Source organism: Dasypus novemcinctus, chromosome 7, assembly GCF_030445035.2.
Source record: "Dasypus novemcinctus isolate mDasNov1 chromosome 7, mDasNov1.1.hap2, whole genome shotgun sequence".
In the NCBI taxonomy this organism is placed as follows: domain Eukaryota; kingdom Metazoa; phylum Chordata; class Mammalia; order Cingulata; family Dasypodidae; genus Dasypus; species Dasypus novemcinctus.
In genome coordinates, this window is record NC_080679.1 from 99,991,690 (window position 1) to 100,063,778 (window position 72,089).

The 72,089-nt window shown below is 37.2% G+C and overlaps 1 protein-coding gene and 1 pseudogene across 1 annotated transcript; one reads left to right on the forward strand and one right to left on the reverse strand.

The window, feature by feature from the left end:
- The first annotated feature begins 24,995 nt into the window (after positions 1–24,995).
- On the forward strand, positions 24,996–51,189 carry MMADHC (metabolism of cobalamin associated D). The gene is made up of 8 exons (XM_004462227.4): positions 24,996–25,136; positions 25,579–25,638; positions 27,760–27,904; positions 40,440–40,657; positions 43,573–43,678; positions 44,217–44,347; positions 49,997–50,083; positions 50,577–51,189. Exons 2-8 carry the CDS (start codon positions 25,630–25,632, stop codon positions 50,769–50,771), a joined length of 891 nt encoding a protein of 296 aa, XP_004462284.1. The 5' UTR covers positions 24,996–25,136; positions 25,579–25,629; the 3' UTR covers positions 50,772–51,189.
- A 3,016-nt stretch (positions 51,190–54,205) lies between these two features.
- On the reverse strand, positions 54,206–54,685 carry LOC101424338 (protein CutA pseudogene; annotated as a pseudogene).
- Between the last annotated feature and the right edge of the window lie 17,404 nt (positions 54,686–72,089).

Consider the following 72,089-nt stretch of genomic DNA (forward strand, 5'->3'; position numbering starts at 1 on the left):
ACGGATGATATGTTTTGATTGTTCTGTAGTGAGTGCAGGAAAGTGTGCCTTTAAGCCTTTATCATTTGTGTGCATCATATGATGAAAATGAAGCGCATCTTGTAAAACATTTCCAATTAAAGAATCTATAATATTATTTCCATGAACCAATGGTCCAGGGAAAGTAGAATGCGGTCGAACATGTATAATATAAATGGGTTATGACCAAGTATAAATAAGATTTTGTAATTTAGCCAAAATAAATCAATCTCCATACTTCCAGAAAGATAAGCAGTCTCAATATGGTGAACAGTATATAGTAAACATAGGCAGAATCATCTACAATATTAATGGGTTCATGTACATCAGAAAGTAATTGAATAACGACTGACACCTCTGCTTTTTAGGGTGAGGTTTGTTTAGTATCTTAACAATTTACAAACTCTATTAACACGAGAAAACATTGTACTTTATTAATTACAACAGAGTGTATAGTTTTATTCTACCCAACCAAACAACATTTAAGAATTTGATAGAGCAGTAGGGGCTTTGCAGCCTGTCCTAGTTGTTTGCCTATTTTAGGCTTTTAAGATAGGATACTATTATTTCTGATGTTTCTTTTAATTTTGGAAAAAGGATTACTGGTTAAAGTAATGTTATCAGTAGAGTTTCAGCCACAGATTTTTTTCTACGCAACCAGATTTTTATCACCACACCAGGATAGATGGTTGGGCTATGCACATAGTCTCAGGGAAGTACTGCAAAAGTCCATTGTTGGGTTTTCCACAGATAGGGGAATGCAGGCTGGTTTGAATTGTCTAAGAAGATACTAAAGAAAGTTTTAGTAAGTTTTAAAACACAGTGATAGTGACACAGTTGGATATTAATTTCTTGCAACAAAATAACAAGATTTGGAATTGCTGCATACTACAGTGTTGTTACTTTAATTGATGATAAGAGGTTGTTTCTGTGACACACTTTTTTATAATAATTAAAACAATAGTTAACCATATTGTACTTTTGTTTAATATTATGCTGAAATATTGGTAAACTTATACACTCTCAAGTATTCATATGAACTTTTACTCATACAACTTTAATTAACAGAGGGTTAAAAAATCCTTTCAATTTTATAACACTTTTAAACACCTTCCATATAACTTATAACATATTAAATGAACTCAACTATTTTATTACTTTCATTTTTCTTTCAAGGTAAAGGAACAAATCTCTTGTAACCAGTTTGAAATAAAAAGCTACTTTTCAGATTTGATTTTGAGAAAGCAGGTTTGAACATTGATAAGGTTAAAGCACAAGAAGCTATTTTGATAAAACAGACTTTCTTTGTATACTGATTATTCAGGATAAAAACTTTTCATAAATTTTTACTAAGACAGACTAATGACTTGAGAAACTTTGAGAAAGAACAAAATTTTAACTTTGCATCAGTATACTACTTAATACTACATTTTTTAAAACTTTAGAGATAGACCCATCAAATCTTATTTAACTTTAACCATAAAAAATTCCTTTTCCATGAACCTTTTGAACTTTCTGTATTTATTCAGGTTTTGTCCCACATTTTACTCTTTTTAATAACCAATCATTTTATTTTAAGACAAAATTATTTTGTTTCCTTAATAATAAAAGCATATTTTATACATTCTACATACATAAGTTACCAAAACAATTTGGAAACTGTTTCCAAGCAAACTTCTTACAACATAAAATTACCATTAATACTACACAAATTTGTAAGAATAGTGATTCAGTTTGTTTATATGCAAATATAACTTTTCTTTATATCAAATACCTAGTAACCTGCAATACTAGAAACAAGTTGGCAGGGGAGGCTGGCTCCCAACATGCTTTCCTGTTATAAAATTACTTTTTGTTGTTCTTACCAATTCAGTTTTTGTTTAATAATGACTTCTTGGAATTAGCCATTTAAACACTTTAATTTACACAATGCTTCCATAAACTTATTATTATTTATAACCATATAGACTATAATTATATTATCCTAAGACAAATTTTACCTTTACAGAACATATTCCCTTACCCAAAGTTACCACATCATATGTTCTTTCTGATTTTATGAAAACCAGCTGTCTTAGTTTAGGACAAAACACACTTTTTTGAATAAACTTAACAAATTTTAGTCAGCACTTCTACAAACTTTTACCTTTTAAAGTATTTATTTAAGTTTTATGTCCTTTATTTTGTGAAGAAAAATAAACTATTTCAATTTAGACAAGAACCATTTTTTTTATGAAGAGAAATAGTCATTTCATTAAGACTTACAATTTTTATCATTGTAGAGATCTCCTTAATATTTAAACTTAAGTATTAATGCAAGTGCTTATTTAATTTTTGGCCATTTGAATAGAACTCTTTTAGAAATTTTTATTTATCAATTTATATTACCATCTGGAGGTATTAAAATATACACCAACAATGAACAAACAAACACAAAACACGTACAACACACCAATAGAAACAAAAAATTTACCGTTTGTCTTACAATTCTTACCCTTTTCGTTTAGTTGTTTTTAAGCTCTCCATCATTTTACATCTTAGATTTTACTGCTTTTAAAATTTCTTTTGGAATCCATGTTGCCTCTAACATGCAAGCTTATTCTTGGGAACACTTTTATTAGTTATCAGCAACCAGTTAAGATAACTTTTCCAGCATAAATGCAGTTACACTTTTAGTTAGCAGTTTGGACAGACAGTTAACACACATTTTTTGGATTACTACTCTTTAAGACTACACTGAGACTTGAAGTTCAGGAGTAAGCTAGTGATTCAAAACCAAAAATTCCTTTTAACACGTTAATAAAAATTTTGTACTAATTTTATTAATTTAGCTAAATAGGCCCAATCGGAATCAGCATGGAAATGAAACAGAACACTAATGTTGTCATGTTTTCCTCCTCTTCCAGTGGCTTCATTTTATCAGCCCCTTCTAGCCCACAGCCACATTATCATGTAGGCAGCAGAGGACTTGCACAGTTGCTGCCAGAATAGTTTCCTTATCTTAGTCAACACTTTAACAGAGAGTTTTCTTACAAGCGTGATTTCACTAACAAGGGCTTCATTTAGCACTTTTACCTGTAATCTATACAACAGTTGCTGCTGTAAAGGTTCATAAGCTCCAGTTCCAGTAAGCCTATCTAAGGGGATAGGTTCATGGTTAAATTGCGCCCAACCCTGAGGGTGTTGTGCATCAGGTGGTTGCTGGGTAACTATAATAGGAAAAGCATTCATTAATTTAGCTGCATCAAGATCACCCTCTTGGGCTGCTTGAGAAATTCCCTTCATAAGCCCTGTTATTCCTTGAGCAAGATCTACTCTATGTAATAACCTGGAGGAGTATTCATATCCTGTTGAAAGAATGCAGTAAAATATTCTTTTGGAGGAGGGGTAGGTCATTTTTCCTCCTCCTCATCATTATCTAATGCAAAAGTCCCATAATTATTAGTAGGTTTTGGTTCATCCACTATCTCTATTTGTCTTTCCTCACATTTGCAAGATTTACGTTGTGCCCGAAGGCATATCTGCAATGAAAAAATAAAACAAGGAGAGTCAGTGATGTTGGCTATGGGTGGGGGGCGCTGTTCATCTCTTCATAGATAACCTGAGCTGTGCGTTTGGGACAGTGAGAACTGCAGCCCTGCCTTTGGTAACCATGACAACAACTCCAGTCCCCAGAGAGACAGTTTAGCAATGCGAACTCTATAAACTTTAAATATTCAGGGAAAACGCAAACCAAATGTGATAAAAGCCTATCTAGAATGTATGAAGTCCATGCTAAAAGCTTACCTAGGATGTGAAAGATATATGTTAATTCAAACATACTGAGCACTGAAACAAAGAACCCATTTGGCCCTTCCTCTGTATAAAAAGAACTCAAAAAGCTTGTTTGGGGCTCGGATTTTGAATGAGAAGCTCCAAGCCCAGCTGGTTGTGAATAAATCCTTTTTCCTTCCCAAAATTATTCCTGAGTCCTGGTCTTTCTATTCACAAAAAATTGAACTTCTCTCAACTTCTACAACATCAGCAGTATTGAGCAATTTATTTTCCTCATCAGATGACGTATCTGAAGAACTAGACTCAGAATCAGAAGTAATATCAGAATCGGTATTCTCAGTCTCATTTTATAATGGTTGTAAAGCCAATGCAATAGAATTTGTTAATGACCAGACTTTTAAAGGAATAACTTGTCCATCTTGATACACTCTTCATAGAGTTTTAAAAACTAGTTTCCATTGTTTTACATCCAACAAATGTAGTCCCTGCATTTGAAACCAGAGGCAATATTATTGTACCAAGACAAACAATTCTCTAAATGTTTTTTAGTTTTTAGCCCAGTACTTCCTGAGAGTGTACGCAACAACTGCACATATTAATTCCATTTTGATTGAAAATTCCTCATTACCCTGATGCTATGGGGGACAGCCCGTCTGTCTTACCAGTTCACCTGGAAATCCCCAGACTCCACCATCATTCAGGTCCCTGTTCAGGCACCACTTATTGTAGGTGAACATGTATTAATGCGGAGGTGAAAAGAAAGACAAAACAGGGAAGCGGACTTGGCCCAGTGGATAGGGCATCTGTCTACCACATGGGAGGTCCGCAGTTCAAACCTCGGGCCTCCTTGACCCATGTGGACCTGGCCCATGTGCAGGGCTGATGCGCGCAAGGAGTGCCGTGCCACGCAGGGGTGTCCCCCACATAGGGGAGCCCCATGCGCAAGGAGTGCACCCCATAAGGAGAGATGCCCAGCACAAAAAAAGTGCAGCCTGCCCAGGAATGGCGCCGCACATACGGAGAGCTGACACAACAAAATGATGCAACAAAAAGAAACACAGATTCTCGTGCTGCTGACAACAACAGAAGTGGACAAAGAACACGCAGCAAATGGACACAGAGAACAGACAACTGGGGGAGGAGGAGAGAGGGGAAAGAAGTAAATAAAATAAATCTTTAAAATAAAAGACACAACACAATGGGGTTCAGGGGGCCATCATCTCTAAAGAAATAAGGCAATTTTCCTTTATTTAACGGTCCTTTTATATATTTTTGCTGACCTACTTAATAAATTCTGCTTATCCAGCTCTGGCAATGATTGTTACTCCTGCCTCCTTTCCCTCCTGCTCTTAGACACAGAACAGAAGTTAGAAGAATGTGGAGTTTCTCTTAATCTCAAGTACACCTGCTTTTATTCTCTGCATCATCACTCTTTGTGCCTTTTTCCCAGATAATGACTGCACCTTAACCAAGGTCACAGCATCTCACAGATAAGCTCTTCAGAAAGAGACCCTTTCCCTGGGGCAGGATTGACTCTTTGCAATTGGATAAACTGCTCTTTAGGAATCTGTCCACCCCACACCCTATTTTTTCTAACTGCTTTCTCTGCCAGGGCAGCAGGAAGCAATAGCCTGTGTGAGAGTTTCCTTTTTAAATTCAGATGGGACCCTGGTAACTTAACACACCATAGAAAAAAATGACTCTCAGTCTCTTTGAGAGAGAGCACCTACACCTTGCCAGGCCCTAAAAAAAAAACAACACACTCTTAAATAATCAGCAGTCAAAGAAGAAATTGCAAGAGAATTCATTAAATATCTTGAGATAAATGAAAATTAGAACACAACATATCAAAACCAATGGGGCAGTGGACTTGGCCCAGTGGTTAGGGCATCCGTCTACCACATGGGAGGCCCGCGGTACAAACCCCGGGCCTCCTTGACCCGTGTGGAGCTGGCCCATGTGCAGTGCTGATGCACGTAAGGAGTGCCGCGCCACACAGGGGTGTCCCCCATGTAGGGGAGCCCCACGCGCAAGGGGTGTACCCCATAAGGAGAGCCACACAGCGTGAAAGAAGTGCAGCCTGCCCAGGAATGGTGCCACACACATGGAGAGCTGACACAAGATGATGCAACAAAAAGAAACACAGATTCCTGTGCCGTTGCCAACAACAGAAGCAGATAAACAAGATGCAGCAAATATACAGAGAGAACAGACAACCAGGGCGGGGGGGAACAGGGAGAGAAATAAATAAATAAATAAATAAATAAATAAATAAAACCAATGGGACACTGTAAAGGCAGTGCTCAGAGGGAAATTTATAGCCTTCAATGCTTACATTAAAAAAGAAGTAATAGGACTACCAGCAAGATGGCAGTGGAGTAAGGAGCTCCTACAGTCAGCTTCTGCTACAGGGCAGTTAGTAAACACCCAGAGCTATCTGGAGCTAGATGAAACACCTTTTTGGGGACACCAGGAGACCAGAAGAGCGTCCCGCTACATCTTTGAAGTAATGGAAGGAGGAGATTGTCCATCTACAGAGAACATTAATAAGTAGAGCATTCCATGCTGTGGAAGCCAGTGCCCATCCTCCACTGGAGGCACAAGCTACCTTGGGAGCTGTTCTGTGGCTGGAATTGAAAGCTCTACTTCCAAAAAATGGAGGAAGAAGAGATAGTTGGGCACCAACATCAGCTACTGATGAGTAAATTCAGTGGACTAAAGTATAATCATGAGAACAGCTAAAGTTTGAGCCTGTCCAAGTTGGAAAGAGGCCGGTAGCCACCAATTTGATTCTGCCCCAAGCCTGAAGGGAAGCCAGGACCAAAAATCACAGTGATGATAGGAACCAGTTTGTTCACCCAGATTGGCCTGCAGCCCTAGCCTAGGCTTCAGCCTCTCCTCTGGCAGGGAGGAGGCTGGCAGGCCCTGCACCACCCTATCCAGGTAAATGCAGGTACCTTTGGCTGACACAGACTGATAATCAGAAGTCTGCAAGGACAACTGCAGTATCTTGGACCTGCACTGCATAGATTGCTGCTCATATTTGCACCTCCATCCCTGACCAAGGCAGGAGAGAAAGGGGTGTGAAGCCTCATTAGTGTCTCTAGACAACTACAGTCTAGGCCTGCATGACTTGGATTATTCCATACAGCTGTGACTCTGTCCTACCCCTGGCAAAGGAGAAAGTTGAGAGAAACATCATTGGTCCCTGAGTCAATGAGGGCAACTTGAGCCTCCACAGCATATAGCACCAACTATATCCTTGGCTCCTACTGCACAACCAGCAAGGAAGAAAGGACAAGAAGCCATAAACTAAAGAGAAAAACTGCACCCAGAATAAATACTCTACTAAGTCAGATGCCAAGGCACCAACAAAAAATTACAATCCACACCAAGAAACAGGAAGATATGGCCCAGTTAAAGGAATAAGATAAGCCTCCAGATGACATAAAGGAGTTGAGACAACTAATCATAGATGTTCAAACAAATCTTAATAAATTCAATGAGATGGCTAAAGAGATTAAGTTTAAGAAAACATTGGATGAGCACAAAGAAGAATTTGAAAGCATATATAGAAAAATAGCAGATCTTATGGAAATGAAAGGTGCAATCAATGAAATTTAAAAAAAACATTGGAATCATATAACAGTAGATTTGAGGAGGCAGAAGAAAGGAATGGTGAACTTGAAGAAATGGCCTCTGAAAGTGAATATACAAAGAACAGATGAAGAAAAGGATGGAAAAAATTGAACAAGGTCTCAGGGAACTTAAATACAGCAAAAGATGTGCAAACATACATGTCATGGGTGTCCCAGAAGAAGAGAAGTGAAAAGGGGCACAAGGAATATTTGAAGAAAAATGGTAGAAAATTTCCCAAACCTATTTAAGGATATAGAAGCACAATGTACTACCATCCAAAAAAATCCAAATAGACCAACTCTAAGACACATATTAATCAGAATGTCAAATGCCAAAGACAAAGAGGGAACGGCAAGAGAAAAGCAATGCATAACATATAAGGAATACCCAATAAGATTAAGTGCTGATTTCTCACCAGAAACCATGGAGTCAAGAAGACAGTGTATGATATAGTTAAGATACTACAAGAGAAAAACTTCCAGCCAAGAATCTTACATCTGGCAAGACTGTCTTTAAAAGATGAGGATGAGTTTAGAATATTCACAGATAAACAGAAACTGAGAGAATTTCTAACCAAGAGACTGGACTTGCAGGAAGTACTAAAGGAAGGGTGTGTTACAGCCTGAAAAGAAAAGACAGGAGAGAGAGGCCTGGAAGAGAGTCTAGAAATGAAGATTTTATCAATACAAGTAAAGTGTCAAAAAGAGTTGTGAAAAAATATGACAGATAAAGCTCAATTAGTCAGGAATAAACTTAATCAAAAATGTAAAGCACTTGTATTCAGAAAACTGCAACTCACTGTTAAAAGAAATCAAAAAAGATCTAAATAACTGGAAGAACATTCCATGCTTATGGATTAGAAGACTAAATATCATAAAGATGTCATTTCTACTCAAATTGATATGCAGATTCATTAAAATCCTGATAAATTCCATCAGCATTTTTTTTAGTTGAAAACATGATTATCATATTTATTTGAAAGGGTAAGGGGTCCTTAATAGCCAGAAACATTTTAAAAGTAAAAGCACGCTCTCATCTCCAGACTTTAAATCATATGACCTAGCTATAGTGGTAAAAACAGGATAGTACTGGCATACAGACAGACACATAGACCAATGGAACCACATTGATGGTCAAGTGATTTTTGACAAGCCTGTCAAACTCAAACAGCTCGGGCAGAAGAGTCCATTCAACAAATGGTGCTGAAAGAACTGGATATCCATAGCCAAAGGAAGGAAAGAGGACCCCTATCTCATACCTTATCCAAAAATTAACTGAAAATGGATCAAAAAGCTAAATATAAAAGCTTCTAGAAGAAATTGTAGGAAAATATCTTCAAGACCTGGTGGTAGGTGGTGGATTCTTACAGGAGATAAGAGGAGGACTGAGATGGACTACTGATGTTTAATGTATGTAGAAGTTTTAATTAGCTTTAATGTAAAAGTGTGGAAATGTATAGAGTGGATGATGACAAATGGTAAGTAATAGCTAGTTTATAAATGAGGATGTGGCTGAAAATGGTAGTCTTGGTATGTAAATGCCAATTGACAGAATGCTAGAGAATAATCTAGGAAATGAATAGCACAGTAAACCAAGAGGTGATGACAATTGTGGTTGATGGTACCGATGTACCGATGCAAGAGTGTCCTTTGTGAGCTAGAGCAAATGTACATCACTACTGCAGGGTGGTGGGAATGTGGAAAAGCATTTGAAAAATACAACTGGAGTAACCACGGACTGTGGTTAGCAGTAATAATGTAATATGCTTACATCTATGCCAAAGATGTACTATGTTGATAAAGGGCAGTATGGAGGATGTGTGCCAAATGTACACTATGGTTGTGGTAACAATCAGATGATATTATTTTATCTATAACAAACGTTCCACCACACTGTGGTGTGTTGATAGATTGGTGTTGTTTAGGAATTCTGAACATGTGCATGATTGTTTTATAAGTTTACAACTTTGTCATAAAATTTTTTTCTTTAAATAATACGGTGTGTTGGAGGGAAAATACACCAAAATGTAAGATAAAGACTTTAATTAGTAGTAAGATTTTGACATTATTCTTTCATAATCTGTTACAAATGTCACACGAAAATGCAAGGTATTGGTGGAAGGTTGACGTATGGGACCCCTGTATAATGTTATGCATGTTTGCTTTGTAAGTCCACAACTTTTACTATACACTTATTGTTCATGTATGTTCATATATAAATGATATAAAGATAATAATAATAGGGTGGGTTGGGGGAATACTTTGATTTGTAGTAATATTTTGACAATGCTCTTTAATCATTCATTTAAAATGTTTTAACAAAAATGCAAGGTATTGACTGTAGGGTGTTATTAGATTCCTGTATGATGCTATGCATGTTTGTTTTGTAAGTTCACAACTATTACTACACACTTATTGTTTATGAATGTTTATGTGTGAGTGATATACTTCAAGAAATTTTTTTAAAAAGAAGAAAAGCTAAAATTGAAGATCTATTAAATAACTGCACACCTGGAGGAATTAGAAAATGAACAGCTAACTAATCCCAAACCAAATTGAAGGAAAGAAATAGTAAAGATTAGAGCAGAAATAAATGTAATCAAGACCAAAAAGACAATAGAGAGAATCAACAAAACCCAAAGTTGATTCTTTGAGAAGATCAACAAAATTGACAAACCCTTAGCTAGACTGACAAAGAAAAAAAGAGAGCTGATGCAAATAAATAAAATCAGAAATCAGAGGGGGGACATTACCACTGACCCTGCAGAAATAAGGGAGATCATAAGAGAATACTATGAACAACTACATGCCAAAAAAACTAAACAATGGAGATGAGATGGACAAATTTCCTAGAAACACACAAACCACCTACACTGATGTAGAAGAAATAGAAGACCTCAACAAACCAATCACAGAGATTGAAACATTCATCAAAAACCTCCCAAAGATCAATAAAATGTGGTATATACACACAATGGAATACTACTCGGCTGTAAGAACAAACACACTACAAACATATGTGATAACATGGATGAATCTTGAGAACCTTATGTTGAGTGAAGCAATCCAGACATTGAAGGACAAATACTACATGACCTCAATGATATGAAATAACCAAGCTGCCCTAGATAACAAGAGTCTGAACGATACGCTTACAAGAAATTGGAGGGGGGAGGAAGGATATGAGCCGATGTCTGCAGGGGTAGAATTTAAGATGAGATGGTGGTAAGTATGAACACAAAGAAGAGATAGAAGGGGGGCAAGGGGTTGCCTCTGGTTGGGGCTTTGTGGGTTTGAGGGTGGCTGGGGAGGGGCGGATGGGTAACATTGCCCATAAGTTGGGGGAGGGAGGGGTGGCATACGAACACAGGAGAGGGTCAGGTGTTGGTGGAGAGTAAAATGCCGAGAAAATCATATCAAAATATAATATAGAGGGTTACCTGTTTAGAACGCACGGAGGGGAGGGTCTGATGCAGGACGGGCTCCTGGGCAATGTCTAAATGCTCATTCTGCCAGAGTGGGTGACACCATGGGGTAGAAACCCAAGTAGTGAGAGTGGGGGTGGACCCACATCCTGGGGAGGACTAATGCCATCAAATAGAGGGAACTGTATCCCTCGAGAGAAAGGGTGGCTCCCAGGGCATTGGGGCAGCTGAGCAAGTTAGGCCCTGAACACTATTCCATCTATCTCTGGAAGTGGCTCCTTGGGAAACGGAGGTTGGCTGTCACTGTGGGCACCAAGGTGGAAGGGAAAATGGACGTTAAATGTGTGGAACCAAGGTAAATGGGGGGTAAGAGAGGAGTTTCGTGAGAGTACACAAGGATGGATATAAAACATGTAATATTACACCATAACATATAGGAGATGACAGACTGATAATGTAAACCATAATGTAAAACATAGGATAACTAAGAATGTAAAAAAATGTGTATCCTAAAGTATGCACCACAATGTAAGCACAGATGTCACCTTGTTAGAAAGCTATTGTCTCAGACTCTGTACATCACGTTAAGTAAATATGATGTGAATAGGGTGTAAGGGTATTGCTGTGGAAGGGAAAAGGTTTTGTGGTGGATGTGTGGGAGTGCTGTATATTGCATACATGAATTGCTGTGGTCTAGGGCTCCTGTGAGGAGAAGCTCAATAATTAGGGGGGAAAAAAAAAAAAAAGAAAAAGATAGGATGTAGAATTTTTTCCAAGTCAACACATATTCTTTATCTAACCTTTAAACCCATCGCTATATGCCATTCCCTAGTAAGGGACCCTGACATTATACTGGGCTTCAAATTTCGGGGAGTTCTGGATCACAGAGTGTTTCAACAATGGCAATGGAGGGATACTGGTATAGGATACCATTGACAGGTGATATATGGCTGACAGGGAGCTGTACAGAACATATGTCCAGGGTGCATGGTAATGTTTGGATATACTCATAGTGGCAACAATTAAAAACCACAGCAGGGGGGGTACTGGGTTCCTGGCCAGTGGTGCTCTGTCGTGGTCCCTAGGGGAGCAGCGACAGTCTCCCAGGTGCAGCGGCGGGGACCGGGAGGGAGTGAGGGTTCAACAGTGAGCCCCTGACGCTAATGACTGTGCTTGTGAGCTGATAAGCCTAAAATAAGAACAAGGCCTAGAGCAGCATTGTGCCTGGGAATTTCCTCTTGTCAGCCTTCATGTTACTCAAATGTGGCCAGTCTCGAAGCCAAACTCAGCATGTAAATGCAATGCCTTCCCCCCAGCGTGGGACATGACACCCGGGGATGAGCCTCCCTGGCACCGAGGGACCACTATCAACTACCAACTGATGATGTAACTGGAAAATGACCTTATACGGAAGGTTCAATGCGGATCAGCAGAATATCCCTGTCTACATAAAATAACATGACTTTAAAATGCTGTTTGACCTAATGTAAGGAGGAAATGGAAAGGAGAAATGAGTTTATATGGCTACGAGTTTCTAAAAAAGAGTCTGGAGGCTGGCAGAAGGATTGCCCTTATGCACAACTGAGCAGAGTCTGAGAGACAGATAAAGCAGATACAACCCCCAGATATCGGTTCCTTTGAGGGCTAAAAAGACCCATGGGAGTTATGGTCATGGCCGATGGGGTTAACTACCAGGTCAGATGGCCCCTCTTTGGAAATGGTGTTTATATGTGATGAATGTGGACTCAGATGGGATCTCTCTTCATAAGACTTTCATGCTAATGTGCTGGAGGGGCAGTTAGTGTTGGGGTTTAAGATATATTTAGGGGATTTGAATCTCTGGACTGACAATGTGATAGCCAGGTCCTGAGCCTCAACAGACTCCAGCACCTACAATCTGATTTATTGGACTTACCACACTCAGCTAAGATGGAGTTGAAGAAGGACAACCACCACACCATGGAGCCTAGAGTGATTACAGCTGAAAATGGGAGGATTGCATCCAGCATCCATGTGGAATCTGAGCCTCCTCTTGACATAGAGGTGCAATGGACACAACCAATCCAATATCCACATAGAAGAGGTGGCATTGGATTGGGAAAAGTGGACATGGTGGCTGATGGGTATGGGGAGAGGCAGGAAGAGATGAGAGGTGGGGGCGTCTTTGGGACATGGAGATGCCCTGGATGGTGCTTCAGGGGCAATCACCGGACATTGTAAATCCTCACAGGGCCCACTGGATGGAATGGAGGAGAGTGTGGGCCATGATGTGGACCACTGACCATGAGGTGCAGAGGTGCCCAGAGATGTACTTACCAAACGCAATGGATGTGTCATGATGATGGGAACGAGTGTTGCTGGCGGGGGGGGGGAGAGGTGGGGTGGGGGGGGTTGAATGGGACCTCATATATATATTTTTAATGTAATATTATTACAAAGTCAATTAAAAAAAAAAAAGACTTTAAAAAAAACAAACAAACAAAAAAAAAAAAAACCTCCCAAAGATGAAAAGCCTGCAACCTGATGGCTTCACAAGTGAATTTTACCCATCATTCAAAGATGATCTAATACCAATCTTGCTCAAGTTTTTCCAAAAAATTGAACAGGAAAGAACCATACCTAACTCATTCTATGAAGCTAACATCACCCTAATGCCAAAACCAGATAAAGATACTACAAAAAAAAATGAAATTACAGATCAATATCTCTAAGGAATTTAGATGCAAAAATCCTGAACAAAATACTTGCAAATAGAATACAAAAGCACATTAAAACAATTATACACCATGATCAAGTGGGTTTTATCCCAGGTATGTAAGGGTGGGTCAACACAAGAAAATCAATTAGTGTAATAAACCAAATTGATAAATTGAAAAAGAAAAATTACATAATGCTTCTCAATTGATGCAGAAAAGGCATTTGACAAAATATAGCACCCTTTCTTTTCTTTTTTTCTATAAGGTTTATTTATTTATTTCTACCCCCTTCCTCCATTGTCTGTTCTCTGCGTCCATTCACTGTGTATTCTTCTGTATCTGCTTGTACTCTCATTAGGTGGCTCTGGGAACTGATCCTGGGACCTTCTGGAGTGGGAAAGAGGCAATTATTCTTTTGTGCCACCTCAGCTCCCTGGTCTTCTGTGTCTCTTATTGTCTCTCCTCTGTGTCTCTCTTTTTTTTAATGTTTATTTATTTCTCTCCCCTCCCCCCATTTTCTGCTTTCTGTGTCCATTCATTGTGTGTTCTTCTGCATTCATTTGTATTAACAGGCAGCACTAGGAAACTGTCTCTTTTTTGTTGTATCATCTTGCTCTGTGTCTTTTTTTTTTGCATCATCCTGCTGCCTCAGCTCTCCGCGTGGGCCAGCACTCCTGCACGGGGCAGCACTCTGCATGGGTGAGCTCACCACATGGGCTAGCTTGCCTTAACCAGGCAGCCCTGGGCATCGAACCCTGGACCTTTTATATGGTAAATGGGAGCCCAATTGCTTGAGCTACATCCGCTTCCCAGCACCCTTTCTTGATAAAAACACTCTAAAACATAAGAAGAGAAGGAAGTTTTCTCAATATGGTAAAGTGCATATATGAAAAACCTAAAGCTAGCATTGTACTCAATGGAGAAAGAGTGATAGCTTTCTGCTGAGATCAGGAACAAAACAAGGATGCCCACTGCTGTCACCATTGTTATTCAATAATGTGCTACCATTGACCAATGGAACCAAATCAAGAACTCAGAAATAGACTCTCACATCTACAGTCAAGTGATTTTTGACAAGGCTGTCAAGCCCTCCCAGCTGGGTGGATCAGAACAGTTTAATCAACAAATGATACTGGGAGAACAAGATAGCTAAATCGAAAAGAAAGAAAGAAGGCACCTATCTCACACCTTATATAAAAATTAACTCAAAATTGCTCAAGGACCTAAATATAAATGTGACAAAAATAAAACTAGAAGAAAATGTAGAAAAACATTTTCAAGAACTGGTGGTAGGCAATAGTTTTCTTAAACCTTACAACCAAAGCATGAGCAAAAAAAATCGATAAATGGGACCTCCTCAAAATTCAACACTTTTACACCTCAAAGGGCTTTGACTCAAGGAAGAAAATATTTGGCAATCACATATCCGATATGAGTTTAATATCCATGATATACAAGAAAGCATACAACTCAACAATAAAAAGACAAACTATCTGATTAAAAAATGGGCAAAAGACTTGAAAAGACATGTCCAAAGAAGAAATACAAATGGCAAAGAAACACATGAAAAAATGTTCAATATCACCAGCGATTAGGGAAATGCAAGTCAAAACTATAATGAGATATAATTTCACACCTATGAGACTGGGCACTATTAAAAAGTTGGAAAACTGTTTATGTTGGGGAGGATGTGGAGAGATAGGAATGCTTATTCACTCTTGGTGGGAATTTAGAATGGTACAGACACTGTTGTAATGAAAGGGTAAGGTTAATTTTCACATAAAGGTGAAGCCAGAGCTGGCTCTGCAGTTGGAGGAGGGAGGAAAAGGGGTTCTAGCAGCTTCAGCACCAAGAATTTGAAAAATGGCACCAAAGCGAGGGTGGGGCCAAAGAGAGGGGAACCAAGAGTGAGACGTGGGGCGGGGCAGGCCAAAGTGAGGGCAGGGCCAATAGCAAAAGGGCACCGAATTTAAAAAGCAGCGCCAGGAGTGAAAGTAGTGCCAAGCCCACCCAGCGCGCCTGGAATGTAGGGAACATTCAGCTCAGAGCAGAACCAGGAAAGTTCGTTATCTCTTGGATAGGCTGTAACCCCTTAAGTACCCAATCAATAGGGAACAAGGGAGGGGCCTGCATGTTAGGTTTAGGGTATAAATGTCAGTGTTTCTTACTCTTTGGCGCACTGGCCATTTTATCCAGGTCGTGCGTCTGTTCTTTCTAGATCGTTAATAAAATTCTTTTCTCCTCCACAATCGGGTGAGCTTTTGTTCTCTTACAGGTGCAACTTTCTTTCTAACACTGTGGAGAGCTATTTGGCAGTTCCTAAGGAAGTTGAATATAGACTTGCCATGTAACCTGGTAATACCACTGCTAGTTATACACCCAGAAGTACTGAGGGTAGTGACACAAATAGACATCTGCACACCAATGTTCATAGTCAAAAGTTGGAAATAACCCAGGCATTCATTAACTGATGAATGAATAAACAAATTGTGGAGTATATACATGGTAGAATATTATGTAGCAGTAAGAAGAAATGAAGTCATGATGCATGTGACAATGTGGATGAACCTCGAGGACAGTATGTAGATTGAAGCCAGCCCAACACAAAAGGACAAATACTGTATAATTGTGCTGTTTTGAACTAAACATATTGTATAAACTCATGTAGTAATAATTAGAATACAGGTCACCAGAAAATAGAAGGAGGGTAGAGAATGGAAAGCTGAGGTTTAACCTGTACAGAATTGGCAAAAAGACTGTAAATCTTTGGCAATGAATAGAAATGGTGAAAATATATTATGGTATTTATCACTAGCAGAACTATTCTATGGGTATGACAGTGGTCAAAAAGGAAACTCTAAGGTTATGTACATTACTAGAAGGAAAGCTAAAAACTGTAACATGGGACATGATAGTAAAACCTCATGTAAAACACAAATATGGGTGATATTGCATATATATGATGGTTTTTACAAAATACAAATACAAATATACTCGAGAGAAAAAAGAACAGCAGCTATGTACAACAGGGTAAGCATAGAGAGATTGAGAGTGATTAGTTTTGTTTGTTTGTTTTGTTGTTTATTATTATTGGAATAATGAAAGTGCTCTAAGAATGACTAAAGTGATGAATGCACAAATACATGATTAAATGAATACCATTGATTGTACGCTTGAGATGGATTTATGCTTTATTAATATGTATCAATAAAATTTATTTGTCTAAAAAAAACACCCTTGCCTCATTTATCAAATATTATGGAACCTTTCCGGTAATTAATAAGACCTTTTTGTAGAATCTAGTAACATTGAGCAATTATCTTCTTGGTGTGTAGAACACTCCTGTCTGTCCTCATTTCCTTTTACTCCGTGACAGAAATTTCTTGATCTTCTTTATTAGTTTTTATCCTTCTCTGCCCCTTTAATTAATATTTCCTAGAGTTGTGACTTTTGCCCTCTTCCTTTTTACTCTACATTAGTGGTTCTTGACCTTTTCAGAGTCTGGACTCTCTCTAGGATCTGAAGAAATTATGTACCCTCTCCCTAGAAAAAGGAATCTACTAACAAATACACAAAAATCTGCATATATTTTCAGGAGGTTCCCAGACCTTCTTCCCTTCCCACTAAGCCCACTGACATACTCAGGTTAAGAGGTGTCCATGGTTTTAACTATTACACATATGTCAATCACTCTCAAATCTCTGTCTCCCTCTAAACTACTTTCCTGAGCTATTAGTTTACTTTCAAATGATTTATTGGGACAATTCCACACAAATGCCTCTCAGGCATCTTAAACTCAAAATATTCCAAACTAAACTCATTATCTTTCTACTTAAGCCCATTCTTATCTTGGAAGGCCATAACCTATAGGAAAGAAAACACTGCTTTTGAATCAAATAGATTTAGATTTAAAGCCAGCCCTGGGAGCGTCAATAGCATACTTAATGTCTCTGTGCTGTAGTCTCCTCATTTATAACATGAGGATAATAATGCTTCCCTTTACTGTAGTGTTCTAAGAATCGAAGAGACAATGGGCAAAATGCTGATCGAAGTGCCTGCCACAGAGTATATCACATATTCCACAAATATTAACATTGCTTGATTCCCAATCTCAGTAAAAGTAACTCCTTTTACCCAGTATCCTACGTCAGAAAGTCAGAAGTCATCTTCAACTTCTCTTTTCTTTATCAGCAACTAATAGATGGCTATTACCTGTTGATTTCTCAACTCCCCCCACTTGCCTCTTCCAACTATCTCAGGCTCTTGGATTCTCTCTCATGGATACAACAAAAGCCTCCTACATGTCTGAACTAACTCCAGCCCCATAGTCTTCCAACATCTCAGGCACACTGAAACCAGAGGAACTTCCTAAGTTACAAATCTAATAATAACATTTCTTTGCTTAAATCTGCCCATATGCTCTCATTGCTTCTAGGGTTAAATCTACCTTAGTCCTGCATTGAAAACTGACTAAAATCAGGCCACTGTCTATCTCTAGCTCAATCCCTTGAACTACTTGCAGGTCCCCTAAACTGCCCGTAGTGTTTCAGAGTCTACACTTCTGTTGACACTGCTTCCTTTGCCTGAAATGTCTTTGCCCATCTACATCTCTGCTTGGCATGCAGGAAAACATCTCCTCATCCTTCAAAATATAGTTAAAGCTTCACATTCATTATGAAGTTATTCTTGGCAGCCTCCTGCCATACCATTGATCATTGCCTCCTTGTATCTCCCATCTGTATTTAACGTATGATTTTCTATCATAGTAAAGATGAATAACATATGGTTCCTGGTCTCATAAAGCTTATCATAATCATTCAACCAGAAATCATCTTCTATAACATGGACATGCAGCCCAACTAGAAAGAGGAATTATGAGGCATGGAAAAAATGAGTTGGCAATCACCTCAACAAATAGTTCAGTGGTCAGTCCCCTCACAAGCCTTCTGTGACCCCTATACTCTGCTAAGAGTCCCCATCTGGGCTTTCAGAGGGCCCCAAAGAAACCTCTACCCCTGTTCTCATCACAACTTGCCACTCATTCTTTCCTTCCTTCCTTCATTCATTAATTAAACAATTATTTGTAAAGAGTTTACTATGTGGGAAACACAGAGCCCACACCATGATAGTAAAGAGACTAATTAAATAAATAATTACACAACTGATTAAATCACGATTTTAATAGGAGTTCAAAGATAAGTACACATTTGACGGAGATTATTAGCAGAGGGAATTGTCCATATCTTAAAGAAGTAGCCTTGAAGCTGCAGCCTGAAGAAAGAGTAGAAATTTCCTAGGCTACAGAGAGTGAGGAGAAGCAATGTTCCAGGTAATGTAAGTTACCTGTGATTGTACAGGTGAGAAAGATGAGAAAAACCATGACGTGTTCAAGAACCTGACAGGAGGTCGGTGGGATCAGAATGTTGAGAGCCAGGGAGTGAGTGGTATAAGATGAGGTGGCAGATAGGCAGGGGTCAAATCCTGTGCAGTATGTTAAAGTATGTGATGGATTTTTCATTTGTTTCTGCAATTCATGGGAAGACATTGAAGAGTTTTAAGACAGAAAATGGCAAGTTTCAATTTACACTGGGAAAGATCATTCTGACTACAAACTAATATGTGCATTCTGGATAGGAAACTAATGCAGAGGTCAAGGAGGCTTGCACTTGGCTGACTGCAACTGGGGACAGGTTGGAACAAAGTAACCAATGTAAGACACATTTAGGAAGTAGAAGAATAAGGAACACTGAGCAGAATTGGATGTAAGAGTCAGAGAAAGGAGCGATCAATGTAACTACCAGACTTCTGGTTTCAGCCAGGTAACAATTATTAAGGCATGCAATGCTGGACAAGAACATGTTCTGGGTGAAAGATGATGGATAGCTTTTTTGTCATGGTGATCTGGAGTGGCAATAAACTATTCAAGAGATAATGCATTTATGGGTCTGGAGCTCAGAAGAGAAATCATACTAATTTAGATGGAGATTGAAGTTATTGGAGCACGAAGTCACTATGGAGGGGGTATAGCATGAGAAAAGAAGGGGGCTTATATCAGAAACCTGAGGAATCCCAAGATATGTAAGTTTGAAAAGGGACAATCATTATAAAATACTAAGAAACATTCAGAAACACTGAAGGACAATCAAGGAAACATCATGTCATGAATATCAAAAGAAGAGAGCGTTTTAAGATACATTGAATAGCTACTATGTGCCAGGTAGTGTTCTACGGGTGGAACATCTGAGAACAATACAGATACCTTTGTCCTCTTAGTGCTTACATTTATTGACTGAGTCAAAGGCAAAGGAGAACAGTACAGATACCTTTGTCCTCTTAGTGCTTACATTTATTGACTGAGTCAAAGGCAAAGTACCAAAACCATGAATAAATATTTCCAGTGGTTACAAGCGCTATCAAGAAAAACAAAGCAAGATAAAGCATTAGAAACTGGCAAAGGAGAGAGTTAATTCAGACATGTTGGCTGGAAAAAATTGCTATGAAAAGGTAAGGTTTCAGCAGAGAGCAAGGCTTGGAAAAATCTGGGAAGGAACATTCAAGAGAAAAGGAACAGCATTGGCAAAGACCTTGAGGCAAAAAACAAAAACAAAAACAAAAAAACTTTTCAAGGCATTGCACAAAGAGCAATTGCCTGAAGTAGAGGGGGAGAGGGAGAGAATGGAATGGATTAGGGTAAAGAATTTGGCAAGAGCCAGAGCAAGTAGGGCTTTTAGGCAATGCAGGCAATTTTAGATTTTATTCTGTATGTCTCAGGAAACTATTGGAAAGTTTTGAGAAAAGACTGGCTTGATTTGATTTCTATTTTTAAAAGAATACTTTACTACCTGGAGAATAAATTGTTGCAAAAAATTATAGTGGGAGAGGGGTTAGAGAGATGGGCAAAAATACAAAAGAGGAAAACAGGAGACTAAAGGCAAAAAATAATGGCTTAGACCAACACTGACCAACAGAACTTTTCGCAGTGATGTACATGTTCAATACAGCAGTCAGCCACAAATGATGATTGAGCACTTGAAATATGGCTAATAGACTGAGGAACTGAATTTTTATTTTATTTCATTTTAATTGATTTAAGCTTAAATATCCAATGTGGCTAGTGGCTACCATATTGGACTGAACAAGTTTAGATTGTGTATGTGTCATGTATGTGTTAGCTATATATTAACTCATTTAATCTTAACAAAAACTCTATGAGGTGGGCTCTATTATTATTCGTATTTCAAAAATGAGAAAACCAAAGCATAGAGAGATTCAGTAACTATCCAACATGATCCAACTACCATTTAACCCCAACTGTGGGATGCTGGGCCTATGCCCATACCAGCAAGGGTCTCCTGCCTTTCTAAGAAAGCAGCAGTAGAGGTGGCAGAGGTCTTAAGACCAGTGACTCCTGGACACGATTAGCTTGAAAAGATAATCCAGAATTTTCCCTCAAATCAAGAATTTTATTTTGGGTCACTAATGTCTGCAATGAAAAGGCCTCAAATCACCACCGTCTTCAGAGCTTTTCTGTACTCTCCATCCCTGCAGGACTTGTATGACACCCATAGGCTGACTAGGGACCAAAAATCTACAACAGCAAAGGAGCACTCCTATCCCTTTCTTGGCTCTCCTGCCTTAAGTCTTATGTTTTCTCTGAGAAAACATGTGGTATTGTTTCCACTTCAAATCTCAGCTTAAGTCTGATCATTTTAGTCATTGGCCCATTTATGGAACATTTAATATACAGCATTAAAAAAAGACAGATAATTTGAGCTGGACAGTATTTGTATTCCATCCTGCCACAGACTAGCTATCTCCCATTACGGACAGAAAAAGAGAAAATAAATGTGCAGCAGGAGGGGTCTGGGACAGGGACAATTCCCTGAGAGTGAGGTTTCTTGAAACAGCAGATGATGCAACCAAGAAGAGTTATAGAATCTCTTTCTCCGGAAATCCTCAACTAAGACACATTTTGCTTTTTCTTAGGTGGCATATTTGTTGATTTGAACAGCCGCATAGGTGTCAGATGTCCTCTGATTTGTAAAGTCTGTAAAATTAGACATTACTTATTGTAGAATTGGAAAAGGATGAAACAAAGGTTTCTCTATGCTGTCAACACTAAAGAGCATTTGTTAAATTGTAAAGTGATTGATGGAAAAATACTCAAACTTTTTGGAAGTGTTTTCAAATATCCTATAAAAATAAAATTGCCAGGAAGGAATTGTACTTGTAGGTGTTTACCCAACTGATTTGAAAAGTTATGTTCACACTGAAACCTATACACAAATGTTTATAGCAGTTTTATTCACAATCTCCAAAATCTAGAAGCAGCTAAGTTGTCTTTTTTTTTTTTAAAGATTTATTTATTTATTTAATTCCCGCCCCCCCCCCCCCCCCCCCCCCAATTTGTCTGTTCTTGGTGTCTATTTGCTGCGTCTTGTTTCTTTGGCCGCTTCTGTTGTCGTCAGCGGCACGGGAAGTGTGGGCGGCGCCATTCCTGGGCAGGCTGCACTTTCTTTTCACTCCTCACGGGCGCACTCCTTGCATGGGGCTCCCCTACACTCCTTGCGCATGGGGCTCCCCTACGCACGTGGCAGGGCACTCCTTGCGGACATCAGCACTGCATATGGGCCAGCTGCACACGGGTCAAGGAGGCCGGGGGTTTGAACCACGGACCTCCCATATGGTAGACGGACGCCCTAACCACTGGGCCAAAGTCCGTTTCCCACTAAGTTGTCTTTTAAAAGGTGAATGGATAAACAATGATACATCAGCGCCAAAAAAAAAAAAAAAAAAAAAAAATCACTATTAAGTCATGCAAAAACATGGATGAACCTTAAATGCACATATGCATCTCACTCAGTGAAAGAAGCCAGTCTGAAAAGACTACAAAACTATATGGTTGTATTTACCTAACATTCTGGAAAAGGCAAAACTATAAAGAAGGTAAACAGATCAGTGGTTGCTGGGGGTGGGGGGAGACCAACTGTGGAGGTGGAAGGAATTATTGAATACGTGAAGTCAGGGTATTTTTTAAAGCAGTGAAACTATTCTGTACTGGTGAATACGTAACACTGCATATCTGTCAAAACCCATAGAACTGAAAGCACAAAGAGTGAAACTTAACAGATATAAATTAAAAACAAAAACGAATTGGAGGTCTATAGGTCACAGGATGGAACACAGATTGCAACAAAAGAATCTTAACTGCATTACAAATGTATGAAATAACCTTGCTGAAGGGGTGGGGATGGGGTGAGGTGCTAAGTAACTTTGGAAATAGAATCTGTAATTCTTAAGGCAAAAGGAACTGTACGTAAGTCTTGCATTCTAGTTAAGTTGTTTCCCACAGGGATACAGGTCAACAGTTCCAGTAGTGCTTTACATGTATACTAGAATTGAAAAATGAAGTGAATGGATTGGTAATCAGGTTTTAATATGGCCTGTGCATGAATTCAAACATATCTTATTCTATATCCAAGTATGCCTAGTTCCCAGAGAGTCAATTAAGTGATACAGGCTCTACAGGCTTTGGATATTCAGGGAGGATGCAGACTGAATGTGTATTCGAACTTATATCCAGACAGAATGGAGGGGACATGTTAATTCAGGCTTACCTAGAATGTGGGTGATGTTAATTCAAAGCCTATCAAGTACTCAGACAAACACTTAAAAGTCTAAGAAACTAACAAAGAAAGTCCTTTTTGCATATAAGCACGTTTGACTCCCCACTCCTACATGCTCTGTATGAAAGGGACCCAGAAATCCTATTCCAGGCTCAGTTTTTTGGACAGAAGTCCACCGGGCCTGGTCAGCTATTAATAAATCTTCCTTCTCAGAGATTTCTTGAATCCTGGCCTTCAATAGCACCATCACCCAACTTCCCTCTGCTGCAACAGTTTCTCACTGTTGAAGTAGGAAGTTTCAAGACAGGCAAGGAGAAAAGGCTAGAATGATCTATGTCTTAATGGATTAGAGTTGGAGACTTCAGCATGAATTCACATTTATCTTAAAATAGATACAAATGGATACATATAGAAATATTTATAAACATATGTATATATTCAAGTTGGTAAACACACATACATTTCCTTCCTCTGTCAGCTGAGAGAGCCTAGAAACACCACCACCACAAGGGCCAAAACGTGGTCTCTAACACCATTTTCCAATTCAACATACCAGGGCTCCAAGGAAATAACTGATTCTAGACTACAGCAGGAAATATGCAAGATGAGTCTGGAACATCTTGTAGTGCCAGAACGTAAGGAACTGCTCAAAAACAAACAAAAAAATAAAAGCCCCATAATGATGAGGATATGCCAAAGGCACACGGGAGCCACCTGAAGGAACTCCCAATGCCTAAAGCTGGAACAATTTGAGCAAGAAAATAGAGAAGTAATGGATTATAACTGAAAGTATAAAATAAATATCCATGAGTCTGGACAGATATAAATAAATAAATAAATAAATAAATGGAGAACAGACAAATCTCCATGAAGAATTCCAAATAGTTTGTGAAGACACTCCATCCTCTAGTGGGCAGAGCACAATTTCCACTCCTTAAATATCAACTGCGCATAGTAACTTCCTTCTAGGAAACTCAGTATGGAAAAGGTGGATGGGAAAGTAACTTCACAATGGCGAAAACTGTCTTGACAAACACTACCTCAGCTAGGTGATCAAGGTCAACAGAAATACTGATGTCATGTTGATAGTATGTACCCTTGACATAATGTGATTAAAAAATGATGCTTTACATATGTGTTCCTCCTCACCAAAATATAAACCCAGTCTAATCATGAAAAAAACATCAGGAACACCCCAATTGAGGGACACTCTACAAAATACCTGACCAGACCAGTACTCCTCAAAACTTTGAGGGTATTAAAAACAAAGGAAACCTGTGAAACCGTCACCATCTAGGAGAGCCTAAGGAAACGTGAGGATTCAATGTAATATTGTATTTTGGATGGGATCCTGGAACAGAAAAAAAAAAAGATATTAGGTAAAAATGAAGAGATCTGAAGAAAGTCTGGAATTCAACAAAAAGTAAATAAAGTTGATAAATAGAAAATGACTATTATAAATAATTCGTTTAATATTACTTATAGAGCCCTTATGGTTTCAGCGCTGTGGCAGAGCTGGAGAGAGAAAAAAAAGGTAAGTGCCTTTTACTCAAAAGCCAGTGATTCGTGCAAAATAATCAGTTATGATATAACAGTAGACCATCTCGGGAGCAGGAAGAAATGCTTGGGCGCAGGAGGTACCCATCACCGACAAGTAATTTCGATCAATGGGCAAAACCAGAACACTAGCGACGTAGACCCCCCTGCCCCGCCTTTTCTCCTCCCTACTATGCGCGTGCGCATCATCCGTTCCGCGCTCCCATCGATGCGCTCTGCAGCAACTTCTTTAGCCTGGCCCCTGCCAGCGTAGGCGCTACCACTGCTGCCGTCGCCGCCGCCATTTTGACGGCGGGGAGAGCCTGGGTCTGGGGTAGCTGGAGGTCCCGTGGTGACTGGAGCGGATGGTGTTCGCCCGCCTTAACTACGCCAAAATCGCCGGTCTTCGGGCCACAACCCTCGGTATTGCCCCTGTTCCCATAGGGCCCCTGTCGCTGTGTCCAGTCCTGTCACTCTGCCTGTAGGCTCTTTTTCGCATACTCAGCCCGAAACTTTACCTCGGGCTGTAATCAGACAGCACGGACCTAAGTTAAAATACCTACTTCGGCGCTCAAATGTTCTAGCCGCCGCTCTCCATTCCCCTCCGCAAGGCAGCCGGAGTTGGTTTTCAGCAGACATAAATCAGGAGGATTCAGCAAGGCCTCGCCTCTGAGCAGGGATCTCTCAACTTGGCTTTCGTGTCTTGTAGGAGCTGGGACCGAATTCTGGGCTCCCTGCGCATTCCTGGGAGAGGTTGGACTTTGGTCTTGCGGTGGAGGGACACAGAATAGGTTACGGGCGTTTGTCGGTTTGGAGATCCTAATTTTAAGCTTGTTATCTCTAGCTTGTTTTGTTTTGTTCCCAGGAATAACTTCTCAAAAGAGAAGATATTTTGCGTCTGTTCTGTCTGCTAGAAATGGCCAATGTGAGTAAAATCTATTAAAAATCAGTAGAGTAAAATAGTTTGCGGGCTTGTTAGGAGATGGAACGGTGGTTTTTATGATGGCATAGATGCCATGTTTCTCGTGATTAGATATAGTGTGACAAAAATGTCAACCGAAGCATACGTCATGTTTTTGAAGGTAGTTGAACACAAACGTTCTATTCACTACAAGTGTACTTTATTCCTCCAATTCCATTTTTAGAAATAGAAATTTCATGCAAACATCCTTTCGATATTTTTAAAGACTCTTTCGGTAAACATCTAATATTTGTTTTTAAGCCCTTTTATTTTTTTCGGTTAAACTGAAGGTTTTGTAGCACAGTTTCAACGCAGGAAGTAGCCTTCCATGTCCTACAAAATGAGAGTAAGGAATATTCACACAGACGAAAGATACTGACTGCATCGTGCTGAGCTGTTAATTGGTAGGTGGCTAACCAGACCCACTTTACCATAAGGATTTCGTGTATCGTATGAAAACAATAATGAAAGTAGAAAATTATATTTAAATAGTTACACAAAAGGTACAGTGCAAGTTCGGTGCTTTGTGGTGAGGGAAAATTAGAAGTCTGAGATCACTTAATGAGAGAAGCATTGAACTTGACTTTGCAAACATAGGTGGGATTTAGATAATCTGAGGTTTGGGTGGGAAGAATAGTCAAAGTGATCCACCTTTCAAAAATCTAGAAGTCACTTCTGCCTGTTAGAAATTTAAGATGTGTGAAGAGATTACAAATTCTGACTGGATGGCTGTAAGAAAATATACACATGTATGTATTCTCAACAATCTAGTTAACGTATATAGTCATGGTCATAAATGCCTCTTCTACAGGGACTAGTTAGGTAAATTAAGAGATCTTGGTGGAGTCTTCGACAAACTGAAGTACACATTTCTGATGTGCTCTTACTTATGGTGAGAAATAAAGATAGAACAAATAGATTTGGATTTCAGAATACTCATACTATGTGATAAGAGGAAGGGGATGATTTTGAAGAATCAAATCTGGGTGAACTATTCCAGTATCCTGGTAACTAGTTTTCATGCCAACTGTACTCCCACTCCAGCCATTCTCTGTACTGCCAGTAGTGTTAAAGTCCCTAAAAACAGTGCTTTTATCAGTTTTCTCTGACTCCTCCCTGTCTATAGTTTAAAATTCTGACCCATTATCTTGATGTAATAAACCTTTCGCTATCTGTGTCAAATATAAACTCTTACAGTTTGCCCAAAAGTTAACTTTCGAGCCTATTTTCTACTGCACTCCCTTAAGTCCATCCTCACCAGATTTGTCAATCTTCTGAATATACAAACCTACTGAATTTGTCATTCTTCTGAAGATACAAACCTTTTATGACTATACCATTGTTCCTGATAGTCACTCATTAAAATGCTCTACAGCCATAGACAATCTGTAAATGAAAGGGTATGACTATGTTCCAATAAAACTTTCTTTACAAAGCAGTGGGCTGGATTCAACCAGTTTGCTGACCCCTGCATTAAATTATTCTGACCCAATTATTTTGCTAATTGAATGAAAGATGTTTGCAAATTCATCCTTTGCAACTGACCTCCGCATTCAAGAAATGAACATGAGCAGAAATACACTACAAAGGTTATGTGTTAAAATGGAGAAAAGAGGACATTCCTCTATAGCCAAGAGGGAAGAATGGCATGGGAAATAGTTAACCGGATTTATAGCAGTCATAGAAAAGAGTTAGAAAGTAAACAGATCTTGGCCCAAGGGTAGGTTTTGAAAATTATCTGTCTTAAGGATAGAAGAATCTTAATAGCTATACTACCTTTTTAGTTTTGTTGCTAAATAGGGCAACTTTTAGAGATTCTCATTCCTCATGTGTAGCTCTCTTGAATTCTGGCCTTCACTGAAAAGGATGTATTTTTTTTTTACCTAATATAATATATTATTTTTTAAGTATGCATATTTACTCTTAAAATTATAAATATACGTAATACTTGTTACATAATAGGTGTTCAAAGAAGTTTGAATAAATGTCAGTTTTAAAAGATTCTAATGTGAAGATTTATCAGAGATAGTATATGTTTGATAGTATACACAGAACAAATAATTTTAATTGTTGTGTCATTTTTAGGTGTTTTGTAACAGAGCCAGACTGGTTTCCTATCTTCCAGGATTTTGTTCTTTAGTTAAAAGGGTTGTCAAACCCAGAGCCTTTTCAACTGCAGGATCTTCAGGTTCTGATGAGTCTCATGTTGCCACTGTACCTCCAGATATATGTAAGTATATGTTGATGCTTCACTTACAATTGTTTGTAAACATTTTGAGTTGTGTTTCCTATAATAGTTCTTCCTGAGGTTTTATAGGTTTTCTGTAAAGTTGTGTTTTGTTCCATTGAAAATAAAATCAAAATTATTTACATAAGAAAGCTATAATATCTATCAACAGATGGATAAATAAAATTTGGTATATATATACAATGAAATATTATTCAGTCATAAAAAAGGATGAAGTTCTGATACATGGCTACAGCATGAATGAACCTTGAAGACATTATGCTGAGTGAAATAAGCCAGGCACAAAAGGACATTGCATGATTTATAAGTAATGGCTAGAATATGCACATTCATAGAGATAGAAAGTAGGTTGCACATTAGGGTGGGAGGGAGGGAAATTAATAATGAACACAGTTTCTATTTTTGGATGATGGAAGAGTTTTGGTATGCATGGTGGTGATGGTTAAAATGGCAAATTTTATGTTGTATATATGTTACCACAATAAAAACTTTTTTTAAAAAAGCAAAAAAAAACCGTACTATAAAAAATAAAGACTCAGTATTGGTCTCTAAAACTGTTTTCCTGAACTGAAGTTTCTTTCTGTCTTCCGTCATACAGACTCCTCCCTGAAACAGATCTGATCCTATTAAGACATGTTACTGCTTCTTGTCATTCTTTGCTGAGTATCTTAACTATAGCTGGTACTTATTAGCTATTTTATGAATGTTTATAGAATCAACAATTTACTCACTATCTTCAAGTCTGCCTTTTCTAATCCATTTTGCACACCACTATCATGTTAATCTTTCTAAATATTTAATCATGTCACTTCTTTGGTAAGCCTTAATTATCTATTTTCAGCAGCATCTACTGTCATCAAGCTATAACTCTTTATTCAATGTTTGTTTTTTTTTAAGTTCTGTGGTTAGCTAAGTTTGAGGAATACTACACACCATATTCCTATCTTGGTGGCTTATAATGTACACAAATATTAAAGGCTCTTAAAATCTTAACCTATTGTGTTCTAAGGGCACTGCACATGGAGGCTGTTTTTCATGGAACATCACTTACAGTGGAAGATTAGTTTGTTTGAGCACTCAAAGCCTTCCGTCTTACCCCAGTTTTCTTTCTTTTATCTTTTTTTAAAATTTAGAGCCGTGATAGGTTTACAGAAAAATCTTGCAGCAAGTAACAGAGTTCCCATGTAATATTCTCTTATACACATAGTTACCCATATTAACGTTTTGTAGTAATGTAGTACCTTTGTTAAAGTTGATAAAACAGTAATATTATACTATTAACTATGGCCCATAGTTCCATGTTAGGATCATTGTTTGTATTGTACAGTTCTATGGGGTTGTTTTTTGCTTTTATTCTGATAATTTATGTCCAACATACAATTTCCAATTTTGTTCACTTCAGTTATACAAATCCGAGGTGTTAATTACATTCACAATATTATGCCACCATCACTGTCATCCATTAACAAAACTTTTCCATCACCCCAAACAGAAACTCCATGCTAATTAAGCATTAATTTCCTATTCCCTACCCTTAACCAGGCCTTGGTAACCTGTATTCTAGTTTCTGACTTTATGTATTTGCATGTTCTAATTATTTCATATCAGTGACATCATACAATACTTGTCTTATTGTTCCTGGCTTATTTCACTCAACATAATGTCTGCAAGGTTCATCCATATTGTAGCATGCATAGAACTTCATTCCTTTTTTCAGCCGAATTATATTCCAAGGACATATATACCATATTTTTATCCATTCTTCTGTTGGTGGATACTTGAGTTGCTTCCACCTTTTGGCAATTGTGAATAATGCCACTATGAACGTTATTTTCACGAAAATGTGTTCAAGTCCCTACTTTCATTTCTTTTGGGTTTATACCTAGAAGTGGGATTGTAGGATCATACGGTGATTCTGGGCTTAGCTTTCAGAGGAACCACCTGTTTTAGTTTCCTAGCTACTAAAACAAATACCATACAATGGTGTATCATAAACAGTGTGAATTTATTGGCTCTCAGTTTTGAGGCTAGAAGAAGTCCAGGGTCTTGGCATCAGCAAGGTGATACTTTCTCTCTGAAGACTGGTGTCCTGGGGTTGGCTGCCATTGATCCTTGGGGTTTCTTGGCTTTTTTATTACATGGCTGATGCACATGGCATTATGTTATCCTTTCTCTTCTGGTTCCGCTTATCTCTAGCTTCTTGATGCTCCCCATAGCTTCTCTTTCTATGTCTAATGGGCACACCTTACCTAATAACATCGTCAAAGATCCTATTTACAAGTGGGTTCACAACCACAGGACCAGGGGTTGGAACCTGAAAAAGCCTTTTGTGGGGGATGTGAGTCAATCCCCAACATCACCACACTCTTTTCCACAGAGACACACCATATTATATTCCAGCCAAAGGTTTAAGTGTTCCTATTTCTTCACATCCTATCAAACATTTTCTAGTTTTTGAATAGTGGGGTTGAAATGGTATCTGTATTAGTCAGCCAATGGGGTGCGGATGTAAAGTACCAGAAATCTGTTGACTTTTATAAAGGGTATTTATTTGGAGTAGAATCTTACAGTTACCAGACCATAAAGTGTAAGTTACTTCTGTCACCAAAGTCTTGCTACATGTTGTAGCAAGATGGCTGCCAGTGGCTGCCAACATCTGCAAGGGTCCAGGCTTCCTTTTCCTCTGAAGGCTCTGTTATCCCAGCTTCTTCCAATATCACCTGTAGGCTGGGATAAGTCTTTTCTCTCTCCCAGGGCTTGTTTCTCTCCATGCTCAGCTGCTCTGCTATCTCCACAGGCCAGCTTAAACTCTCAGGTGAACGGCTCAACTCTCTTCCAGGGGCCTCTGTTGTGTCTAGTGGAACCTTCTCTCTTTCCTCACTTACCTGCTTTTCTTTTTATTTACTTCCCAGGGCTCCAGCACTAAACTCCACACCTGTTTCCTCTGTCATGTTGTTTTCTCTGTGAGTCCCTGCCCACCAGTGGGGCAGGGATTCAATGTCCAACTGACATGGACCAAACAAAAGTAAGAGTGAAACATAATATACATAATATACCCAGAGGAACAGACCAGTTCACAAACATAATCCAATATCTATTTTTGGAATTCATAAATAATACCAAACTGCTACAGTACCTGATTGTGTTTTCAGTTTTGCTTTTTCCTAATGTCCAGTGATATTGAACATCTTTTCATATGCTTATTGGCTATTTGTATATCTTTGAGGCATATCTATCCAAGTTTTCTACACATTTTTAAACAGGTGGTTTGTCTTTTTGTTGGTGAGTTGTAGGAGTTCTTTATACAAGTCTGGATATTAAACACTTATCAGATACATGATTTCCAAATAATTTTCCTGTTCTGTGGGTTATCTTTTTACTTTCATATTAAAGTTCTTTGATGCACAAAAGTAAACAAATGAAGTCCTATTTGTTTTGTTGTTGTCGTTCATGCCTTTGGTATAAAGTCTAAGAAACCATTACCTAACATAGGGTCCTGAAGATGTTTCCCAATCTTCGAGGAGTTTAAGTTTTGGTTCTTATATTTAGGTCTTTGTTATATGATGTCAGGTCACCTTCATTCTTTTGAATATGGCTATCCAATTTTCTTAGCTCCATTTGTTGAAAAGACTTCTTTCTCCATTGAGTAGACTTGGCACCCTTGACAAAAATCATTTGGTTATAAATGTGAGGGTTTACTTCTGGACTCTCAGTTTGAATCTGTGCGTCTGTATGTCTGTCCTTGTGCCAGTACTACACTGTTTCTGGGTTTTTTAAAAAATAACTTTATTTTAAATTCAAAACAATAAAATATCAGAAAAAGGCAGTTCAACAAGTTTTGGAAGCATTACTCCTAAAAAGTTCCATTTAGGCACATTTAGCTCATCTAATTCCAACTACTACCTCAGTTGTTATACTGTTTTGATTACTGTAGTTTTGTAATAAGCCTTAAAATTGGGTATTATTAGTCATCCAACTTTGTTTTTCTTTTTCACAATGGTTTTGGCTATTCAAGGCCCCTTACCCTTCTATATGAATAAGATGATTGATTCACTTTTCCATTTCTACAAAGAAGGCTTTGGAATTTTAATTGGGATTACATTTGATTCTGTAAATCACTTTTAGTAGAATTGACATTTCAACAATATTTAGTCCTCCAATCCATGAACACAGAATGTCCTTCCATTTATTAGGTTGTCATTAATTTCATTCAGCAATGTTTTGTAGTTTTCAGTGTGTAAATCCTTCTTGGTTCACTTTTATTCCTAGATATTTGATTCTTTTAGTTGCTTTGTAAATGGAGTTTTTTTCTTGACTTCCTTTTCAGATTGTCCATACTAATGTATAGAAACATCACTGATTTTTGCATTTTGATCTTGTACCCCACCACTCTGCTGAATTCAATTTTTAGCTTTGATAGCTTTGTTGTGGATTTTTTCAGGATTTGTTTCTTTATAGGTTCATGTCACTTGCAAATAGGAAATGTTTTACTTCTTCCTTTCCAATTTGAATGCCTTTTATTTCTTTTTCTTGCCTAATTGCATTAGCTAGGAATTCCCTTATAGAATAACAGTAGTGACAGTGGGCATCCTTATCATGTTCCTGATCTTAGAGGCAAAACTTTCAGTCTTTCACTATTGAGTACAATGTTGGCTGTGGATTTTTTCATATGTGCCTTTTGTCATGTTAAGGAAGTTTCCTTCTATTCCTAGTTTTCTGAGTGTTTATCAGGAAGGGATGCTGGATTTTGTCGAATGCCTTTTCTGCATCAATGAAATGACTTTGGTTTTTTCCTTTGTTTTATAAATGTGGTATAGTACATAAGTTGATTTTATTATGTTGAGCCACCCTTGCACATCTGAGATAACTCTCACTTGATCATGGTGTATAATGCCTTTACTGTATTGTTGGATTCAGTTTCCAGTATCTTGTTGATGTTTTTGACATCTTTATTCATAAGGGATATTGGTCTGTAATTTTCTTTTCTTGTGATATCTTTAGCTGGATTTGTTATTAGAAGTCATGCGGACCTCATAGAATGAGTTAGGATGGCGACGGACTTGGCCTACTGGTTAGGGCATCTGTCTACCGTATGGGAAGTCCGCGGTTCAAACCCCGGGCCTCCTTGACCCGTGTGGAGCTGGCCCGTGCGCAGTGCTGATGTGCGCAAGAAGTGCCCTGCCACGCAGGGATGTCCCCTGCGTAGGGGAGCCCCATGCGCAAGGAGTGCGCCCCATAAGGAGAGCCGCCCAATGTGAAAGTGCAGCCTGCCCAGGAATGGTGCCGCACACACGGAGAGCTGATACAACAAGGTGACGCAGCAAAAAGAAACAGATTCCCGTGCTGCTGACAACAACAGAGGCAGACAAAGACGCAGCAAAATAGACACAGAGAATAGACAACCTGGGTGGATGGGGAGGGGAGAGAAATAAATAAATAAATAAATCTTTAAAAAAGAAAGTAGAATGAGTTAGGAAATGTTAAATGTTCCCTTCTTTTTAGTTTTTTAAAAGAATATGAGCAGGATTGTGTTAATGTTTTTTTGGAATATTTGGTAAAATTCACCAATGAAGCCATCTGGTCCTGGACTTTTCTTTGTTAGGAAGTTTTTGATTATCACTTCAATCTCCTTACTTCTTGATCTGTTGAGATCTTCTATTCTTTCTTGAGTCAGTATGGGTAGTTTGTGTGTTTCTAGGAATTTGTCCATTTCATCTATTCAAGTATACAGTTGTTCATAATATCCTTTTAAATCCTGTTTATTTCTGTGGGTTTGGTGTAATGTTACCCCTTTCATTCCTACTTTTAGTTATTTGTATCCTCTCTTTTTTTCTTTGCCAGTCTAGCAAAAAGTTTGCCAATTTTCTCCATCTTTCAAAGAACCAACTTTTTTGGTTTTATTTTTTCTCTATTTTTTTTATTCTTTATTTCATTTATCTCTGTTCTAATCTGTATTATTTCTTTCCTTCTGCTCACTTTGAGTTGAGGTTGCTTTTCTTTTTCTAGTCCTTACGTATGTGAATTTAGATCTGATTTGAGTTCTTTTTTAATGATTTTAGAGCTATACGTTTCACTCTCAGCTCTGCCTTTGCTCCATCCTTTAAGATTTTTGAGTGTTTTCATTTACTTCAAAATGTTTCCTAATTTCGCATATGATTTCTTCGTTGAGCCATTCATTGTTTAGGAATATTTAATTTTCAACATACTTGGAAATTTTCTAGTTCTTCCTCTGTTACTGATTTCTACATTCCTTTGTGGTCAGAAAAGAGTCATTGTATGATTTGAGTATTTTAAATTTGTTGGGACTTGTTTTGTGACCTAACATATGGTCTACCCTGGAGGATGACCCATGAGCACTAGAGAAGAATGTATACTCTGCTATTGCTGGGTGAGATGTTCTATATATGTCTGTTAAGTCTACTTTGTACATAGTACCTACCATTCATGTTTTCTTATTTTTCTTTTGTCTAGATGATCTATCCATTATTCAAAGTCATGTATTGAAGTCTTCTATGATTAACATAGAACCATCTATTTCTCCCTTCAAATGTGTCAATATTGGCTTCATATATTTGGGGGGCTCTGCTCTTAGGTACATACATATATATTTATAATTGTTATGTCTTGTTGATTTAACTCCATTATCAGTATATAGTGTGTTTCTTTGTCCCTTGTAATAATTTTCTACTTGAAGTCTGTTTTATCTATTAGTTTAGCTATCCCAGCTCTGAGGAAAGTGGCCCTACCAGTTTTTCCTAGTTGTTCAAAGATTCCATCAGGGATTGGAATCCTGGAGCCTCTTATAATTCCATCTGTGACTACTCCCCAATTTGCATATCTGAAGACTAACTATTTATACTCCATAAATGACGGTTTCTTTGTTTTTTTCATTTAAAATATATAAGGGATTGGTATCCTGAGTATATAAAGAGCTTTTATAGAATAGGAAATAGTAGAAAAACAAACCAAAAAATGGATATGAACTGGTCATTCACTTATAAAAATAAACTGAAATCCTCTATAATTACAGGATATTTACTTTCTCTAATAAACAAGAGAATTAGATAATGCTAGACCCTAATAGTCTTTAAAAACCATCGTCAGAAATAGCCAACAGGTTTTATTTTGTGAACTGACTCCTTTCGGATATTAGTGGCTGACTAGAGTCTTGTTACTCAACATGATCTTCAGGCCAGCTGCTTTAGCATCATATGGGAGCATGCTAGAAATGGAGAAACTTAAACCCCAGTCCAGACCTACTTTAAAATCTGCATTTTAACAAGTTCCCAGATTATGCTTAAGTACTTTAAAAGTTTGTGGAGCACTTGACTAGAGTATTGATTGGTGTTGAGAATTTTGAGACATTATCTGGGTTCAACAGGAAAGAGTGCCATGATTGATGGATCATGTCTGTCATGGGTGTGGGAGAGAGCTATGGTGGCACTTATGGAAGCAGCTGTACTGACTTGACCATTTCCAGTCGTTCTGTCCTGGCAAAGTATTAGTTTTTGTTTTAAGTAATTTTGTGCAGCAGTTGCCCTTCCCTTCTCTAATCACACCCCCACCCTAAGTATATATTAATTTTATTTTCTACTTTATTCTTCACTAGAGGATCTTTTGACTATTCTACAAGTTACACTTTTTCATTAAAGTTTAAGTGAAAAAACTGATGTGATCTCTTCTGCCTGTTATGTTGATGTAATTCGTATTAACTCACAGGGAATTATGTCACATTGGGTCATAAGCAATTTTTCCCATCCCATTAATGTTTTTTGCCACCATGTAACAGCAGCTAAACTTGAAGTGTACATTAACACAGTTGAACTCAACCATTGACAGATGAATATACTAGTGTTCACAATATCCATTTACCTCTGTTTCTTCACCTTCTTCCGATTGGTTTTAGCCATATGCTTTATCTTTAACTTATAATTCTTCCTGTCTTTTTTTCCATAATTCACAAACCTCAACTCTTCTTTCTATACCCTTCTGTTAATTTACCTTTTCTCTCATCTCACTCTAAAGATAAAATCCTTGGGTCTGCCTAAACCTGCTTTGCTCATAAGCCTTATTTTTATTGCATGATTTTGCACATCAGGATGCTTTCCAGAAACACAGTATGATACCTTATCACAAAATAACCTGTAGAAATTAACAGTACAGAAGTGTGTTGAATAAAAAGTAAAATTCTTCAAAAACTACTACCCCCAATCCCATGGCCTTCCCCAAAGATAACTACTAGTTTTCTCTTTATAAACAGAAAATAAATTTTTTACATGCTATTTTTGACTAAGCTTTTTCTTTTAATGCAGTATGTCCTAGACTTTATTCAGTGTCACTTCACATAGGTTTACTATATTCTTTTTCATGACTATGAAGCATTCCATAATATTTATTACAATCCTTTATTGACTCCTTCCCCTAATAATGGACCAATAAAACCATTTCCATTTTTCAATATTAAAAATAGTACTTTAGTGAATATCCTTGTTATCTGTGCATGTGTGTATTTCACATTAGGTTAAAGTAAGAGTATTTAGTAAATACTGCCAAGTCTCACTACTTTAGACATCTCCTAACAGTACAGAAGTGTAGCTATTTCTCTACACCCTTAAAAACACTGACTACAATTAATGTTTTTCTTTTATGCCAGTTCTATAAGTGGAAATGATATCTTGTTTTTGTTTGCATTTCTGTGATTACTACTGAGGTTTAATATCTTTTCTTGTTTAATAACCTTAGGCCTAAACTCATCTTGCTTTTAATAAATGCATGTTGATTGAATGAAATTGGTATATTTTTTCAGCAGATTGCCTGTTTCTTTCCTCTGTCCGTTTTTCTATTGGGTTGTCTTCTTGCAGTTATTGGAAAAACAACTTAATATTACCAATATTAATCTTTTGTCCTAAATTTCACAGAAATAGTTTGTATCTCCCACCTATCTGTAAACTTTTTTACTCGGTACGCTGAGAAAAATTTTAAAAAGGCTGTAATTTTTTTATTTAAAATCAAAATTTGAATTAGTTAATGGTTTCTTTTACCCTCCACAAATTAGTTTTATTAACCCATATCTCATCAATGTGGTTTTTTTGCCATTTCTATTTTTCATGTCATGATAGAGTCATTCCTGCCCCAATAGATAAAAGTATCCTCCTATATATATCTCTTTATAAAACATTCTTAACTTTTTTTTTACATATTAACTCTCTAATTCATCTGCATTTTACTTTTGCGTATGGAGTGAAGCATAAACATTTATTTTTTAAATGCCATCTTTCTTTTATATTAAATTCCTGTATATACTTGAATCTCTTTCTGGATTCTTTATTTTTTTCCCAAGGATTGATTTTGACCTATGTCAACAACATTGTGACACTTTTGCTTATCTAGTCTTATTGTAGTTTTGTAAGAAATGTTTTAATTTATTTGGTAACAAAAGTCCTTTAATCTTTTTCAAATTATTCTTGCTATCAGATGAATTTTAAAATCAATTTATCAAGTTCCATAACATAAATTATATGAATTGAAGTTTGGATCGTTAGGGGAGAATTGATATCTTTATATAACAGAGTAATCCCATACAGAAACTTGTATGCCTTTCCATTTATTCATCTAGCTTTCTGTATTCATATCTTATACAGAATTTGTTAAGTTTATTGCTTGATATTTTAAGGATTTGGTTGTGCTAGCATAAATGTGATATTTCATATTTTCTATTTCATTATTACTGGTTTATTGGGAAATAATATTTTCCCTAGTTTCTTGACACAATTTTGAAGTCATGATTGTTAATTCTCAATTTAATTGTTCTTTTTGGTGATCTTTGCACTTTGTTTAGTATGTTGATAGCTTTTCTTAAATGTTTAGTGAACCTCTGTTGCCCATTCGTACTGATAAATGGAGTGGTAAGTTGATAAGTGAGTATGAGTAACATGAATTTCTTCAGGAAATATATAAAAATGTATTCCCAGCAGCAAGTCATCTTTGAATAGAAAGACTGATTTGTAGTCTACGTAAGTATGGCAAGCTTACCTTTCAAATGAATAGGTGAGAAGCATAGGCATATTAGGGTACCCCCCAGCATGGTCAAAATTAGAAAGTTTTTAAAATGCTACCCAAAGTCTCTTGTTTTGCACAAGGAGTGCACCCTGCGAGGAGAGCGGCCCCGCGTGAGAAAAGCGCAGCCTGCTCAGGAGTGGTGCCATATATACGAAGAGCTGACGCAGCAAGATGACACAACAAAAAAGAAATGCAGTTTCCTAGTGCTGCCGGATAATGCAAGCAGACGCAGAACACATAGTGAATGGACACAGAGAACAGATAGGGGAGCAGGGAAAGGGGAGAAATAAATAAAATAAAATCGTAAAAAAAAAAAAAATTGCTATTACCAGTCTGTGATAAGAAATTTGTGCCAGGATATAAATCAGTGCATTGCCTCATTATCAAAAAATGTCTTACTAAGAAAAAAATGTAAACAAATAATCAGTGTTAGTGAGGTAGTTGATATACACTCTGGTGAAAACTCTTCATCTCTTCTTAAACATAGATTTCAAGGGCCATTTTCCAGTCTGTTGAACCACACTTTGACTAATAGTACTCTAGGACCCTCATCCTGTCAGAGCAATTCTCCATTTTATATTTTGTAATACTCCTTTTAACACTGCTGAAATGGCCCTGTAGCTGATAGCACTAGCTAAAATAAAAAAAATAAATCAACATGATGTCCTAAGTATAATATAAAATTAGTATAAAAGGAAAATAATTTATAATGAAATATGTATTTCAGAATGTAAATATTAGGACATTACTATGCTTGAAGACATAAAATAGACACATCTATACATAAAATTACAGTGAATGCATAGCTATAAATGCAGTCTGATGAAGGTATATTTTCTTAGACTCACCTACTATGAGCAGTTCACTGTCATGATGTGATTTTTCTAAAACAGCAGTTTTTGGTAAGTTCTAAACAAATTAAGACCAATTAACTCAATATACTTGTTCATGGCATCCCTATAAAATTCAGTGTATATTTAAATCATGTAAAATGAATTATTCTCTCTTTATTTGTAAAGTAGAGCTAAGTTCTAAGCTCAGATAATTAGGAGTTTTACAGCTACATGAATGTAGTCATATAGGGTAGTTTTCCTTGTGCAGGACTGTCTTCTCACACTCTCCCCAAATCCCTTTGGCCTAGTGTCTGGGAAACCCCTTAGACAGATCCCACTTTGTTCATAATATTGCTCTAGGATTTAACCTAGAATCACACTCCTTACATGACTGATCTATATATTTAGGAAGCTGGGTGGTAATTTCAACAGACTGTTCATAGGCATTCCAAATTACCTAATGATTGCCTCTAGGCTGCACACACTCCTGTGCTTGTTCTCTTTGTTCAGCATTTCTCCCCCATACTCTTTTTGGGAAGGATTGCACTTACCTTTGCAGCAGCCTTCCATGCCTGCTTTGGTAGTGTTTTTTCTGAAGTTTCTCAGTTCAATCTCATTTGCTTTCTGTCTTCCAAATATTATTCAAAATTTCTGATTCATTGTTGACAATAGTTTCTAGTACTATCATGGGTTTTTGTGCTTTTATTATGTGTTTTCTGAAATTTTTGGGATGGAGAAGAGGTGAATGTTTGTACTTAGTCTGCTTGCTACTTTTGGCCAGAAGTATGTATTACCTGCATAATAAATATATAATATTCAAAGTCCAAAAACATTTTCAAATTTAATTGAGGATCTCATATTCAATCTGGTGCTCAGAAGAAGGGATCATGTTGTGGCACAAATATTTTCCTCTTAAAATCTAATAGATGCAATAAATTTTCTAATATGTATTAAAACAAGTTCAGCATATAATTTGGAGACAATTCAAGATACATTGAGATTTCAGAAAATGAGCAGATCCTTTGGAGTGATTTATGGTCTTTCATGAGATGAACAAATTTTTTTTAAAAAGTATCGTGCTTGGTTATAGGAATTTTTTGGCCTAGTTATGCCTAACTTGCCTGCCATCCTTGATATCTACCCTATTCCCAATCTCCAGCACATATATGGGGGCTGGCAATACAGTTAAACTCAAGGATAGATAATGTGAGAATGTCTATTTCTGCAGATAATTTAGAAACTGTAAAAAAAAAATTTTAAAGAATGCTTATTTTGCTTTCTGACTGATTTAATGATAGCAGCATCACATGACCACATTAAAATATCATGTGTCTGTCTAGTCTGAAACCTTTGTTTTCCAAATGAACAAATTGACTCTCAGAGATTATTTCATTTGCCTGTGAACTTACAATTGATTACCTTAATTAGTGTTTTAAACATGGCATGAAACTAATTTATATTTACAGATTTCAAAAATTGTGGGGGTTTTTGTTTTTGTGTTTTGTTTAAAGAAAGCAGTACTACCTTTTTAAGTCAAAAATTATGTAATTGTAAGAAGAACATTCTGTCTGTGAATGCACTTGACTGTTAAGAAGAAAATGGTTCATTTTGTTGTTCCTCTTCAGGCTCTCAAACAGTATGGCCTGATGAAACTATGGGACCATTTGGACCTCAGGATCAGAGATTCCAGCTTCCTGGGAACATAGGATTTGATTGCCACCTCAATGGGACAACATCACAGAAGAAAAGCCAGGTTCATAAAACTTTGCCTGATGTTCTAGCAGAGCCTTTATCAAGTGAAAGGCATGAGTATGTGATGGCACAATATGTAAATGAATTTCAGGTAAATTCTTGATATCATTTATTATGTTTTTCTCATTATTAAGGCTGTATTACTTCTGATTACAATGAGCATGTTGCTTTCTTTTAAAAAGTAAAAAGAAACCCAAATCAGCATAATTCCATTTCAGTTGAATTCCAATACAAAAACAGTATGAATAGCTATTTAAAAAATTGGCATTGTCTTATACTTAGTGATTATTATATATACATTTTTTTTTACTTTAGATTACATTGTCTTTTACCTATGTTATTTAATAATTGCAAATATAGATTATTTACTCCTGTATGTGAAATTTAGGGTCCATTTTTCACATTTATAAATAGTAATTATAATTCCTATATGAACCAGATTTTGGGTTTTATTCCTCCTTTAGCTACTTACAAACTGAAGAAAATTTTGAGACCTCTGAAATTGTTCAGCTATAGTAAACTAAAAAGAATTATAGGAGGGCTGGGTTTTTTTTTAAGTTTTTGAAGAATTTTTTTTAAGGTCCTTGAGTTTCGTCTGAATTTTTTTAATGGCATTGCATCATGTTCATTCTCTCTGTCAAGCCCCTGATGCTTATCATTTTTTCACATTTCTGCATGATTTTGGGCTGAGTTGTGTTTTTTTTTAATTAATTAATTAATTTATCCCCCCCCCCAGTTATCTGTTCTCTGTGTCTATTTTGCTGGATGTTCTTTGTCCGCTTCTGTTGTTGTCAGTGGAATGGGAATCTGTGTTTCTTTTTGTTGTGTCATCTTGTGTACAGCGCCATTCCTGGGCAGGCTGCACTTTCTTTCGTGCTGGACGGCTCTCCTTACGGGGCACACTCCTTGCATATGAGGTTCCCTTATGTGGGGGACACCCCTGCGTGGCAGAGCACACCTTGCGTGCATCAGCACTGTGTGTGGGCCAGCTCCACATGGGTCAATGAGGCCCGGGGTTTGAACCGTGGACCTCCCATGTGGTAGATGGATGCCTTAACCACTGGGCCAAGTCCACTTCCCTGGGCTGAGTTTTTTATCAAAGCCATATTGTGGGAAGCAGCAACCCCTCACAATTGGTATGAGCTATATTGGATCACCTCATATTGAGACACAGTTGACTTCTCCTATCTTCTGATCATAGGTGTTTTTTTCTCAGTCGTCTTGGCTGCCAGGTGAATGATTATTCCACACAGGTTTCTGTCTATCTTCTCATTTGAATCACTCTTGGTAACTTCCTCCCCAGGCTCTGTTTTGTTTTTGTTTTTATTTTTAACTCAGTATTTCTATTTCTGATGTTTCGGTCTGGTTCTATGTCTGTCACCCTACTAAATTTTAACCTAGATGTCTCACAAGCCCCTGGATTTTATATGTCTCATACTGAAGTAGTCCTTATATTTCTTTCCAAACCTGCCCTCACTCCCATATTACCAGTGGTATAAATGGTTTAACCATATACCCAGTGTCCCAAGATAAAAATTTTAGCTCCAACCTTGATTCCTTTCTTTGTTATACCCCATAAATAGTAAGTGAACAAATCTCATTGCTTCCAGCCTGACAGCCTGAAGTAGCTCCTAAATTATTCATGGCTTTTAAATTCTCCATAATACTGCCAGAATTCAAGTTCTCCTTATCTTACCTGGATTCTTTGTAGCTTTACAGCATGATAGACTTAGGAAATAGAATAAATCTAAAAAAACTTGGCTCTGACACTCAATTTTGTGACTTTGAGAAAGTTACTTTACCTTTCTGAGCCTCTGTTTTCTTTATATATATAAAATGGGTATAATAAACAAAGAAGGTTGCTGTGAGGAGTAAATGTGAAAATATGAACAAAGCATGAAAGTATACTAAGTGCTCAATAAGTGCTGGCTGTTACTATTAGTCTGTCACCCGCTTCTCCTCATTACATACTCCACACTAACACTAGTATTAGTTTCTTATGCCTGATCTTTTTGTTTCTCATTGCTTGCAGACCCAAGTCAAGATTTCTTAATGTGACACAAAGGCTTTTTACAGCTTTGATCCCTTAACCTTTCCCACCTTCTCTTCCACTAATTTCCATTCCCTCTACTCTCCAGCCACAACATAGCTTCTCACTTTTTAAAAATACACCATTCTCTTTCACCAGCACATGCCTTGGCATGGTTATTATCTCTTGCTGACTGTTCTTCCTCCTAAATTTCTAACATATTCTTTACCTGTCAAACATACACATTCATCAGAATGTAGGTATGATACCTCCATTTGAACCTTTTCCTGATTCTACTTGGCAAAGCAAATTTCTTTCCATTTGTACTCCCAGATACATTCTTCATAACTGTATGGCACTTTTCATAATGAACTGCATTTATTGGTTTTCGCTTTATTTTTCTTCTACTAGGCCTGAGATTTCTGAGAGTAAAGACTTAATATTTTACCATTGTCATACCTGTTTCTGACTAATACTCAATGCATAGTAGGCTCCCAATAAATTTCAGAAGAATAAAAATCTATTCAACCCTTCTGTAGGAAAAGCTATATTATTTATCATGTTATTTTGTAAAATATTATCTCCATTTTACATATTACAGAACTAAAAAGAAAGGATAATTAAATACTATGACAAAATATCATTAAGAGATGACGTTGTAAGACATAATTATGACATTTTAGTTCCTTAACCAACTTCTTTTCAAATTAATTCTTAGAATAGCAATATATTATATATTCATGTTATGTTTTATTCAATTCTTCTGGAGAACTTTCTAATCTTAAATTCTTCATAGAGAAGAGTTTAAATATATCAAAAACACTATTACCTTTTCAGTTTACCATTTACTTGGCTACCTCCAATTATATTATGATCATTAAAAACAAAAAAAAATTCTATAGAAGACAAACTGATAATATGTATGATATTTTATTTGAGCTTCAGATTTTGTTACTTACATTTCTTATTCCCTTAAGGGTAGTGATGTACCTGTTGAACAAGAAATTAATAGTGCAGAAACTTACTTTGAAAGTGCCAAAGTAGAGTGTGCTATCCAAATATGTCCAGAATTGCTACGAAGAGGTAAGTCATGGTTTACACATTGTAAAACTAATGTGTATTAGATAATGTCATTAATTTTTAATGTGTTGAATAATGTACTCTATAGAAATTATAAACTCTGTATGCTTTAATATTTTCATCTCTCTATCTAGGAGTGATTGCATGGCTAAGATAAAGGCTTTCAAATGTCCCCTAACCTCTTGCTGCCATTAGATAGGAATGGTAGAAATTTTAATGGTTTCTTCCCCCAAAGTTTAATTTAAATCATTTCTACTCCTGGATGATTAGTATTGCTATAACCCCATATATAATATGTAGTAATGAGAAAAACCTTAATAAATTTTTTTGAAAATTACAACACCAATAACATGTAACTGTACTTACCCTTCAGAATGATTGGTAGTAACATAACAAAGAGCACAGGCATTTATAAAAATAACTTAATGTCATTCTGATTTAACTTAATCATCGATTCTTCTAAAGAAATATTATGCATTATTTCTTTTTTACAAAAACAAATTATTTTCTCCCTGGAATTTTTATTCTGTTTTCTTTCTAGATTTTGAATCATTATTTCCAGAAGTGGCTACCAACAAACTAACAATTCTGACTGTAACACAGAAAACTAAGAATGATATGACTGTTTGGAGTGAGGAAGTAGAAAATGAAAGAGAAGTGCTTTTAGAAAAGGTAATTATTTCAGTTGCTGGCTATATAATTTTGTGGTCATATTTAAATATCAAGAAGTCAAAATGATTTAAAGTGGTGGGTATCTGTTATTAATTTTCTGCTGAAATGTTTCAGTACCAAATAGTTAGACTTAATGTAATTTTTTTTGAGAATAGTCCTCACTTTTTTATTTTTAGTATCCTTGAAAAGACATAGATTCTCTCCAATCATTTCCTCAGATTTAAAAAAAATGTATGCTTGTTTTAGGAAATTTGGAAAGTCCAGTTAAAAACAACAAAAAAATAAAATTTACTTCTCATACTCTGGCCTCCTCGTGTCCCTACCTCTGCCCTCCTCTCTCTCTCTTTAAATCATGTCAAGTAAAAAGTGAAAATTACCCCAACCCTCTCCAAAGAGTAAGCAATAACAGTGTACTTTAAGGTATTATGTACTTACTTTCTTTTCCTATGCTTTGCTTTTAATCTGAAGTTATCTTTTTGACACCTTTCCATGGCATTACAATAGAAATATTGCATTCTTTATAAAATCTGCATAGTATTACATTACACCTAAACCATACTTTATTTATAATTTCCTTAATGATATAGAAGTTAAAAATCAAACATTTTCTTTTATAGGCAACAGAGCAACAAAGATTTGTACATATATTTTTATACACACGCTAGTTTCTGTAGATTCCTAAATAGAGAATTGCTTGCTGAATTAAAGGGTATGTACATTTTAAATTTTGATCAACACTGCCAACTTCATCCAGCCCACCAAAAAGATTGTCCTATTATATGTGGTCTCACCCTAGCTTACCCTGTATATTAGCATTTCTTTCAATTTTTACCAATCTGAAAGTGAAAAGTAGCAACTTGGATTTGGATATTTTAATAATGTCTTATTTTTAAATACTATAGAGTTGTTTCTCTAAGAATTTGGTTTTGGGTCAATATCGTAGATCAGTTTCTTTACCTAGAAAATAGAAAGGAATATTCTTCACTTCGGCACCTTTGCTAATTTTAGTTGAAAATGCTGATTTCCATGTAAGATGTTAGGAATTATTTTTTATTTTCTTTAGGAGTTGGGTGTTTGCTTCAATTACTTTGTGAAAATATGTTATAATTTATATTTTCAACAGTATTTTATAAAAATTACCTTATATTTAAATGTCCACATATAGCTTTGCTAGTTGACTTCAATCATGAAGTTTTTTGCTAATTAGCAAGGAAGTAACAGACACATAAGGCATAATGTCTGATTTTAAGAAGATCTAAATTTAGAGAGTTGGGTCTTAAATAGCAAAGAGCTAACACTAAACATTAAGATAATGCTTAGTAATATATACTCCTTCACCTTTTTTTTTAAAACATCTCTATATACTTATATTTATTATTCCTTTTTTTAAATTTATTGAAATATATCACTCATACAGAAACAGTAAGTGTATAATTGTTGTGATCTTAAAAACCAAACATGTATAACATCAAACAACCATATATAACATCTCACCCTACCATCAATAATTTGCATTCTTTTTAAACTTTTTTAACTATTAAAGAGCATTGTTAAAATATTACTACTAAACAAAGTAGTTTTCCCCTAACCAGTCTGATTGTTATTATTTTTAATATCATTTATATATGAACATGCATAAACAATTAAGTATGTAGTAAAAGTTGTGAACTTACAAAGCAAACATGCATAACATCATACAGGGGTCCCATACATCAACCCTCCGCCAACACCTTGCATTGTCATGAGACATTTGTTACAAACTATGAAAGACACTGTCAAAATCTTACTACTAATCATAGTCCTTATCTTACATTTGGTGTGTTTTTCCCCCATCCCACCCTATTATTATTTTTTAAATATATTTTTTATGACAGAAGTTGTAAACTTATAAAACAATCCTGCACATGTGCAGAATTCCCAAACAACATCCCTCCATCAACACACCGCAATGTGATGTGTCATTTGCTACAGAAAAATATCATCATCTGATTGTTACCATATCCATAGAGTACATTTGGCTGACATTTTCCATACTGCCTCAGTATCAACACAGTACATCTTTCGCATAGATGCAAGAATATTATTACTACTAACCACAGTCCATAGGTCATTCTCATCTGTGTTTTTCCCATGCTTCTCCACATTCTCATCACCCTGCAGCCTTTATAATACAGTGCTGTTAATTACACTCAAAAATTCATCACTACCATCCATTTCCAAACCATTACAAAAAGTCTAAATAAAAATTCTATATGAATTAAGTGGTTAAATGGGGAAACTTTAGATCGTATATGTTACTTGGATAAAAATTAAAAGATACAGAACTGCATAACACAGTGAACCCTATTGTAGATGATAGACTATAGTTAACAGTAGTATGAAAATGTTCTTTCATAATTTGTAACAACCATACGACACTAATACAGACTGTTAATAATAGAATAATACATGAAGAAAAAGTACACCTAATATAAACTGTGGACCACAGTTAATAGTACTATTTTAATAACCTTTTATCAGTTGTAACAAAGGTATCATATTAATGCAAAGGGCCAACAAACAGTAGGGACACTGTATATTTTACATAAATTTTTTTTTGTAAAGCTACAACTTGACTCTAAAAATATAATAATAGGACATTTCACAGGCCTGTGTTTTGGATGTATTAAATGAGGTAATAAATGTCAATTAGGGAAGCGGACTTGGCCCAATGGATAGGGTATCCGCCTACCACATCGGAGGTCCACGGTTCAAACCCCAGGCCTCCTTGAACAATGCGGAGCTGGCCTATGCTCAGTGCTGATGCGCGCAAGGGGTGCCGTGCCCCACAGGGGTGTCCCCCACGTAAGGGAACCCCACGGGCCTTCTTGACCCGTGTGGAGCTGGCCCATGCACAGGGCTGATGCACACAAGGAGTGCCATGCCACGCAGGGGTGTTCCCTGCATAGGGGAGCCCCACACTCAAGGAGTGCACCCAGTAAGGAGAGCCGCCCAGTGCGAAAGAAAGTGTAGCCTGCCAAAAAATGGCGCTGCACACACGGAGAGCTGACACAGCAAGATGACACAACAAACACAGATTCCTGGTGCCACTAATAAGGATAGAAGCGGTCACAGAAGAACACACAGTGAATGGACACAAGAGAGCAGACAACGGGGAGGGAAAGAAAAATAAAAAAATAAATCTTTTTTTAAAAAAAGTTGTAAAAAAATGTAAATTCACACAGTGCCTAGTACAAAGAACCTCAATAAATGTTGGCTACTAGTGTTAAAAAAGAGAGGGAGAGAGAGCAAGAGAGCTATCATCAATGGTAATAAAAGTTCCACACAATGCAAGGTTTAGGTTGTGTGTTGGTGTAAGGGAATCCTGTTTTATGCATGATTGTTTTGTAAACCTACAACTTATCTGATTTAAAAATTGAAGAAAAACTATATATATATATACAAACACTCATAATTGTCATTTAGTATCTAGAGAGCTCTCATATGTGCATTGTATTAGTGGTTTAAATTTTTGATACCTTGAAGATTCTGACAATTTGATACCACCCCTGTAGTTGTAATTTAGTTTTCCTATAACCAGTTTTAGGGCTTTGACATGGCAATGTGTGTCATCATGTGATTTTTAATTTTATAATGCCTTGTAGCAACTTTATTTTCTTTTTAGGGGAAAAAAAACACATTTTTCTATTTCAGATGTTAGTGATTATTTTAGAACCACACTAGCATATTGTCCAAGTAGGTGTTTTATGTTGTATGGTTAAATCTATTTTAATTTTTTCCAGCAGATGTCAGTGTTTGCTGTTGATGAATAAAAATCTTATGAGAACTACTCAAACTGGCTCTTTTTGTGATAATTTGGGATTCTTTTAGTTAACCTTTGCAGATATTTGATTGCATTGTTTTTCTTTCATAACTTTTTGTTTATGGCATTTCTGTTCACTAAATTGGAATATATTCTGAGTTTTCTAGACCATAATCAGTAGTTTTCCTATTTTTAAGAATTATGAAGATTGATAAAATTCAATGATAGTATAAATATTAAATATGGAAAATAATCTAAAGAATACATTTAATGTTTATCATTAACTTACAAGATGTATCTGGAGAAATATTTTAGGTTCTATACCTCTGATAGCAGGGATCTCTGCAAACTTTTTTTCTAAAGGGCAAATATTTTAAGCTTTATTAGAGTCTCAGCCTCAGCTCCTCAAATTTACCATTGTAGGATGAAAGCAACCACAGCCAATATATAAATAAACAGGTGTGGCTGTGTTGCAGTAAAACGATTTACAAAAGCAGGCAGTTGGCTGGATTTGGTCCTAAGGCTTATAGCTCCCTGACCCCTTATTTAGGACAAGATCTGTATTCCTCAGCTTAGCCTTGGGTTCTCAACTGAATGCCAAAGGTGCTCAGTGAAGTTTCTTCTCTCTGACTGTGCCAGAAATCCAATGTTCCCCAGCAGTGCAACTCTCAGCCCCACAGCAGGTAAGCTGAGTCCCCCAACAGGTGAGCTAAGCTCACTTTGTGCATGCACAGTGCAGCCCTTAGCTAAAGAACCTGAGAGAATGTGTCCTTTGTGCATTTTACTCTTCTCTGGCAAATTCCAGATGCTTCAGCAGTCTGGAACTCTGTTTCTTCTTCCTCAACTTAGTGATGGTTTGCTTGGCCTCCCCTTCTTTGCCCTATGGCAGAAAAGTACCCCCGGCAGAAAGCTAAGAGAAAACAGGGAGATCCTTTCATTGATTTCCCTTCTCCCTGTGATTATTACAGTCTTACTCTTTGACTATTCTTCCAGATCTAAATAAAAATAGTTACCTCAAATATTTTATTCAGTTTTCAGCAGGCTGTCTAGTTTGACAAATGTTATGACTAAAAATGAAATTATACCCTTGTTTTTAAACACTATCTGCTCTTTTATTGCATTGTAATTTGGCCTTAATATATATTACCACCTTTTTACGCCTTAGACTAGACTTCTCTTTAAGGCTAATAAAGGCATCACAAGAGTATCAGGATGATAAAACCAAGGATTTGAATAGGTGATACTTGCAAAATGGTATACAGTGAATATACACTATACAAAGATACAGAGGGAGTATACAGTGAAAAATAAGAATCCTATCTACCTCTGTTCCCCAGTTGTCCAGTTCTGTTATCTTTATGTGGCTTTTCAGAAATATTTTCTATCACGCATATGGGCGGATAGATGAGTTTTTGAAGGGCACAATGTTTTTTAACATTTAAAATTTTTTCATTATGAATATTTATTTCCCTATCTTATTTTGAATGTCTCTATAACAGTACAAAATAACAGTAGTTTTTTTAAATAGCAGTAGTTGTAATTCATGATAAACACAAAAGTCGATAGCACAGAACTGATTAGAAAGAGTTCATACATAGGAAAGAATTTAGAAGAAAATAGATAGAATTTAGACTTTTGAGAGAAATTAAACTGTTAAAGGAATCATTAGTCTTTTGAAATGGTAAAGTCATAACTTTATAGTCTAATTTGTCATTTCTTTTGTTTGTTAATGTTATTGAGTTTGTTATGTGAAGCAAAAGATATTCAATTAAAAGTTTAAAAAATAACACTGAATCTGCAGTAATGCTCTTTTGAATATATTATTGTTTGTGGACTTTTTTATGCAGTTCTTCAATGGTGCTAAGGAAATTTGTTACGCTCTTCGTGCTGAAGGCTATTGGGCTGACTTTATTGACCCATCATCTGGTTTAGCAGTGAGTAATTAAATTCATTTTGAAAGCTAGATTATATAATTTGAAGGAGGTATGGTTTGAGATTTATAAATTGCTTATAATCTTAGAAAAGTAGATCTTTTAAGAGTTCTTTTAAACCTCACAGTTTTACCCAAAATAGTACTACTTTGAGTCACGTGCATTCACAACTTTTGGTGGAGGTCTTTCGTTCACACTAAAGTTTCTCCCTTCCTTTAAATAAAGTTATATTTTAAAGAAAATAAGTGAACCATTATTGTTCAGTTACATTTTAAATTCTGGGTATGCCTTTCAATTGCAAGTATTAACAAAATCATTTTAGACTTTTTGAATCTTAAGAGGTGGGGCACTTTAGATGTTTCATGGGACCTTTTTATTTGTCCTTATTTGGTTTTTTAAAATTATTTGAAGTATTAAATAGGTATATATTCATGGTTGCATAAAATTATTATAATGTCTTTCTTACTAATGAAAGTTCATTTTTTATTTCTTCCAGTTTTTTGGACCATATACAAACAACACTCTTTTTGAAACAGATGAACGCTATCGCCATTTAGGATTCTCTGTTGATGATCTTGGCTGCTGTAAAGTGATTCGTCATAGTCTCTGGGGTACCCATGTTGTAGTAGGAAGTATCTTCACTAATGCAACACCAGACAGCCGTATTATGAAGAAATTAAGTGGGAACTAGTGGTGATACTATTTATATGTAATGCTGTCAGAGGCTCAGTTTTAAATATACTTATTTGTGGATTTTATTTAAACTCTTATAAATTGACAAGGTTGGCAATTCATTTATGATTTTTAAATCACAAATGTTCATTATTCATATTATCATTGAATACATGTTGAGTGTATCCACATTGTGTAGAATGTGGTAATTAACATGTAACCAGGGTATGAAGATCTCATATTGTTATTTCTCCCCTTTATTGGGAAAACCTTGGTTTTAATTATTTTTCTCCAAAAATAAATCACACATTTGGTTAAGATGATGTGCTTTTTCATTGCAATATTTTTTAAATTTACTTCTTGAAGAGTCCTAATAAACTACAATATTAACGTTGTTAAAGTGTTTATTTTTTTAATAAATACAATTGAGAATTCTAGATTCAGTGTAAATTTTATTTTTCTAATTTTCTTTTTTCTTTAGTTTTCTTGTACTTTTCTGAGTATCATTTTGAAATGTGTGTGCCAAGAAAAAAGGAATAAGGATAACACAACATCTTTATGTGTAGAAGTATATGAATTTCATCCGTATGCATATTATAAAAATAATTCTTAATTCCTGGGTTGAGACAGATAAAGATTATTTTATTTTCAAATAAGACCATGCCTCTACTGCCAAATCATTTTTCTCCAATTTTAACAATAGATTGAAATTGCAATACTTAACAGAAATGCCTTATTTCTGACAGCTTGTTTTTATGGCGTTATAAACATAAAAAGAATCACCTTCCATTGGGGAGGCTTTGGCCAATAGGAATAATGAAATGACAAATCTCAGAAAAACGAGTAACTTATATGAAGTGAATTCATTGAAAGGGGCTTTTTTTTTGTATTTTTAAAGCAAATGCCTATTTTTAAAAAGGGAGTTATATAAATGTCTGACTTTTTAACATAGTTAGAATGTAGCTTGATAATGTGTGACTTATTTAAAAGAGCAACAGCTACATTTTACATTATGAAAAAGATGAAAAAGTAATTCTCATAGTTTTTTGAAATAATTTTATTGAAGTATAATATATTTTTATAGAAAAGTGCTCAATAAATTTACATCTCCTTAATGAGCACCCAGTTCAAGACACAGAACATTACTGACAACCGTTGTGTTCCCTTTCAGGCACAACTCCCCATCACCCCCTCAGCCTTCCAAAGGATAACACTACTCTGATTTCCTACATTATAAATTGGTTTTGCCTGTTTTGAGGCTTTGTATATATAAATCATATAATATGCTCACTTTTGTGTCTGGCTTCTTCCATTCAGCATTGTGATATTAACTTATATTATTGAGCCTAATTATCGATCAGTGTATTAGTCAGCCAAAGGGGTGCTGATGCAAAGTACTAGAACTCTGTTGGCTTTTATAAAGGGTATTTATTTAGGGTAGAAGCTTACAGTCACAAGGCTCTAAAGATTGGTTTCTCAGCAAAGATGGTTGCCCCATATTGAAGCACTAATCTTAACATAATTTAATCAGACATCTCAGTTAAACCTAATAGAATCAAAGGATTATCACACCCAGAGGAACAGACCAGACCAGTTTACCAACATCTCTCTTTGGAATTCATAAATAATATTAAACTGTGACAATCAACTATTGCCATAATTTTTGCCTTCTCAGCAGTTCTCAATTGGGGGTGATTTCACCTCAGGAAATTTGTCAATGTCTAGAGATTTTTTTTTTAAGGAGGTGCCATAGGTTGAACCTGAAAAGCAGGAACTCAACCACTGAGCTACATGTGCTTGCTACCCTAGAGACATTTTTGATTGTCAAACTGGAGGTAAAATAGGGGGGCTGCTAATGGCCAAGGATGCTGCTAAACATCCTATAATGCACAGCTGGACTCCCCACAACAAAGAATTACTTGGTCCACTGCCTTGCCCCACTCTAATTATTTCTCATGTGCTTATCCAGGCATTTTCTGCATTGCACCACTTTTAGAGTCATATTCCCTTGAAAATTCATCACTTGCTTTAATAATTATCAAGAGCCATCTTCTGCTTGAAAAGGATACTTATTGTGTATATGATGGCTATTTATTGTATAGGGGGGAGGGTACGTAGTGGTAGAACTGCTTTTATCACCAACAGAATTCCAGGAACAAATAGCATGATATGCAGTAACTGCCAATTAAACATTTTTTATGAAGTGTTAGAGCAAGATTTGGGTTTTTGGACATAAAACTCAAGAGACTTACTGATACCAGGAGAAAGACTATTATGTACTGCAGTAAAAAAAGTACCATTGCTGATCATTTCATCATGCTCACTTGATCAGGATCCCTTGAACAAGAAACAATCTAAAATTTTCCATCTTAGCATAGATTTGATACCTAGGAGTGAGCCATTAAAAATATTGGAGCTGTCACTGAAAAAGATGTTTTTTGTGAAATTTCTATTTTGACAACTAAGGAATTTTTGCATATGTATAAAGTGCTGGAAGGATTTTTCAGATCACCTGACCCATACCCCATCCCTTATTTTAGAGTCAACAAAATGGGAAACATGGGAGCATGCATTAGATCACAGAGCTGGTGTTAAGACCCAACTGTCGGAACTTTTTTTTCTTTCTATATTGGCTGTTTATGGTGATAATCAAGAAGTCTATTAAGTGTTCGATTAAAAATTATGAAGAGGGAAAACGGACTTGGCCCAGTGGTTAGGGCGTCCGTCTACCACATGGGAGGTCCGCAGTTAAAACCCTGGGCCTCCTTGACCCATGCACAGTGCTGATGCGCGCAAGGAGTGCTGTGCCACGCAGGGGTGTCCCCCACGTAGGGGAGCCCCACGCGCAAGGAGTGCACCCTGTAAGGAGAGCCGCCCAGCGCGAAAGAAAGTGCAGCCTGCCCAGGAATGGTGCAGCCCACACTTCCCGTGCCGCTGACACAACAGAAGCGGACAAAGAAACAAGACGCAGCAAATAGACACAGAGACCACACAACCGGGGAAGGGGGGAAAATTAAATAAAATAAATAAATCTTTAAAAAATATATATATATATGAAGAGTTGCAGAATTTAATTTGACAGAACTTCAGGGTTACCTAATACTGTTGCCATATTTAATACATAAACTTAGGAATTTATCCCATTGAGCTCTGTGCTCTCAATTTCCTTTTTGAAAATCTAGTGAAACATGTATCTGAAAATTAAAGTACAGAATGCTAACTTCAAAAAGTATTCTCTGGCTTCAGGTTTAAAACCTTTCTGTCTGGGTTTTCTGTGCCTTGTATCATCAACCTAATCCTAAGCATTTGGACAAAATTCTGCTTTTAGTTCCAACTTCATTTCCTCTATTTTTTTTTTTGAACCAAAGGTAGGATTTTTTCGAGACCCAATCATCACCTGGCAGTCAGAGGGCAACGAGGTATCCGAGGGGATCATGTCAGGGACAGGGCTGATCATGGTAGAGCTGTGCTGGAGTCAGAAACTGACTCAAACCTGGCGTACCCTGTGCACATACGGGAAGTTCCCTTGCTCCACAGGCAATGCAATCACCTCAGCCAATTCGTAAGGGTGCACAGAATGAACAAAATCTGACAAAGCTGGGCCCAGGGAACTTTGGGTTTTAATCCTCATCAGCACCTCACTGTCCTCAATCTTTCCTTTGCACTCATAGATGGATGTAATCTGAGGGATGAGGTTGACACAGGCTGCGAGGCGCTTCACCACAGCCCTGGCGATCTCCTTGGCGACCTTCTCGTTGGGGCAGGTGACAAAGGCTGCAGTGACCGAGCCAGGGACGTGGGCGGAGCCCGAGGCCGGCGGTGACTGTGTTGGGGGTTTCCAGAGGCCATGGAGAGCAGGGCTCGGGGTAGCAACAGAAGGCGGGAGGCCACAGGCAACAGCGCCAGCATCCGAAGAAGCGACAGGAGCAGAGCGGCCTGAGGGTAGGGGGCGAATTCGGTCTCTTCCCATCCCACCCTCAGCAAATGCCCCAGGAACTTGCACCCCAGTAACCCTTCGCTTGGAGAGACGCTTACGCTCTGCCTTCTCTCCTGTGCATCTCGAAAGAAAATGTCCCTGAAGCTGAGAAAAACTTGAAAAATTAAGGCAAAGACTCGGTTTTCGCTCCTTACGCAGCCGCCAATTAATTTCCTCTTCTTACAATTGGTCCTCCTTTTGCGCCAAAGCTGAGTTTCTCCACCTTGGCACTATCAACATTTTTTTTTTTCCTTTTTTTTTTTTTATTGACTTTGTAATAATATTACATCAAAAATATATATGTGAGGTCCCATTCAACCTCGCTCCCCCACCCCCCCTCTCCCCCCCCAACAACACTCGTTCCCATCATCATGACACATCCATTGGATTTGGTAAGTACATCTTTGGGCACCTCTGCACCTCATAGCCAATGGTCCACATCATGGCCCATACTCTCCTCCATTCCATCCAGTGGGCCCTGTGAGGATTTACAATGTCCGGTGATTGCCTCTGAAGCACCATCCAGGGCAGCTCCATGTCCCAAAGACACCTCCACCTCTCATCTCTTCCTGCCTTTCCCCATACCCATCGTCCACCATGTCCACTTATCTCAATCCAATACCACCTCTTCTATGTGGACATTGGATTGGTTGTGTCCATTGCACCTCTATGTCAAGAGGAGGCTCAAATTCCACATGGATGCTGGATGCAATCCTCCCATTTTCAGTTGTAATCACTCTAGGCTCCATGGTGTGGTGATTGTCCTTCTTCAACTCCATCTTAGCTGAGTGTGGTAAGTCCAATAAATCAGATTGTAGGTGCTGGAGTCTGTTGAGGTTCAGGACTGTGTGATGAATCTGGACTCAGATGGGATCTCCCTTCATAAGACTTTCATGCTAATGTGCTGGAGGTGCAGTTAACTATCAACATTTTTAACCAGATAATTTGTTGTGGGAGCTGTACTGCACGTTAAGTAGGATGCTTACTTAACGGTGTTCCTGGCCCCCTCCCGCTAGATGCCAGTGGCTGTCTCCCATCATGACAATCAAAAATGTCTTCAGACTTTGCCAGATTTCCCTGGGTAATAAGATGGTTCCAGTTAGGATTCCCAGATTTAGGAAATAAAAAAAGGTAACCCTTTTAAATGTGAATTTCAGCCCTGCTTCAAGTTGGGAACCACTGATCAAAGGCACTCTCTAACTTGGTGATCTTCAGCTTTAGCTGTACATTTGAATCACCTGGTGTATTGGTTCTTTAGGGAAACAGAACTGATAGGTGATATCTGTAAATAGTATGAGATTTTATAGAATTGTCTCATGCCACTGTGGGAATGCATAAGTCCAAATTCCATAGGGTAAGTTGCAATCCTGGGACTCTGATGAAGGTCTTTATAAGTTCCCCAGGAGACACTGGTTGTCTGAAGTAGAGATGGAGATTCTCTTTTCTGACTGTTGAAGTCATCACTTCTTTTAAGGCCTTCAGCAGATTGGATGAGCCCTCACTCATTGCTGAATGCAGTCTCATTGATTGTTGATTGTAAATGTAATCAGTCATAGAGCAAACTGACGATTAAAGTCCATGAAATGCCCTTGTATTACAATTAGCCCAGTGCTTGTTTGACCAAACAACTGGACACCATTACCGGGCCAAGTTAACACATTAGCCTAACCATCATAGTCCACCCCTTGTTAACTTGGCAGCCATACACATCACCTTAAACCATAATTAATCTCTAAATAAAAACAATGAGACACAGATATATAAATCAAGTAACAATATTCAACTGTCCTGAGTCAACCAGAAACACTAAATCCCTCCTGAAAAGGGTACAAGTCCTTGGGTAATATTCACTCTTAAACTTGACATCCTAAATATTATGACATGAAACTAATACAACTTACACCATGTGATAAGTGGAAAAGATAGGGAAGAAAACAAAGGTATTTATTTTATATAAATATACAAACTACTCATATAAAACAAGGAAGAAATAGCCACAGCCTTTACAGTCCTCATTTCTGTTAACTGGTCACATGGTGGAAGTTGGTAGTTTACCCATTACATGTTCCCTTTACTCTCAGCAGCCCCTCAGCTGGTCATGGTTCTTTGCCTGGTGGGAGTGACCCAAACCTTTATTCCTGAAGATTCTGAGTCATTGTTAGTCCTGCCTGGATTGGATTGTTGCAGTTTTCCATTGACTTTAATCAGAGGGCGTGGTAGTACTAAGACACCCCTGTGCAAGGGTGACACACAAATTTGTGAAGTGTTCCATATTTTTATACAGAGAAAGGAAGCTGCCATTTTTGATCCTGCTGTGTGAGAGAGGACTCCAGGTTTGCCTACAGCTGCAGAAAGGTAGAGAAGGTCCAAGAGACATGGAAAGAGAAAAGCCCTATTCCTGGTTGCCCACAGCTGGGCTCTGGGAGACAGTAGATTCAGGAGAGGAAGGCAGGGGCCTTGGCAGAGATCAGTGACCATCTTGCCTTGCCAGGTGGCAGGACACCAGGACCACCAGTAGCTGACCTTGGTGAAAAAGCATCCCTGCTGACACCTTGATTTGGATATTTCATGATCTTGGAACTATCAGTTTTCACCACGAACGAAATTCCCATTGTAAAAGCCATCCCTCGGGTACTTTGCATTGGCAGCCCTGTAGCAAACTAAGACAGCATTTAAAACTACTGGTGATGTACCCCAACATCCACAGATTGATTTCATTAGTTTGAAGGTACTTGGGCTTCAGTATTTTTTTAAAACTTCCCAGCTGCTTCAGATATGCCACCAGAGTTAAAGCCATTAGCCTGCTTTAAAACTAAGGCATTAAAGAATTAATATTTTAAGCAATTACAGGAAACAAAGATGAAGGCTGTAATGTTCCATGCTAAGAGTGACTTAATAGAGCACAAATCAATTCAAGGACTCCCACTTCCTCCTGAATCCTTTCTTGACTATTCCAACTATTGCTGATCTTCTTTCCCTTAATTTATAGAGCACTTGTTCTATACCACATCACTTCACACTTGATTAAAAATCTTGTACATGATGATATTGTTGTGTATGTGTGTTTTTGTTTTGCTTTTTTGTTCTTAAATGTTGCCATCCATAGGGTTCCAATTCCTTACTGGACATATAGATGCACTTATTCTCTCATTACTAGCCCGAATATTTTTAAAATTTTCATAGAATTTTTTTTACCCTATCTGGTTGCGTCGTTGTCTTTTTTTTGGTGTGTTGCTTCACTGCGCCTCGCCACACCGTGCAGGGCCTGCACTTCACCACACAGGATCTGGGACTCCTTCTTTCTTTCTTTCTTTCTTTTTTTTTTACCAACCCAGGTCCTCTATGTGGTAAATGGAAGCTTAATTGCTTGAGCCATAGTTGCTTCCCTTTCCATAGATTTTATTTGCCTTCCCCCAATTTGTGTCAGTAGCATACATGTGAGCTGAATTTAATTACTCAGAAGATTCTATTAATAATTCAGACCTTGAGCATTTGGCTTCCTATCACAGAATTGGAAGCTATAATCATTTTAAATCATGTTGCTGCTATAGAAAGCCATAATACTTAAGATGGGGTGGTATTGGCACAAGAATAGACAAAGACTTGACCAATGAACAGATCAGAGTCCCAAAACAGACCTGCACATAAGTGGTCACTTGGGTGACACACATTAAGAAAAGGATTGTCCTTTCACTATATGGTGCTGGATCAATTAGATGTTCCTATGGAAAAGGAATGTGTTTTTACCTTAAACCATACACAAAAATCACTTCCAAATGGACTGCAAGTGTAAATGTGAAAAGTAAAACAATCAAGATTTTAGGGGAAAAAAAAAGATTTTTGTGACCTTGGAATAGACAAGTTTTTGTTTAGTTTTGTTTTGTTTTAGCAGAACATAACATTAACCATACAAGGGGGAAAGTTTTGACAAACTGCATCATTTTTAAAGCAAGAACTTGTAGTTCATCAAAAGAGATCATGAAGTAATAATGCAATAGGGTTGAAGAAAATATGCCAAAGTCTATACCAGCACTATTTGTAATGACCAAAAGTAGGAAACTACTCAAATGCCCATCAACAATGAATAAATCAATTGTGGCATATTCACATAATGAAATGCTATATGTAATAATGAAAATGAAAGGTTTTGACTACTTGAAATAAGATGGATGACATTATTAAGCGTAAGGTTGCACAAAAGCCCAACACAAAAGCATACACACTGTATAACTTGATTAATATGAAGTACTAAAACAACACCACATTAACAGAAGTCAGGATTGTGATTAGTCTTAAGAGACAAAAGGAAATGCCTGAAAGGAACGACAAGGAGGCTGCTGGGGTATTGATAATGTTCGTTTTCCTGGACTTAGGTGCCAAATGCATGGGTAATTTAGTTTATGAAAACTCAAGTTGTACTTAAGTACACTTCGTTGTAAGTATATTATATATCAATAAAAACTTTTTAAAAATACAACTAAATCCACTCTTAAATTCAAGGTAACTGGTACCAAAAAGGACTCAAATTGAATTCATTAAAAAATTTTAAAAACTAGAATTTAATTCTGGGAATTAAGAAAGAGTGCAATGTAGAGCATAGAATAATTATCAATCAACATTTTTCATCACCTTGGGCTTATTGTTTCATCTTGGGTCCTGCTGGAAAATAGGATGCTTGGATTTATAGCAGAACAGATTCTCAGGGAGTTTTTATCACCATTACTTGGTCTTAAAGAACAAAAGAAAGGATGCAATGGCTCAGTTGAAATTCTGGTAAATGTAAAGGTATAGGATCCATTCCTAATGTTCCAAAGGAAATATTTCCAATATCCATATCCAGAAAAATCCCCACATTGTATAAACAGGGATTTACCCAGCATGCAGTCCCACAAGTAGCTTCCCTTCTCAAACTCAGTGTCTAGAATGCAAGTTCAGTAGCTAGGAGGATCTGTCTTTCTCTGTGAACAGATTCTTTGCAAATGTCCAGATTCTATTCTTTGTTCTCATGTCCACCTCCCAGGAATGGTAGCCAGAGGTGAAACAAGGAGCCCAGGACACAAACTGAGTAGCTGAATATCTCAGCATATTCTTTCAGGTTCTGTTTGATAGTCCCACACTGTACACTCCTCAGGTCATTAGAAATGATGAGGAACTCATTGGCTTTGTAAACGTCCAAGGTCATATCCATTATGAGTCTGGTCGGCAGGAACCACAGATTTTCTGTCACCTCATGGAAAGTCAAGCAGGGCCCCGAAAGGGAGCCCAAACTGGAAATTAAAACTCAAAATTTTACTTGATTGGAGATACCAACTATACTTAAAGATTTTGCTTAAGGAGACAAGGAGAAAGGGGCAAAATAGTTGGTGAGAGTAATATGGGGTCTGTCCCTCTCATCCCAGAAAAAAAGAAGAGGGAACTATCTTAATCTGAGAATCTTGTGTAGAGAGATCCTAAATTAGTTTCAGATTAGTTCAACCGGCTTTAAATTGCAACACTATTTAATCAGAACAATTGGAACAGTATATTTAATGAAATATTCTACCCGTCTCCCAAATAATGCATGGTACATGCTTTTACTAAAATATTATTTGCTCTTTATCTGAAATTCAAATTTGTGTGTCTCATATTTTTATTTGCTGAATCTGGCAACCCTATGTTAATGACAACATTGCTATCAAGTAGTTATTTTAATGATAAAATTATAAAGGAATTTTGAATATTAAACTAAGTTTGAAAAAAAAACAACAACAACAAACCAATACCTGAAGACCTAAAATTGCAAAGGGCCAGCTTAGAGCACTCTGGAAAATCAGACTTACAGAACTCATCAGCATTACTTAATTTCAAGTTTTTCTTTTGAATATCAATGTTTACTAGTCATTGATTGCTGTTTTATTTCTCTTGTTAGTTTTAAAACTATAACCAAATTAGATCTTCAACATTGAAATCATTAATAATATTTTTAGGAGAATTTTATTCTCCACATTGCTATTTGTTTACAAAAGGTCATAAGATTAATTTGTCATATGCTTACAGTGCATGTGAATTTGTTTAGCCTTATTGAAAATTATTGTAAAGAGTTCAAACTGTCTAATGTCACCCAGTCTTAATTGTAAATTTTAGGATTTGTAGAAGTTCAAACTGAGTTAAATCACAGTTTAAAGGAAGACTTTGTTCTGGCACTGGGATGGGAAACAGAAAACTATATATTTATTGCAGTGTAACTAAGTTATAATAATAAAACTTGCTCTATATTAAGCCTGGGTAAGTTAAAATACCTTTTCAGAGTCAAGTGGTTAAAATAAATTAACTCTCCAGGAATACTGGGGCATGAATTAGTGACCTGGAAGAGGCAATTAATCTCTAATGGACAAGCACTTCCTTGGCTTTCAAATTTAGATACGCACAGTGTGGTTTTCTGCATAAAACCCAAAGCTCTACGTTGATTCAAGCCATTATATGTCTCCAGGTGGCAAAACTCAAGTTTTAGTATATTGGAAAAAACCTGACAGTTTATCAAGCAATCTACGATAGAGATAAAACTAATATTAAAGATGGGACTATCAAATTTTTTATTTTCTTAGGGAGGCATTTTTTTATAAAGTTAAAACCTACAAGCTCCTCCAAACAAAGTAGGTGGGTGGCAATAAAGTGAAAGAGATATGATGAACTATTTAAAATCTATCAGGACTCTTGAACTGCTTCTCAATAGCCCTGTTTTTTATCTTTAAATTGAATTAATTTTCATAGGCAAGTTAAAAACTTTGATGATGTGTAATATGACAGACCACTTTCTGACATCGTGAGAATTATAGGTAGCTGAAAACCACTGAAATGAATTAGCTCCATAAATTACGTGTGAAAATCAATCTCATTACTTTACAATCATTTCAGACAGAAGATCTCCAGTGCTGTGGATACGGGCGGTTTGGTCTCAGCAAGCAAAAGGATGTGTTGGCTTTTGTAGTCTGCCCCTCCGTTTCTGAATGCAGAATATCCTAATGCTAATAATGCGTTAATGAGTGTCCTTACACACACACACACACACATTTTTATGTATGAACAAACTAACTTCTAAGTGGAAAATGGCTACATATGTGAGGTATGTTATATAATTTAAAATATCACATAAAATGTATCCACAAATGTGAATATCTTAAATGGATAAGAACCCCTAATTTGCCACTTTATTTGACCAACATGCTCATAGATGTTTTAAAAATTAGGCTGCAATGACACATTTGGCCAATAGGTGTCACCATCTGATTACTTAGAATTACTTAAATTTGCAACTTTTATAGTTTGAGATTTCTAATTTTGAACTATTCTGTTTAGAAAGAGTTGTTCTGTACATTGCTATTGACCAATTCTTGGATTTTATTTTCCTCATTCTACTGCCCGATGCTGTTATTTGGCCTATGAAACTAATTCCATTATCTTTAAAATAGAAAATGGATCTCCAGTGTAATAAGGCAAATTGTTCAATAAGTACATCGTTATTTTAAAATTTCTTTAATTGTTAGTTCCTGGAAAAATATCAGTTTATCACAGAGTGATCTAGCATCTTGGATCACAAAAAAGAAAAATGGGAGAGAGGTTCTGTATTAGTCAGCCAAAGAAGTGCTGATGAAATACCAGAAATCTGTTGGCTTTTAAAAGGGTATTTATTTGGGGTAGGAGCTTACAGTTACCAGGCTATAAAGCATAGGTTACTTCCCTCACCAAAGCCTGTTGCCACGTGTTGGAGCAAGATGGCTGCCAACATTGTCTTCCTCTTCCTCTTAAGGCTCCATGTTCACAGCTTTGTCCAATATCAGCTGTAGGCTGGGGTAAGTCTTTTTTTTTTTAAGATTTATTCCCTCTCCCATCCCCCCCCCCCTCAGTTGTCTGCTCTCTGTGTCCATTCACTGTGTGTTCTTCGTGACCGCTTCTATCCTTATCAGCGGCACCGGGAAACTGTGTTTCTTTTTGTTGTGTCATCTTGTTGTGTCAGCTCTCCGTGTGGGTGGCGCCCTTCCTGGGCAGGCTGCACTTTCTTTCGTGCTGGGCAGCTCTCCTTAAGGGGCGCACTCCTTGCACGTGGGGCTCCCCTACGTGGGGAACACCCCTGCATGGCACGGCACTCCTTGCACGGATCAGCACTGCCCATGGGCTGGCTCCACATGGGTCAAGGAGGCCCGGGGTTTGAACCGCTGACCTCCCATGTGATAGGCGGACGCCCTATCCATTGGGCCAAGTCTGCTTCCCTGGGATAAGTCTTGTCTCTCTCCTGGGGCTCGTTTCTCTCTGGGCTCAGCTGCTCTGCTCTCTCCAACATGTTTACTTCTCGGGCTTCAGCTGAAACCTCCAACCTCTCTTATCTGTAGTGTGGTTTCTCTGTGAGTCCCCATCCACCAAGGGAGCAGGGACTCAGCAGCCTACTGACGTGGCCCAATCAAAGCCGTAATCGTTATTTCATCAAGTAAAAGTGAAACCTCTGAATCCAATATAATCTAATATGCCCAGAGGAGCAGACCAGTTTACAAACATAACCTAGTATCTATTTATGAGAATTCATAATATCAAATTGCTACAGGTTCCTAGACAAATATTTAAGGGAAGGTGGTTTGAGCACCTGCTTCCCATTTACGAGATTCTGGGTTCAATTCCTGGTACTTCCTTAAAAAAATTAATTTCCAATTGGTAAACTATGTTTGGGCTTCTTCTTTCCCCAATAAAAGGGACTGTGGTTTCTGCAGTATTATGAAAACAAAAAGTTAACAAGGGTAAACTACTGGACTTTGAAAATGTAGTAAAGTATTATGATTTGACAGTCATTAAATACATGCAATACTATGCAAAATACAAAGAAAAAAAGAATGGATTGAATTTTTCCATGTTACCATGTAGTATTTAGAACAGGGTATGGCAAAATCCAAAGTGTCTTTGAGCCATAAAAAAACACACACACACAAACACAAAATTTATAATGCTTTCAATATTAGAAATTTATATTCTAATTCTTTGAAAAATAACCTATAAGGAAATAGAAACATTTATTGAATTTTAAGATCATGATAAGTAACTAACAGTCCTTACCCACAGTTTACAGCCTTGTAGGTAAGAAAAGAAAAAGGCTAAGAAATATTAGTGTTTTGGGGGGGTCTAACCCTTTATTTATTTATTTTTAGTTGAGAAATCTCAAGCCTTTAGGCTCCAGGAATCTGGATCTTAGTCTGTTGAAGTACTTCTCCATTTATTGGCAATTTCTGATTATTCAGTCAGGTTATTTTGAAATTATTTATATTTTCTATGGGAAAAAATGGATTTTCAAGTACAGAATGGGCTTGTAGAGTATCGCACATTTCTATTTATAATGCAGTCTTAACTAAAGGCTAAGTTGCTCTCAGCCCTCCTGCTTTATTTAGGCAGCTCTACTTCATTTAAATATCAGTAATGATAGGAATAGTAAGAAATTCTGTCCAGTGATAGTCCTATAAGCAATAGAGGAAGGCCAGTACCCTGAATAGGATAAAAGACTGGATTTTCTCAGTAATGTTTAGATTATAATTTTACTTATTTTTTAATAGAAGAAAGTACCTTTATTGTTGAAATTATTTCAGAAAAATACAGTTATAAATTTGAAACTCCAGGCATTAACTTCTTCTCTTTTTTTCCCACTGAATTTTTTTTATTAATTATGCATGATTTCTTAGTAATATAGCTGTCACATGATAGCAGAACCAACAAGTGAGATAATGGGGGCTGTTAATTTGACCTTGAACAATGATTTTAAATGTTGTATTGTGTACTCAGTGAGATAGGTTTATTAAAATAGGTTCCAGTGAACACTTTGCTAGATGCTTCCGTCACTGCTTGCTATCACTATATAGATATGAAAATCAGTGAGTACTTTTAAAATGTTATAATTCATAGAGTATTTCTAAGCCCATACCTTTCCTTTGTGTTTTACTAAATCATTCCCAATTCATGCCCATTCTGGATTAGTAAAGTTTGTCTCTTTAATCTCATATATTTTGTCTGCTCCAAATTATGGCATTTATGGAGAATCTAAAGGCCTTGGGAAGAGAGGAAATTTGAACTAGTCCTTGAGGGACAGGTAGAAACTGAATAGTGAGAAGGGGATATTTCAGGCCCTATGAATGTTGTGTTAAGAAGTGAGTGGACTGGTTTTCCAAGAGGTTCCATAACATACAAGAAAATGGGGGATGAGACTGAAAAGATAGATTGGGGCTTGCTTTGAAGGGATTTTCAGTCCCAGAATGAGGGATTTGCACTATATGCTGTGGCATTAGATTTTTTAAGTTTTTGAGTAGGAGAATAATTCCATTAAATCAGCATTTAAAACGATAGCTCTCTTGGCAGTATAAGGCATAAATTGTAGGAGTAAAGAAGACTGCTAGTACAGTGGGGTAACCAAAGGTAGTTACGGCCTGAATTAGGGCAGTGGCAGTGAGAAGGAAAAGGGAGATTCAGATGTGCTAAATATTCCACAGGAAGAAGGGAAAGGATTTGGTGAGTGCTCCCTCTGCCTTGCTCCCACATCCTTCCCACTTCCAGCAATCAAAAGAAAAAGCTACAGGTTTCAACCGCATGACAGAAGAAGTAAAAGGAGCTGCTGCTTCTGGGAAAGGGAACGGGAGAGGGCGAAGGAAGGAAGAGGGATGAAGGAAGAAGAAAGAAGGTTAATACCTATATTTCCAGATGCTAATTAGTGCCAGGAACTAGTCTAAGAGCTTTATATATAATAATATATTTGATCTTCAAACAGACCCAAGAAGAAAGTGTTATTATTATTTTTTCTTTTTTTTAAGAGCTATCACTTTAAAAAAATTTTTCCCTAGGAAGTAGATGTGGCTTAACTGATAGAGCGTCTGTCTACCACATAGGAGATCCAGGATTCAGTACCCAGGGCCTCCTGACCTGTGTGGCGAGCTGGCCCATGCGTAGTGCTGCCCTGTGCAAGGAGTGCCATGCCACGCAGTGGTATGACAAGCATAGGGGAGCCCAACATGCAAGGAATGCGCCCCGCAAGGAGAGTTACCCCATGCAAAAAAAGTGCAGCTTGCCCAGGAGTGGCACTTCACACACATAGAGCTGATAAGCAAGATAACACAGCAAAAAGAGACACAGATTCCCAGTGCCTCCTGATAACGCAAGCAGACACAGACGAGCACACAGTGACTGGACACAGAGAGCAGACAATGGGGGGAAAGGGGGAGGGGAGAGAAACAAATAAAAATAAATCTTTAAGAAAAAAATTCCCCCAAGATGGATCCCTCATCTGTTTGCTCGCTGTTTTTGCTCATTGTCTGCTCATTGTTCTTGCTCATTGTTTTTGCTTATTGTCTGCTCATTGTCTGTCTCTTTGTAGGAGGCACAGGGAACCCAGGACTTCCCATGTGGTAGGTGGGAGCCCAATTGCAGAAGCCACATCCATTCCCTGTTTTTTGTATTTGCTCATTGTCTGCTCTTTTTTTTTTCATCTGCTTGTTTTTGCTTGTCTGCTCGCTCTTTTTGCTCAATGTCTGCTCATTGTTTGCCTGTCTTCTTTAGGAGGCACTGGAAACTGGGACCTTCCATGTGGGCAGTGACTGCCCAACTACCCGAGCCACATCTGCTCCCCCAGAAAGTGTTATTTTTCCATTTTCACAGATGGGAACCTGAAGCAGAGAGGTTAGACAATGTGCCCAAAGTCACACAAATAAGTGGCACACAAGCAATCAGGCCCCAGAGTCTAATGCCCCTCCAGGTGTCTCATTAACAAGGACTAGTGTGTGGGTTATAATCCCCTTAAATTGAGATGTGCTAAAATGGAAATGATGCTGAATATTCAAGTGGGAATATCTAGCAGGTACTTGGAGATGGGACTATAGAATTCAGAGACTTGTCAGAACTGAGGGTGTGAGTTGAATGCTATGTATGCCTCACTCAAGCAGCTTGAATATTTACAACACTACATTACTAAATTTGGGGTTAGAATTTAACCCACTGATTTTCCACAGGGGCAGTGGCAGGAGTGGAGGGAGATTTGGAGAGGGTGGGATCAAAACAATAAATATTTTTGACCCATTGGAAAGAGTACTGACAGAGTTCCTCACCAGAACTCTGTCATTATGTTCTGCTTATCTTTTGTTCTCTGGTATAGTCTAATAATTTGCTTTCTGTCATGCACTGTATTCGTTTCTGTTTGGTTTTAGAAAATCGGGGACTTATAATAAGTTCATGCTCATTTTTAAAGTTCCAACCTTTAAACAGTTTTAAGATTCTGAAATTCACAGTGCTATATTATGACAGGCTCTGAATTACCATGATGATGGATTCTGGTATCATCAGGAAATCAAGGAGCAGCTCAGCCTCATGGCTAAGAGAATGGGCTTTGGGAGAATGGTTTGGTTCTCAGTTAGGTATTTATAAGTTTTCTGACCTTGAGCAAGTTGCTTCCCCTCTCTGATAACCTTCACCTAAAGGGAAGGTAGTAAATTTTAGGAGAGAGGACACACCTGTAAGTTTTTTTGTTACCATTTCTATAGAAGGCAGGGAATTTCACCTGTTCTTATTATTTTGATCTCTGGATGTAGCCAAATTTTGTGGCTAATCTAAATGCTAAATTTTAAACAGTAATGCATTTCCCTTACAATATAACACAATCCAGTTCAAGGGGAAATGTGTTTGGCAGAACATTGTAGTACTTAAACTAACCACAACATTGGAGGAGTTCAAAATAATGCCTTCACAAACAATTCATCACGTCCAAAACAAATAAACAGAGTACTCCCACTAACTGTTCACACATAGATAGTGTGTTAAAAAGTTAGGTAACCATGCCGTTACTGCTTTCAGTTTCATCAGACATTATGTGCTCAGAGATATTTGTCAGAAGCTTTGGTTGGGGTTTTAAATAGTTTTCTTTGCTTAGGTGAGCAGTACCTCAAAACCCAATACACAAATAACTGAGTCCGAGAGAATTTCACCTCAAAAAATTAGATCATTGTATACATGGTGAAAGGAACAAGATTTTAAAAATTGCAATATTTATAGTATTTGTTAGATGCTATATATTACCACAGCCAGGTCTTAAAAAGTCCTACCTTGGCACAAAATCATTCCCCCCGCCAGAGGTTATATTTGGCAACTGTAAAGGTGAAACTGCTCCCATCTACTGAGATGACTACTTATAAGTCAGTAGGAGGTTAGAAATGAACAATTTTGTTTCACAGACTTTGTTGAAATTTGCTTAAGTATTTACATGAGAGTCTTCTTAATATTCACAAAAACAGTATAGGATAGGTGATGGTATCTCCAATTCATGAGGAGGAAATTGAAACTCAGAAAAAAGTAAGTGTATTATTTATGGTCACAAAGCTTTGATGTCACGAACGAGGAATTCAAACCCAGGACTTGCTGAGAGCAGTCTCAATCTTTTATACCTCACCCCCTCAAGAAATGAAGGTTCTTACTTTAAGAAAGAGCTTTTGGATATTTTATTGGTGGAAGTGGGCTTGATTAAACTTTAGTAAACTTCAGACTGGGAGTTGATTTTCATAACCTTTTGTTTTTTAGGTACCCAGAAGTCAGAAATGGAAACCCGTGATGGCGCAAGTTTATAAGGCAGGTGGTTCAGGGCATATTCTGCTACCTTTGGAAACTAAAACTACAAGAAACCTGGGAGCCCTGGTTTTAGAAGAACAGCACTATGTTAAGACTGACTAATAAAATTTAGATAAAATTAAAATTCTTGCAATCCTCAGCTAATTCATGAATAAAGTGAAACATCAATACCTGCTTATATGATTGGGTGAAGACCAAGAAAATTGCAAATATCTTAAACTAAATTTAAACTGTTTGAAAGCAATTATATAATGAATTAGAAGGAAAAATATTAAAAGAAATATTAATGGCTAAGGTTGCCCTCAATAAAAAAGATTACATTTATGCACTTACGTCCGAATATATGCAAATAGACCTAGGTTCGTTTTATTCCTAATATTATTTTATCATATTATTTATTATGAAGTATTTTATATTATCCTGATGCTTAAGAATATGGGGTCGTTTTTTCAGCTGTCTTAATTCTACCCACATTTCTTTATCATACGTTAGTCAGTATTGAAACTAGAAATATACAGGTAAGAAGCAACAGTTTTAAATTAGATATTTAATTCACTATTGTTTTAAATTAGATATTCCTTGCTATATTGAGGAGATACCTTTTAGGGATTCTTGACCTTTTTATGTCATAGGCCCCTTTTTGGAATAATGTTTTTTAAATGCATAAAATCATGTTTATTTTTAAAATCAATTATTTTGAAATGCATTTATCAAAATATTTTAAAATTTGTGGTATAATAATATATGTGCTTTTTAATTAATGCAATAAATTACAAGCTCTAACAGCAGATCTAATAACCAGGGTAATTTTGAAGTACCAATGAGTGTAAATGATATTATGAAAAATCTGTGGCAACTATAATGTGTTTGGAAAAGATCTGTGTTTCCTATTGGTGACTAGTCAGAGGTACTGTTAAAAACATTTGATTTGTTGCCTGTATTCATAACAGAAGGAATACTCAATTTAAATTGAATGTTAGTGAAAAGAAAAATCTTTCCTATTCAAAATTTTCCTATTAAAAAATTTATGGACCCACGAAATTCTACGCATGGACCCCAGAAGTCCATGGACCTGAAGTTAAGAAATCCCCTAACTCATGTTTTCTAACAGTTTGCATTAGCTATGATTATTTGCTCTTATTGCTTGGCACTTCTACTATAATAGTCTTGTAATATTTGAGGTAGACTAAACTGCTACAACAAATCGGGCTGGTATACATCTGGATGTATAACACAATGGAAGCTTTGTTTCTCAGTCATGTAACACTAAGGCTCTCCTCCACAAGGTGATTTAGGGACCCAGACTCCTATCTTGTGGACACATTAGTCCCTAGGGCCCTGCTATTGTCTGTGTCCTGCTGATGGCAGAGGAAAAAGAGCGTGAAGGAAGCAGACCAGCTTCTTAAAAAGCCTTGGCCAGACAAAGGTGGCACTCATCACCACCATTCCCACTTTTTGGGCAAGAACTGGTCACATGGCCCCATCCAGGCACCGACTTCCTCGTAACTCTATACAATGGAAAGGGGGAACATTGAATTTGTGTAGATTATTAGCTGTTTCTTCCCCAATCATGTTTTCTCTTAGAACTTTTTTTTTAAAGAAGCTTTAGATTCCGTGATACATCAGAAATACAGTGGATTCCCATATACCCCACCTTTCCCTCTCCCACACTTCTCCCATCAACATTCTTCATTAGTGTGGTACATTTGCTACAGTTGATGAACACATATTGAAGCATTGCTACTAACCATAGTCAACAGTTTACGTTATATTTACACTTTGTCCTACACATTTTTATAGGTTTTGACAAAATGTATAATGGCCTGTATCTGTAATTGCAATGTTATTCAGAACAATTCCAATGTCCCAAAAAAGCCTTGCTACATTCATTCTTCCTTTTCCCCCCTTCAGAATCTCTGGTGACCACCGCCTTTATGTCAATGCTACAGGATCTTTCTTGGCTAGAATAATAATAAGTCTACTTTAGTCCATAGTTGCATTGCCCCTTATGTTTGTTCATTCCTCAGTCTTGAGGATTTTGGGTGATGCCTACACTGCTTCTGACTGAGAGAGGGCTTAGATCCCATGGGGCAGATGGATGGAACTGTCTTGCCTGCTGTTGTAGATACTCTCTGTTTTTTGGGATGAACGTTGTCTATCATCATCATTTTGTTAATTGTGCTGGGTGAGTCTGATGACCTGAGGAGTAGGTGTTGCAACACTGATGAGATTCAGAGCTCAACCAGCATATGAACAGACCAAAGATTTAAGTCTCTGTAACATATACTTAGTGAGTATAGGGCTAAATACAGGTTCAAATAAAAGAAGCAGTAGAGCCGTGTGTAGGGAAACGATATGAGTCTAACTCTGTTACATAGCGGAGCATTTATTCCAAGGTAAAGCCCACTGACAGGGAGCCAAATTCCTGAGAATGTCTCCTGAGCCTAAAGGAGATGTCTAGAAGCCTCTAGAGCCCTCAGGAGCACCCTTCCCTGAGGCACTGTTTACTGTGGCAGTCAACAAGATCCTCTGGAGATGTGCATAAGCCTAACCTCTGGAATGACCTTCCAACTCACCTCGAAATCTCTTAGCCACAATAACTCATTTGTATTCAGTATTTCCCAAATGCATTTTAGTTGGTGCTTAGTAATAACCCCTTGGTGCCAGGGAGACTCATTGCCAGGAGTGATGTCCCATCTGGAGAAGGTAGTAAACTTACATGCTGAAGTTGGCTTAGAAAGAGGCCACATTTGAGCAAAAACGAAGCCTTCAGGAGATAACTCTTAGGCAATATGTACTACTAGACTAAATTTCAAAAACAAGGTTCATAAGTACAACCACCAATATCAAGGGCATGGCATATTGGTCTGTCCTCCTTTGCTGGGCACTGCCCATGTACTCTAGGGATTCTTGCTACTCTGTTAGAGAATGTATCAGGACTTTCCAGGATGGGAATTCAATATTTTTTCAGTTATTGTCTGGATCTCCACCCACCAAGAAAACACACATGACCACTTGAAAATATTCATATACCATAGAGGCATGCCCCAGGTGTAACCCCCACACATCCTCCCATCACCGAAACCCCGCACCAGTGATCCTCCCCTGACAGAGTTGCAAACCTTCTGCAATCCAAAACATCCCCCAAAACAAAGCCAAAATATAAATGAATAAAAATCATTTAAAAATAAAATAATTTAAAAACAAATTAAAAAATTTTTTTTCATTGTGTCTTTTATCACCATAAAATATGTTACCTTTATGTACAGTGACAATTTCTTCTATATGTTCCCTCAATGTCTTATTTTTTTTCACTTTATTTTCAAAGAAGCTTTAGGTTACAGTCACATAGAAAATATAAGTGATTCGCCTATATCCCAACCCCTCTCCCTCTCACCTTTTCCCCTATTGATAACATCTTGCATGAGGATGGTGTATTTGTTGCAACTGATGAACAAATATTGAAGCATTGCTACCAACCATAGTCAATGATTTACATTATGGATTAAATTTTGCACCATAATTTTATAGATTTTGACAAAATTTGAAATGGCCTATAGCCATCATTGCAAGATCATGCAGAACAATTCCAATGCCTTAAATACACCCTATGTTCCATCTATTCTATTCTTCCATCCTCCATCCCTCAGAACCTATGGTAACCCCTAAGTTTCAATTATTGAAGAAGAAGGTTCATTAATATTGAGGGTTTGGCATATCGGTTTGTTTTATTTTATTAGGCACTGCCTA

Coding starts and splice junctions, on each gene's coding strand:
- MMADHC (XM_004462227.4), top strand. Junction 27,905..40,439: donor CACTGTACCTCCAGATATAT/GTAAGTATATGT, acceptor GTTCCTCTTCAG/GCTCTCAAACAGTATGGCCT. Junction 40,658..43,572: donor AATATGTAAATGAATTTCAG/GTAAATTCTTGA, acceptor TATTCCCTTAAG/GGTAGTGATGTACCTGTTGA.